Genomic DNA, 72,089 nt, shown 5'->3' with positions numbered 1-72,089 from the left:
ATCTCGGCTCACTGCAACCTCCGCCTTCCAGGTTCAAGCGATTCTTCTCCTCCACCACCCGAGTAGCTGAGGCTACAGGCACACACCACCGCACCTGGCTAATGCATTTTTCATCTTAATGGTTATGTAGTTATTTTAGTGTGTATTCAGGAAAAAAAATTAGCACATCAATGGTTTTTCCGTGGCTATTATTTAGGAATGAGGATAAGAAATAACACATTTAATTAAAAATTTTAAATGGTAGGTAACTTAATAGCATAGGTGATATATAAATAGGGCAAAATTCATGAAGGCTACACTTTGGGGAAAAGATGGCTACAGTTTAGGAAAAAGAGCCACCCATCCCACTCTGTGCCAGTTAGACAAATTAACCAATGTATATGAAACGCTTGAATAAGTATATTAAAACGCCAAAGACAGCCTTCCACAGTGCTAACTAACAGACATGGAATCAGAAAGTTGAAGTTCTGATCATAGCTCTATCATTTACTTAGCTCTGTGATCATGGGCAAATTATAACTCTTTTAGAAATAAAAATTCCTATCTTATAAGATTTTCTGAGAATTAAATGTGATAACATTTATAAAGTATTTAGCACAGCACCTGGCATATAGCAAGTGCTTAGAAAGTAGGAGTGATTATAATTGCAAAGGCCTCATTTCTAAAGTAGGCTACCCATGTATCTGCCCTGAAGATTACCCTCAAAGAAGATGCAGCCCAAATACTACAAGAACATTTAGTCCTTTGATTCATAGGTCAGCTCCCAGAGAAATATGCATGCAGACACATTTGCAAACCCCAAAATTGCATACAATTTTAAGACATTAACAGGCCCCCAATTGACACCTCCTTTAACCATAACCTGCACTGACTATAGACCTGGTAAACTAAGATGGAAAACCAGGGTAACAAGAGGTATCTCCAACTACTTCCACCATAGGGAGGCCTGGACTCATCCCACCTTCCGGGTGCATTCCTAAGCCTGACTGGTTCTCTTTGGGTGCTTCTTAGTACACAGGCTATCACAGCTTTATTCTCTATGTGGGCAGAATGCAAATAAGGTCTTGAGGGCCCCCCGACACCCTCATCCCCAGTAACTGGCTTGTTCTCCCTGCCCTGGCTCAGCGTAGTACAGCCCAGCCTTGCAATTTAACGCAGCGCTGATGGAGTTGGGTAAACTGAAGTGCCTAGCAAATGTACATGGAAAACCATGGTCCCTGATAAGCTGCTGATATGGTGTACTTGTGCTTCCGCCAGTTCTATTTAAACACTGATAGACCCTTGGGCAAACAAGAAGCCTTTTGTGCTCTGAGCATCCACAACTGCCATCCTGAGCCCAATCTGGACATGAGCATGCCTCACAGTGGGTGGAAGTGAGGGTAGGGAAGAGACAAACTTTTCCCGCATTTTATCAGATACATGCACACAGGCAAGACCAAGCTGATCTTCAACCTCGGGGGTCCGAATCTTTCCCCACACTCCCTACCCTACCTCACAGTGATCTCTTAACAATGGAGATTTAGAAAAATTTTTCTTTTTCTTTTCTTTTCTTTTTTTTTTTTTTTTTTTGAGACGGAGTCTGGCTCTGTCGCCCAGGCTGGAGTGCAGTGGCGCAATCTCGGCTCACTGCAAGCTCCGCCTCCCGGGTTCACGCCATTCTGCCTCAGCCTCCCGAGTAGCTGGGACTACAGGCGCCCGCCACTACGCCCGGCTAATTTTTTTTGTATTTTTAGTAGAGACGGGGTTTCACCGTGTTAGCCAGGATGGTCTCGATCTCCTGACCTCGTGATCCGCCCGCCTCTGCCTCCCAAAGTGCTGGGATTACAGGCGTGAGCCACTGTGCCTGGCCTAGAAAAAATTTTCTAGAAAATGCACTGTAGATCGAGATCGTTCAAGCAGGACATGTGTGCTAACCAAAGCCATGACCCACCCATCACACTAGTAAGAGACAGAGGACTCAACTCACAAAGGAAGGGAAAGCTGATGTGTTTTCCTGCATGCACTGATGCCATCAGAAAGGAAGTTAAAATCAAGCCCAAAGAAAATCCAAGAAAATCAGACTGCTTTGGAGCCTGAGGATAAGGTTTTTTTTTATTTTTATGTTTACATGACCATTTGAGTTTTGGCTTATTCTGTAAGTAGTGTTTGTAAAGTTCTTTTTTTTTTTTTTTTTTTTTTTTTTTTTGAGATGAGTCTCACTTTGGAGTGCAGTGATGTGATCTCTACTCACTGCAACCTCCACCTCCTGGGTTCAAGTTTCTCCTGCCTGAGCCTCCCAAGTAGCTGGGACTACAAACGTGTGCCACCATGCCCAGCTAATTTTTGTATTTTTAGTAGAGATGGGGTTTCACCATGTTGGCCGAGCTGGTTTCGAACTCCTGACCTCGGGTGATCTGCCCACCTCAGCCTCCCAAAGTGCTGGGATTACAGATGTGGGCCATCAGGCCCAGCCTGTAAAGCTGTACATTTGAATTTAGTGGTTTTTTTTCTTGACTATTAATGTGGATTAGAGACTTGCTCATGAAAATTTGATTCTGGCCAGGCAGTTTGGTCATCACCTGGGAAGTTTTTACAAATGCAGAATCACAAGCCCCAGCCTAGACCTCCTAAACTAGAACCTGCATTTTATTAAGCTTCCCAGGTAGTTTGTATGCATATTAAAGTGTGAGAAGGACTAGATTCGAGCATTTATGTATAAGGCTACTAGAAAGGTATATTGAATAACAGTAAATGATTATAGCTTTCTTTCAGATTTGCAACAGATTTTGATCTAAATATTGAGTATAAAAAATAAAAGTTAAATTTAAAGGATGAGACTAATAACAATCATGACTTCTCAAATCTAAATGAATATTTCCTACAGATAACTCAATATATATGACCTCAACTGGGCAGCCTTAGTCACTCTTCTCTAACATAAAGACACGCTCTTCCCATGAAGGTTCACATCTGTATACATTACAATTGCTGGCATTTTAAGAGGCTAATGAAACACTCTATTTTGCGCTATTGACAGAAGGCAGATTTCTAAAAATCAGAGTTAAGATGTTCCATAATAAACATGGGTTAACTTTGTAAAATAAAAAGGGGAGGGGGCAGGGATGATGGTAGGGGAAGAAGTATTGGTTAGTGGTCAAGAATGCCTTGATTTGGATTCTTGCTCCGTCCACCGTGTGACCTGACCCGTTACTGCATCTCTCTGGGAGCCAGCTCCTTTAGTGTAAAATAGGGATAATAGCGCTGTTGCTGTTCAATTCTGGAGGGTTAAGCGATTCTGCGTGAAAAGGACTGTAGCAGCACTTGAACACAATAAATGTTGAATAAATGTAAGCTATTAATATGAAATTAGAATTGAAATCCTGTCTCGAGATACCATTTTGCTTAATTGAGAGAACTTGCCATGTCTCTGTCCAGCACTTGATCTGACTCTTAGCTAGAAAGATTCATACTATCAGCTGTGCCTATCTCACTGGCTTAGAGAAAGGATAAAAAAAAAAACCCTGCAGTACAAGCTGGGGGTGGCGGTGGGGGCACTGAAGCCATGCTCCAGGTGAGGTGGGGAGGCACACTGATGGAGGGGTAGGAGCCCACTTCATGGGGAACATGCACAAACAAGAAAACATCTCAGGCTGCTGTGGGAGGGCAGATGTCCTGTGCCTGCAGTCCAGAATCCCCCCCATTCCCACCTTCAATAAAGGGAATCCTGTGGGAAGAGAAAGGAATGTGTTAAAGTGTAGATCAAGAAGGGACAGGAGAATAAAAAGAAATGGAAAATGGAAGCAAGTGCACACACAGGAAAGATGATGAGTGTTCTATTGTTAAAGAGTTCATCCTCTAACAACACAAACCAAATTAATCCCAGCCTCCCCACTTAAGAATTGTAAGGGGCAAGTCAGTTAACATGAGTCTCCATTTTTTTTAAAGTATAAAACAAGGATCACAGTACTCCCTACCTCAAAGGGTTGGGGAGATGATTAAATGTACCTGTGAAGAAGAAAGCAGAGTACTTCACACATGATAAATGCTCAATAAATGGTATTCATTACTGTCCATCTATGATACGCATCTGCAACACAAAAACATACATGTTTACTGTAGGTTTAATCCCAGGATCAAGGAATTTGATGTGAACTTCCAATCAACAGAGAAACCAGGTCTCTTTTGGATGCCCTATGGATGAAAGAAGACCAAGGGTATAGGACGCCTTTGTCATAATTGTTGCAAAAGTCTAATTATTCCTCTTAGCAATGAAGCAATGGAAAAAAGAGGTATTAGAAGTTGGCTTTAAAAACACCATCATCAGCTGGGCGCGGTGGCTCAAGCCTGTAATCCCAGCACTTTGGGAGGCCGCGGCGGGCAGATCATGAGGTCGGGAGATTGAGACCACGGTGAAACCCCGTCTCTACTAAAAATACAAAAAATTAGCCGGGTGCGGTGGTGGGCGCCTGTAGTCCCAGCTACTCAGGAGGCTGAGGCAGAAGAATGGCGTGAACCCGGGAGGCGGAGCTTGCAGTGAGCCGAGATTGCGCCACTGCACTCCAGCCTGGGCGACAAAGCGAGGCTCCATCTCAAAAAAAAAAACAAAAAAACAAAAAAACACCATCATCGAGGCTAGTTGTGGTGGCTCACACCTGTAATCCCAGCACTTTGGGAGGCCGAGGAGGGCGGATCACTTGAGGTCAGGAGTTCGAGACCAGCCTGGCCAAAATGGTGAAGCTCCGTCTCTACTAAACATATAAAAATTAGCCGAGTGTGGTGACGGGCGTCTATAATCCCAGCTACACGGGAGACTGAGGCAGAAGAGTCACTTGAACCCGGGAAGTGGAGGTTGCAGTGAGCCAGGAAGGCACCATTGCATTCCAGCCTGGGTGACAAGAGTGAATGAAACTCAGTCTCAAAAAACAAAAACATCATGAGGCATTTTTCAGAACGAGCTGAAAAGCAGAAAAAGACAAGATAATCTACAGTGCAGCAAAGACTACTTAAAAAATTTAACATCTGATATAAACAGAATGGCTTAAGAGACCTCATCTCACTGGGCTGTACCAGTATGCTAGTACTACCTATGTAAAAATAATAAATTCACAAAAACAAGTCTGAAAAAGAACAAACAGTTGATTTTTGGAGATAGTAGGCTTAGAAAGTGACTTTTTAGATGTGCTTATAAGTTTTGCAAAATCAGGGCATTTTGAAACCCCTGTAAGATTGACGGAGGAAAAAAAATGTATAACGGTCTAACAGTTTTAGGCAAAGTAAGAGATGAGTTGAGTGTTTACTTAGGGCAGTGGTTTTCAAGCCATTTTTTTCAGCTGCAGAACCCTTTTTGTAAAACAAAATCTGAGATCCCAAATACTGTGAGTAAATTTATTTGTATATTTAGTATTTGTTCATGTCTGTAAATGAGAGCACAAATAACCACACAATTGAACACATATTTGAAAATACATTTTATTACATGATTAAGGCTGTTTTTAAAAGATAAAACTCCAATTAAAAGTTTATAGAATCCTAGTGTTTTGTGGAAGGTAATTCAGAAGCATCAGAAGGATTATGAAATTTGGGACTAGCCAGGTGCTTCTCCATGGAGGCCTGGGAGTTGTCATAGATTCATGCAGATGCCATTGGAGGTGATCTATATAGTGAGAGAGAACAAAGAGCAGAGGACACCCCAATGCTTTCTGTTTAATGGCCAAGCCAAACTAGTGCTGAAGGGGCATGAAGAGGTGAGCCTGTGAACACTGTGACAAATGCCACCACTGTGAAAAGCTCCCCAGATCCCCCAATAAAGGGGAAAACAGGCAGGCCCTATGTGGGCAGGCTTGGATTGGCAGGACTGGGTTGGGGGGGCACAGACACAGGCTGGAACCATCTATCCAGGGGCATTCAGGAACGTTCCTTGGAGAGCTTCAGGAAGAGAAAGCAGGCATGTGGTTTTCTTGTTGGATGCGGCTAGATGGAATGGGAAGATAGAAAGCAACTAGGGTTAGGCCGGGCGCGGTAGCTCACGCCTGTAATCCTAGCACTTTGGGAGGCCGAGGCGGGCGGATCACCTGAGGTCAAGAGTTCGAGACCAGCCTCACCAACATGGTGAAACCCCGTCTCTACTAAAAATACAAAAGTTAGCCGGGCATGGTGGCACGCACCTGTAATCCCAGCTACTCGGGAGGCTGAGGCAGGAGAACCACTTGAACCCAGGAGGCAGAGGTTGCAGTGAGCCAAGATCATGCCATTGCACTCCAGCCTGGGGACAAGAGTGAGACTTTGTCTCAAAACAAACAAACAAAAAAAACAAAACAAAAAAAAGAAGTAACTAGGGTTCAAATGGCCCAGGGTAAGATTTGGAGAAAGGAAAGGGAAAGTGGCCACTGAGAAAATGGCCCTATCTACACCTGTGTAGGAATTTAGGACAGAGAAGTAACAAGAGTGATCTAAGCAGCACTGGAAACGTAGGGGAGGGGGAGGTGTGGAGAGGGCAGCAAAGAAGACATGGAAAGGGCAGGGAAAAGAGCAGAGAATGTAAGGCCAGTGCAGAAAGAAACAAAGCAAAGGATAAGAAGTTCAAAGGCTGCTTTGAAGACCTAAATCCATACAAAGAGAGTATATGGCAAGTCTTGTAATGTAATACATGGAGTAAGCAAAAAAGAGGCCAGAGTTTCAGCCTATAGAACTCAGAAAAGGAAATGAGAATCAAAGTTTATTGAATTTATAGAGTGTTTTGATGTTAGTGACTGTTGGAAAATTATTTGCCGGGGGAGGGAGGCTTTGGTTGCTTGGTGGTAAAGAACGCAGAATAATCCCTTTTTGTAGTAATCTGTGAAGATCAAATGAACATGTATGTAAGTTGCTACATAAACGTATGATAATATTACCAGAAAAGCAATAGTAAATCATATTCTCATCTGGGCTGCAGGAATTTAGGAGGATAAGAACGATCTGATTTATCAGGGATGGCCTAATGACAACATTTAGGAAAGAAGGAATGAGGAAAGGCAGGGTGTATGACAGCTATATGGTCCTGAGAAGGAAATGAATTCCCTTGGTTTGAATTATAGGTTTGGGCTTTTCATGTCCTGCCCTTAGACCCAATACTATAGCTGATCAGCTGTGAAGAGCTGTTTGCTAGATGCTGGGCACTTTACCTCCCTAAAAATGGCCCTGTGAGAAAATATTCCAGCACACGATTAGAAAACCAAAGCTTGGATGGGACATGCAAATGACCCAAGATTACACAGCCAGTAAATGGGGAGGGAGGGCTCAAGCCCTAGGCTAACAGTCACAAGTCCCCTTGGCAGCCGGTTTTCTAGGTCCTGGCCACATAGCACCCTGAGATGTTCCCCCTCCATCCTTTTGGCCCTTTTGAGGGTGGCCTCTTCAAGTGGCAGTAATCTCTCCTTTGAGGGCATTTGGTTTTATGAACATCTTTAAAAGTGCCCTTCTGGTGAAAATTAAGTTAGCAGCAAGCTTGAAAAGTCTAAAAAGCTTCTTCCATCACTATGCAAACAAAGCAGAAAAACATTACATATTAAGATTTCTTGGACAGGAAAGCACTTTGTCTCCTACCAGTCTCCTCCCAGACTACAACCTCCTTGTGTTCAGGGGTTGTCTTGTACAAACCTTTGTATATACTATATCCAGCATAAGGTCATGTTTGTCATAATTGGCTAATAAGATAGTTTTTATCAAACAAAGGCCAAAGCAACTATATGCAAGAAGGCAGAGCACAATTATTTATAATATATAAAAACCATATTTTTCAAAGTAGATCATCACTTCTAACACAGGTGATTATACAAATTCCATCTGCAATTCTTTCTGAGGGGAATAAAATACTATGAATGGAGGCAAAGCCAAGGACACATAGAATTTGAAGATGTAGGGAACGTTTCTTGGCTTCTCTTCAGCAGTCTGATGTCACCAAAGTGGGCTGGCGTGGATAAACTTATGACCTCTGTTTGGCCCTGTGTTCCTAAAAATTTTATGGGAAGGTCACTAATAAACTAAGTGTGTAAATGCTCCACCATCTAGTTAAAAAATAATAACTGCTACTGGAGCTGACTTATACTACGTATTTTCTGCAAAACACATTTACTTACCTTTCCTTCTAATAAAATACACCCAGCAATAAATAAAAGGCAGTAAAAAGTATCCATGGCTTGCTATTAAACTTGATATATGTTTAACGACAGGTTTTAGTATACTGTTTTTAGAAGGATCAGGTATTTGAAAATAAGCACCCAATGAGGACATGATTAAGATTGGCACCAAGGTACAAATATAATAATTTGTCCCAAGTACAGTGTCTGTACTCAGAGAATTTAAATGTCTACTCATGAAAGATCAGATTGCACTTTAAAATGGTCAATATACTTCTAGCAATGAGTCACTTGTATAAAAATGCCACTCTAAAGTACATTATAGTCTTTTTGGGGTTTTTTGTTTTTGTTTTTTCAAGTTTAAACTACAGTCTAGTGGATTTAGTTCTTCATGCTTTTGCCTAAGTGCTACAATGGCAGGGAAAGAAGCTTTGGAATTTCAGATTTTTTTTCTTTCTTTTTTGTAAAGAAAACCTCTCAAGAGGGTATCCAACCACTTTTTGGAGACATAAACATATGTAAAGCAAAGTGACCCAAATAAAGGAAGAATTAAAAAATATATATATTCATTCTTAAATTTATTCTTCAATTTAGGCCAATTCTCTTTTACGGGCTCCTTGCAATTAGCTGGCAGTCTTGTCCTGTGGGTCTGAAGGATTAAAGCAGGAGCAAAGAACAAAAGGAACTGATCTGCTACACTCCTCCATCGGTCCTTTCTAAACAAATCAGGCTTCATCTCCTCTGGTGCCTCCTTACCACCTCATCTTCTTTCCTCTACCCATAGTTCCTTAGGGGAAGGACTGTTAACATGAGAAAATGCTACATAAATGAAATTCCTTCAGAATCAACACAGGTTTGAAAACGGCTCCAGAAACTAGAGGGTGGTTTTTATGGTTTTCTCATTTTGGAATTTTGGGCAAAGCACAGCTTTTTTAGATCACCGGATCTTTAAAAGATACGTAACAGTAGGTAATAAGCCACCCAAATTAAGTTTACCAGAAATTTAGATGTACTCCTTTCCCTCTTGCAGACAATTGAGGACAATGCTCCCAGAAGGTCACTACATTAAAGGAAGCATAGCCTGGGAACGGCAGACATGACATCTATTGAACTTACTGTTCCGTCTGTCACTGACGTGGGCCACATACAAATCTCTAGAGCTCTTGGGGTCTTTAAGGCGCCTGCTAATCCATTCCTTTTCCTTTACCCTTAAGTCATTCCAAATAGGAGGATCTATTCTATGTTTAAAGACTTCCAAGGAAGAGTCCACAATCACTCAGCCAAATAGTTAGAAATTAATTTCCTATAGCCTTTCCCCGTTGCTCTGAATGCACATTCCTTCCCACAGTCCTGCCATTCTGAAGAGGAAAATACTGTGGCCATGAGCTTTGAGACCTATATAAAGACAAAATAATTCTTAATCTTACCCAATGTTTTGTTTTTTTTTAAGATGGAGTCTCACTCTGTTGTCCAGGCTGGAGTGACATCATCTTGGCTCACTGCAACCTCCGCCTCTGAGTTCAAGTGATTCTCCTGCCTCACCTCCCAAGTAGCTGGGGATTACAGGCACGCACCACCACACCCGGCTAATTTTTGTATTTTTAGTAGAGCCGAGGTTTCGCCATGTTGGCCAGGCTGGTCTCGAACTCCTGACCTCAGGTGATCTGCCCACCTTGGCCTCCCAAAGTATTGGGATTACAGGCGAGAGCCACCGTGCCTGGCATCCATGAAATTTTTTGATGAAAAACTAGTTCATAATTTATAAAGTGTAGATACAAATGTACTGCACTCAACCTTCTTCTATGGAAGTGATGAGAGATAAGTACTTACTTAGCCATTATCCTTACCCTTATTTGGAAGCTCTGTGGAACTGCTGTAGGAACTAAGTCTATAATTCAATGAGGTGGATATTGGAAAAATATATATAAGTCCAATACCTAAATCTAGAGGACTGCTAAACCAGAGAAGAGCTTACGGACAAAAACAGGTTATACAGATTCAACTCACTTCACAGTCTCAGGGACAAAATATATAATTAACCAAAAAGAGGAAAAAAGATGATTTTTGTCCTACACATGACCATGCGTATACAGATCTAGGGCTTAAGAGTCACTGAGTCAAACCTATAAAAATATGGACTGCTAATTTTGCTTCTTCAGGTCACCAGTGCCCACTATTTTCATCAACTATATAGTACCAAAGCATACTAGTAATAAATAAATAGTAAAAAATACATAAAAAGTAATAGTGAAAATGTTGATCCATCTGATTTCTCTGCAATCACTGATTTATCTGCAATCTGTTAAAATATAAACTGGAAATAAATCATATACATGAAAATCCTCAGTGTTGATAATCAGAGAAAAAAGCAACATATTAAAATGACATCCAAACAGAAGAACTGCCAAATATGGCCTATGAAATGTTCTGTCAAAATAAAGATGGGGAATCAGGAAGCAGATGGCAAAATTCTTTCTAAAACCTCACTTAAGTAGCATTTTAGGCATTTCTGACAGTTCTGCAAATGAAAAGAGGGATGTTTCATCAAGAGTAACTCTAGCCCAGTTATGATGATAGGTTGCTCCAATCCTCTCCAACTTGGCTCAGGAAGTATCTGGCTTAAATGGGGGAGGGGAAGTGGGAGGCAAAGCAGCTCTCAGCAGCAGACACGAACGCAAACCCAACTATGCAAGGTGAAAATCACTCTAGCTTTGGCATTTTGGTTGAATTTCATTAGAATCAGGCTGGGTTTCATAACCAGAAGGCAGAACTTCCTTAGTTTTATACTTTTTCTAATAATGCTTTGTCAGGGAAATCATCTTCTCTATTTTAGAGATTTCTTTTAGATTTTTGACCTATTTTCTTGTTTCCCAGGCTGCGTATATCACTTGCGAACCTTCCAGACAACTGAAGAATAACAATGAATACTGCCATCTTCCCAGAGCTCCAGCACTAATCTTTGTTAAGACTTAGAGGAAACCACTTTTCTCAGTTTTGATGTCTATGAATCCGCAATCACTAATGAATGGGGAAAAGTCTGTGAAACATTTATTTCCTACATAAATGATTAAAATTACTGTTTTTAGAGCAGAACGAACAACATACAAAGCAAGTTGGACGACATCTATTTCATACAATTGCATCTCAGTTTCTGACCTAGGTAAAATCCTGCATAAATGTAAGAGAATCCTCTATATTCATATGTTCTGTATTCAGGTTTAAGAGATGTGCATTTACATTTTATTAATTCATCAACTGAAAAACTTAAGAATTAAAACTCTCAAAATCAGAAGACAATACTTTTTGGTAAAGAAAAAAAGAAACAGGTTTTAAGTAAAAACAGGTATAAAAATTAACACAAAAACTTTGAGTAATGTATTTATCCTATAAGCGGAAAATTCTGAGAATAATGGAGGACTGAGGGGATTAAAATGCCATGCAGTAGATGGACTATTTCAGCTTTCATAGTCAGGGAAACTGGCTTCAGGAGGACAGCTCTCAATTCATATACTTTACATAAGAGCAGTTCTTTCTATAGGCCATAAAGTTGTAGGTGATACAATAAACTGGGTTATAAAATAGCTTCTTTTTAGAATGGAGATGATACAAAATCAATTTCTACAACCATCATTTCCTCCTGAACACCTCTCACTTTCAACCTAAACTTACTCTCCCCTTTGGGAATTCCCAGTGTATTTCTTTGAGATGTCTTCCACGTTAACAGTAGAGCCTACAAAGAACCAATATGCAGAGGCTACTTGTCAAAGGGCACTTTCTGTAGGTAGTCTAAAAGAACACAATTATACACATACACAAACGTGTACAGGTATATGCAAAAGGGAAAAGGAGATGCAAGAGTACTGTACTACTGCTTTAACAAATGCTCTCACCCAATCCACCTTATCCATCTTATAGGCTAGAAACACTATTTAGGCTTTAAAATATGCAAAAAAAAAAAAACTTTTTTTAATATATAAACCATCTATGGAAGCATATTTTGCCTTCTGTTATGACCCTCATCATTCCTCAAATCATATTCTAAAAGCCTGAGAGGTGAAAATCTTCTAAACAGCTGAACCACCCACAGAACCTGAAAATTATTATACATTTTGCACATGATTAACCTATATTCACCACTGAGGTTTAACCAAGAACCAGATTCAGGTAGGTAATAGGGGTCACAATTACTTTTTCATAAAATATACCGTCCTACTGGCCAGGTGAGGTGGCTCACGCCTGTAACTCCAGCACTTCGGATTGCTTGAGCCCAGGAGTTCAAGACCAGTCTGGGCAACATGGCAAAACCCTGTCTCTACTAAAAATACAAAAATTAACTGGGTGTGGTGGCATGTGCCTGTAGTCCCAGCTACTTGGGGAGGCTGAGGTGGGAGGGCTTGAGCCTGGAAGGTGGAGGTTGCAGTGAGCCGAGATCACGACTTTGTACTTAAGTCTGGGCGACAGAGCGAGACCCTGTCTCAAAAAAAAAAAAAAAAATCTGCCCATCTATCTATACAAACACACATCCTCCTACTTTATATAAATGTACAATTCCATGTCTATTCTTAGCATGTTTTAAGTTAAAATTAGATTACTGATGTTTACAAGAAGCACGGCCAAATGATTTTTTTCATTTTATGTCAATGTTTACACGCCAACCCTCCAGAAGGTTGGGACAATGGGAAGAGGGCATTGGACTGGATGTAAAGCCTGAGGCCAGGTGTCTAGTTTTGTTAGGGTCTAGTTTTGTTGATTCTCACCCCAGAATCTTGCCCCTCAGGCAATCACTCAAATTGAAATATCACTTCTATTGGTCCTCATACTCTACTTCAGTAGTTATCTTACTTCTTCCTTTGAATGTAAACCATTTATAGCTAAGTAGAGTATATTTTAGTATAAGAACACAGTGAAGGCTGGGCGCGGTGGCTCACACCTGTAATCCCAGCACTTTGGGAGGCCGAGGCGGGCGGATCACGAGGTCAAGAGCTCGAGACCAGCCTGACCAACATAGTGAAACCCTGTCTCTACTAAAAATATAAAAATTAGCTGGGCGTAGTGGCACACGCCTGTAATCCCAGCTACTTGGGAGGCTGGGGCAGGAGAATCGCTTGGGAGGCGGAGGTTGCAGTGGGCGGAGGTCGCACCACTGCATTCCAGCCTGGGCGACAGGGCGAGACTCCATCTCAAAAAATAACAACAAAAAAAAACACATAGTGAAGACCAAACAAAATTTCATCTGTACTAATAATGACTCTCAGTGGGCCAGAGCTCAAGTCAGTATGTAATAAGAAAGCAAAGGGGAAAAAAAAATCATTTACTTCACTAAAAATTCTGTTGTTTCTTTAAAACTCTAAACAAAATTGACCCTATTAGTAAAGATATTCATTCTTATCATTTTTTAACAAGCAAATTTTAATAATGCCTTTTATTTCTATACAAAGCAATGTAACTTTCTGAAAAAAAAAAAGGCTATACAGAACCCTTTAAACATAAGAGTACAGAGTTTCAAATGGCAACAAGAAGTTAAGAAACATAGCGCACTGTGTCGTTATGGGTGAATCCTAGTCCTGTAGCCCAAGGTCCAAGCTAGTTTACTCCATAACCTTAAGTAAATAACCGCGGTTCCTATGAATACCTTTCCAAAACCATTTATTATAAAAACTCACCCTTTATCCATTATCAGTATTAACGTTATCAAAGTGAGAAAGAACATGGGAGAGAAAAATGAGAATTAACAATGCAGCATGAACACTTTCATCCTGAATACCAGTAAGGACTCTAGATGATATATGGTGCCAACTTTATGTGCCTCAAAAGATTTTAATTTTCAGAACATTTAAACGATTAAAGAGAAATCATCCTCTTGACTAGGTATTTTAAAGCGTATCAAACTGTAGGTTTACATTTGACAAAGTCTTATGGACCACCAAATACGTAGAAATAGGAATTCCAAATATTTCAGTTCATTGAATATACAAAACCAAATAAGGCACAAGGACCTGAAGAATAAACACAAAGCTAGTCTACAATGTTTGAGTTAATGTGATTTAGGACCCTTCTATTTTGTTCTGCAAGATAATTTACATAGTTCTCTCTGCTATATGTGTCCACATCTATTCAGATTGTTACAGATCCTTTCATTCTGGAACTTAGAACATTATAGGCCATACAAACTTCCAAACTCCATTGTTGGTATAATCTGATTCAAAATGTAAAAAAAAAACCCTTCAAAGAAACTTTCATAAAACTCCCTCCTCTATTATCAAATATAACTTCTGAACAAGAACACACTACACTATTATTCATAAGACTCCATAAACTGGTTAGAGGGATCATTGAAATGTCAATCCAGGAGGCTCCTAATTTTCCTGTTTGGCTTTCAAACAACCCACACTTCTGTGCATTATATACTGACATCCTAAACGACTTCCTATGCTGATTCTGGATATTCATACACAGCATATGAATGGACATTTGCAGCTATCAGACTGTGCTGGTGCTGATTTGTGTAGTAATTTAACCATCTTGGTGTATTTTTTCTTCATATTTCTTAAATAGAAAATGAAAAAAATCAAATGGCTGATATCATAAAAACCACTGGTCTCTAAATTTAAGATCGAGACAAGAATAGAAATCAGGAGAAATGAGGAATCTTTAATTTCAACTGACTGAATGCTCACAGGACTCAAACCAGTTGGTGCATTCAACTGAGAAAAAGAACAAATGAGAACATGCACAAAACACTGGAAATAAATTATCTAAAATTATGTCTAAAAATTGAAGCATAATTAGGAATTCCAGAATGATTTAAGATCTCTACAACTCCTCTCTACTTTTTTAGTCCATTATCTTTTACAGAACCAATGTTCATATACATTTTTAGGAATGTATTTAGTAGGATATAAGAGGACTTCTTGTGCTGAAAATGAAGAAAAAAATTTGACCCAATATTAGTTTTTTAATCGCATCTACTGAATGATTCCCTAAGATTAGAAAAAATTGCCTTAGCAATCAACAAATGCAAGCCAAGAAATTAAGCACTAATCTACAGTAAAAGGTGCTACACAAGAGATATTTATTAATGTTCTGTTGTATTTACAGTTTTAACATAGCAAACCAAGATGAATTACCACTTGGGCAGAAAGCACATCATTCTACATTATAACCCACTGGTTTCTGCTAACACATTGTAAAAGCAAGTAGTACAGTATGTTAGGGATCATCTCAAAAGTTCCAAGCTACTTCTTTCTTTGCTCCTAAGTACCTAATCCTCTCCTTACTCCCAGACTTTGGCCTAATCATGAGACAAAAGGAAAATAAGGGGGGTGGGGGTAGGGGTGAAGGACTCATAATTATAGAAAGAGTGTCAAGAATTACATTTTAGTAATTAAGCTTCATTTGTATCCTAGTCATTTCTATTTTACACAGTGACAACACCTTTAGAATCCCTTAGGTACAATAAGGTACCGCAAAATTGTGAATACAGGCTATAAAAAATTAATGCTTATTATTTACCAATTAAAGACTTATTTTCGACCACACCTTAAACGTATTTTTGCACTATAGTTTTGCTTCCAGGTGTTCACACAGAATTGAATAAATTTCTAGATTAACTTGAACAGCAAATATGGATTATGTGCAAAAACACAGTCATAACAAAAGTTTAACTTTTGAGAAAACCCCTTTAAAATGGCCAGCATTATACATATCTTACAATAAAATATTTAATTCCAAGTTCATTTTGAGATGGAGGATGAATAAAGCAAGACTGCCCCCTACTGACTACAGGGACATGGCTCATGCTACTTAAAATGACTACAAACAATATATAAGGCATTATTAATACATCACAGACTTGATTGCAAGAGCTTTTTCAAACATTAACCACTAATGATTCAATGATTACAGAATTCTGCATTAACTATTAAAATTTTACACCTAGGAACAAATAGAGAGAAATGATCTTTTCAACAGTACTTTATTTTTTTAAAGCAGGTGATTATTCCTCTGTGTTCTGCATCTTGATTCACTTCCTGCAGGTGTTCTCTTGCTTCTTGAGAGAGAATTCATAAATGCAGGAAGGCCTTTGCCAGAAAACATCTGCCAGAGAAGGATATTGAATATTGAAACTCTAGTTAGCTTGTTATTTTGGCTAAGAGAAGGATGTAGTCACAAAAGAAGGCAGGATGTTTGGAGACACAAGTGCATTTTAACATAGTTTTAAGATTACTGTATACTGACATCACGGTATTCAATAAACATTAAAATTTCAGTTCTTAAAGTTATCAAGGCCTCTAGAACTAGAAAAAACTGGAATGCTTTTTCTAAAAGCTCCTGAAATCAGGAGTCTCTCTTTCCAAACCTCTTAACAAAAGAATAGAATGGAAGCAGTGCTACTGCGCATCCCACACTTAATGCTGTCAGCAATGACTGAAACTTGGGACACAGAGCATAATCCAAGTGCACAAGTAATTTTCCTAATATACCTGAAGCTACTGTTTACCCTAACAATTCCACTAGATATTGCACAAGGAAGGTTTCCAGTAAGGATGCCAATAGTATCATGATATACCTCAATTGAGCATGGCAAAATTAGAAAACAAGGATAAACTCACAGGTACCACAAATACTTTTAAAAAACAAGTTTTCCTAAAAAGTGATTGTATTTGGGGCATATTTCTCTTAAAATAATATATGCAGTTTCAAACTAATTTTAAGAAAGGAATATATCTGACTGCAATAAATGCTCTCAAAATAATGCCTATGCATTTTACTAAATGCAGTTTTCATCTAATACTTTGAGGCATTTCTGTATTAGTATATTGTTTTGGTTCTCATGAAAATAACTTGGGAAAAACTACAAGTAATTCCCTATATTAACAATAAAAGAAGAACTATTAACAATAAAAGAAGAAACACTAAAGAGATACATTTACTGCTTAATAAACATTTATTGAGAAACTATTTTGTGGTACTCAGCAACAAGTGAGAGTTGGATGGGCTCACATATGGGCCCATAACTTACTTTTCTATCCTCCAAATTACTGTAAAAGCCACAAGAAACTCTTCTGTGTCTTTTCTTTCTTTTTTCTTTTTTTTGGAGACAAGAGTCTGTCAGTCAGGCTGGAGTACAGTGGCACGAGCTCGGCTCACTGCAACCTACACCTCCGGGGCTCAAGCCAACCTTCTGCCTCAGCCCCCCAAGTAACTGGGACTAACAGGTGTGCGCCACTATGCCCGGTGTCTTCTGTATCTTTTCTGATTAGATTACTGCGTAAGCATTTAAAAGGCTGCCGAAATGGAGAGAGACTACAAACACACTGGAGGAAATGAACATATTTTAATATTATCAACATTTTTCCAAACTATAAATTCACTTGTGTTGTGATTTGAAGTAAACCACTGAAACTGATACAAGGACATCTTTTCTTTAGACTGAGAGACATAAGAGATTGAAAGACCTCGGAAAGCACAGAAAACAGCGACACAAAAGTATGAGGAACTCTAAAAGCCAAGCAGAAGCAAAAAGAAAATTGGCAGATGAATATTAAATGAATGTTTTTGCAATGAGGCCAGACTCATTATAAACATAAATAATTTGTTTTATCAGTTTCTATATATTTTTTTGAGACGGAGTCCCACTCTATCACCCAGGCTGGAGTGCAGTGGCACAATTTCGGCTCACTGCAAGCTCCGCCTCCCGGGTTCATGCCAGTCTCCTGCCTCAGCCTCCCGAGTAGCTGGGACTACAGGTGCCTGCCACCACACCCGGCTAATTTTTTGTACTTTTAGTAGAGATGGGGTTTCACCGTGTTAGCCAGGATGGTCTCGATCTCCCGACCTCGTGATCTGCCCGCCTTGGCCTCCCAAAGTGCTGGGATTACAGGCGTGAGCCACCGCGCCCGGCCCAGTTTCTTTTAATAGATGAAAACTGATGAAACAGTGACTAGTAGGTCAAAACAGAGTTTGCAAGAATATACAATATGGTACAGACAATTACCTGGCCACTTCCTTAGTTTATGATGCTTTAGCATAGGTAAACAGCTTTAACAGATCCCTCAAAGTCAAAGCCTGCCACCCAACAAACATTAAAAATCCCTTTGCTTGTTCAGTAAGAAAAGTAAAAATTAAATTAAATTAAAATAAAATCTCTCAAGAGGATCTAGAGAGTTCACCAGTGGGTAATCTCAATCACCACACAATCTCCAAATGAAAGATTGCTAGAGGGCACTGCTGTCTGAGACTTGGAGGCTTGAGTGGCAGTTTTACAGAAATGCTGGCAGTACACAAACTGAAGGACAAACAGATCTTAGTGACTCTGGACCGCATTACTAAATTATAGATCAGATCACTTTGTAAAAAAAAAAAAAAAAAGGAATCGAATAGCCTACAGATCATTTTATTCCAAGAGGAAGACAACCAGTTCTTCTTGGAGACATGTAAATTTTGTTTAGCAAAAATTCTACTGGAAACACCATTTCCCTATTATCTTGCTATCTTATAACATAGTCCAATAAGTAAACCTTTACCTTGAGATGAATTTCCTTTAATAAAATAAAAGAAGTATTAAGGAACAGGAGAAAAATTGTAGAAAAGGAGAAATGAAAGTGTCTGTTATCACATGGATAAAAATTAAAATATTTGATGCCTAATAGGTACAGCTCACTAGGTCACTTTTTTAATTATGAAGGCCCTAGCTCATTAATGCTAGGGCTCAAAAACCTCCTTTTTTCCTTCTATTTCAGATGCAGTTAAAATAAATAATTTTAAAATATATTATGCTTCATATGTACAAGTGCTTTTGATACCACACAAATAGTGTTAGATATAATCAATCAACTGTGTTACCACCTTATTACTGTAGCTAACTCCTCATTCACCTGGCAGCATCAGAGGAGGTGGTAATCCATAAAAATGTATTTTCCAGTGAACTGGTAAATAAGAAAAAGTATAAACACTTTACATTTTTTAACATTTCAGGTACAGATGTTTATAACAGGTATCTGTTTCTTCTGCTTCCTCAGTCACATACTTTTTTTTTTTTTTTTTTTTTTTGAGACAGAGTCTCACTGTGTCGCCCAGGCTGGAGTGCAGGGGCGTGATCTTGGCTCACTGCAACCTCCACCTCCTGGGTTCAAGCGATTCTTCTGCCTCAGCCTCCCAAGTAGCTGGGATTACAAGCGCACACCACCACACCCAGATAATTTTTGTATTTTTAGTAGAGACGCGGTTTTGTCATGTTGCCAAGGCAGGTCTCAAACTTCTAACCTCAGGTGACCTGCTCACCTTGGCCTCCCAAAGTGCTGGGATTACAGGCGTGAGCCACTGCGCCCAGCCCAGTCACATACTTCTTGATGGCCACTGTGCACACCTTTAGCAGTTCCTTCTGGCATTTTGTTATGATGCAGGAAAACAGATAACAGCTTATTAGTACATTTTTCCCTCCCTTAAGCTTAAATGGACTCTGAAAAGGAACCTGAGAGCTGCCCCTATGATAGTAGTACATAAGCTTTAATGTTTAGCTTTTGCAATATCTACTTTGGCTGATTAGAAAGAGGTGTTTTGGGATCACTTCAAGATTGGTTTATTTGTACTATATTTCAGGTAGCCTGACTAGAAAAGTCACTATTCTTATACCCTTTTCTAGTAAAATGCCAAATCCTAGTACAATATGGAAAGTATATTATTTTTCTGTTATGGTGAAGTTATTTTAAAAATTCTGTATCTGTATCTTTCTGGCAAAGTTATTTTAAAAATTCCCTACCTGTGTCTTTCTTCAGCTACCTTTTAATTGGTGACATCTCCATCAAAGAAGTAGAAGTCCATAAAAGAAAATAAAGATTTTGGGAACACTGACCCCGTTTTCTAAAGTTTGTGTTCTCTGATTGGCCATTCCCAGCTTTCTACTTGCATAAACTCTGTATTCTGATCCTTTTGATGGCTTCAGGTTGACAACGTCAAGAGAGGCAATTTAGCAGAGTAGTCACTAGTTTTACCAGTGATTTTCCTCAGCAGGAGTTAGCCTAGGTTTTTTTAAACTACATTTTCCCTCTCCCCTATCCCTATCTCCCTAGAAGAATCACTGTACATGACAGTTAGAAATAAGATCAAAGTTATCCTTTAGTAATCTGACTGCCTGCTAGGCAAAAACTCAACAACCTTCTGACAAAATTCAGAGCTCATAATCTCTACAACATGATAATTAACAATGCTGCAACAAAGAAATAACTGGCCATGTGTGTAAAAACAGGAAAATGTAACCCAGAGTCAAGAGAAAAATCCATCAATACAAATAGACTTACCTATCTTGATGTTGGAATTAGCAGATAATTACTTTTTAAAAACTGTGATAAACATAATAAAGAATCGATAGGGAGGAAAAAATAAAGCTTTCATACTTCACATGACGGTTTTCTAGTATGTCTTCTAACAAAATTAAACTAAATGTCCTCTGAACTAGAGAAAGAAATGATTCTACATCTGGATCTGGACAGAGTTCTTACTCTTTCAGTGGACAAAGGGAACTCAGTCCCATAGGACATTATGGCTTTTCAGGTTCCCTCTGGGGATCCCTGGAAAATTAGTGAAGTCATTAGAATTCTAAATTCTGCTGTAAGTTCCTCAAACCCTTAATTTAGAGCTCTGAATTCTCTGGGTGTGTCAGGAATGATTTCAAATAAACCAGGGTATCACAGTTAAATAGAAAAGCAAATAAACTCTATTATGCCCTCCAATGGTGTGCATTCATTTACCTCCGAGTAAGTTTCTGACAACTCTTAATGTACACTCCTGAAGCACCAGCAGGCACATCACTTTAATCTCCCTTAGTACTTCCTACAACATTATTATTACTAAGGACTGCCTACTTCAAATCACAACCCCACATGCATAGTTTTAAATTTAGAATATCAAAAAACATTTCAGAAATTTTAGAAAATCCAAACAATAACAACAAAATTTTCAGTAAAGCACCAAACAACACAGGAAAACTGAGACGTTCAGGCTTTCTGTCAACTGGGCTGCTATTTCTTATGCTTAGAACCAAGATGAAGAAGGTATGCAATCCCCTAATAAAGATTCAAATTTCCTTCTAACTGAAGAACAAAGAGAATAGACAGAGGTGTGATCTCAGTCCATTTAGAAATTCAGAGCTAACATTAGACTACACCTACAGGATCGATGACTTTTTTTTAAAAGAGAAAGAAATCTGTCCCCTTAGTATATTTTGGGTGTCAATGTATTACAGGGAAAATATTAGGTGATTTCAGCACCCTTCATAAGGAGGACTTGTAGCAACCCAATAGTACTAGCTTTTGAATCCTTGATAGGTAAAAGTTAAACCTAAGGCTAACTATAAATTCCAATCTGATATATAGATGAAAGATGACAATGGTAACTAAATAAAACTGCAAAGAATATCTAATAAGTCTCTTATGTTCTAGACATAAACAGAGACACATCGTAGGCATTAAGGCCCAGGCCAGTGGTATGAATATCCATCTGCGTCCAGACTGTGTGACTGAATTCAAATTCATGACATGCTACACATTTTTAAACATGCAATCAAAGATTCCTGTTTTTTAATAATGAATACTAGTTTTTTAATAATGAAGAAACTAACTTTAAAAGCAGTTTGAGCCTTCTTTACCTACATACATTTAATTATCCAGGTAAAATGCTTAATATATTATCTGACACATGGAAAACTCCATGAATGTTAATTTTACTCTACTATGCTTGAAAAAATGTTTGTTATATTCGAGAGGGTCTCATTATATTATTCTGTTGCCTAAAAGCTTTCAATGCTGTTTTATCACCTGGAAAATCAACTATGGTAGATGCTTTATTTTCTTGAAGCATACCACCTGAGACCACCACAAGTCTTCAAAATTGAGAACCTCACAATTAGCGTATGATCGCCTATATAAACTGACACTCTGCGAGTACAGAACAAATTCATGTTCCACGTGGGCTTAGTCTTGCATTGACCCAACATGTCACTGGCTCTATCATTTTGATGGTTCTACTGCAAATGGGCTTGGTGCTCAAGGTATTTGAGAAACCTGTTTCAACCTGACTTTTTAGCTTTGACCCTCAATACTCCTTTATGCCCCAATCAAGCTGTTGTCCTCTGAACAAGCTCCATACTTCCCTATTTTTGCTCTTCACTCTGCCTCAGATGATTCTGAAATTCTTCCCCACACTCTCCACTATCATGTAAAGTTTATCTGAACTACACCACCTATCTTTTATAATGCTTTGCCTAAGACCTTCAACCGGACTGGCCTCTAGGTGGTGCTCAAGGTTCCACTCTATGATCAACACAGTCCCCAAAGTCCCAAGGAACAAACAGCCAAGTCCAAGAAAGCCTATTAGAACTTGTTACCAGAGAGAGCTCTCTCTGGTGTACTCTTTCTCAAGATTCTCTGCCTCTTCCTTTAGGCAGCCATTGATGTAAGATGGAGTGTGAACCTCTGGGGAAAATCATGTGTGAATCAAACAGCCTTGGCAGGGCTTAGTCCTCCTGTTCTAGGCAAGGGAAAAGGTCCTTTCTCCTCTTGAGTTTGACCGTCCTCACATTAGAGTGGTATCAGAATGTCAACCTGAAGAAAGCCATCAGGAAAGCCTCAACGACAATTTTAAGAAATGGAAGACTTGGTGGGCTTGTCAGCAGCCCAGACAAAAGGAGTTCTTAAAGTACTACACGGTCTCTCCAGGTTCTGGGATTTAGGGGCAGAGACGAGTGATTAGGCCTGAAGGGTTCCTTCTGAATGTCATCCTCTGGAACTGGTGCAACAGTAAGCAGTGGCTTCAGGATGCTGGATTCAGTCAAGCAGCCAAATATCCCAGCTTTCTGCTGACTGCTAAGACCCCTGCCTCTTTCACACTGTCAAAGCATGAAGTAATGATTTCTCCTATGGCAGTTTTTCTAATTTGACTTTATCAATAGCTTTTTGTAAAAATCCCTGTTACTAGGCAAGAAACTGCTAAAAGGCAGGGACTGTGCCTTCTTTACTTTCTCTATATCCCCCTACCACAGATACTTACTCTAAAACTGAACAGAAATCTACAATGTAGCACATGGTTACACTGGGACTAGAATAAATTTTTTCTTTAATACCTTTAATAAATAAAGAGAACTCTGGTCCTGGGGAGATTTGAGAAAGTTTCTGGCATCTTCCGAACTTTTGCATAATTGATAAATCCTCTGAGAAACAGGAGAAAGCCTAATTTAAAAAAGAAAAGTCATGAATGAATTTATAATTTCCATGTTAAGTCCCCTCCCCAGAAATCCCTCTCCTGATAGCAATACATTGTTATTTTTCTGCTAAAGGTAATCAAAACATGAGCAATTTCCTCCAGAATCTGCAAAGGATTTTCATACCAAATTATCCATCCTTCAATGAGAAGGTATAATGCAAGAGTCAATAGTGTCTTTTGCATATTCAGAATTGAATTGGTCTAAAAAGGAAATAAAAGATGGATCCAAACATTTACATAAGAAAGCCTCATTGAGAAACATCAAAATCTACCTATTGAGTTCCAAAAAAGCATTCCAAGATAATTAACTCCAAACAATGACAACAACAACAATAACAACAAAAAGAGGTTATAACTGTGTTTTTCTCAAGTAAAAAGAAAAAATGTAACCTTCCTTGTCATGGGCTGTTTTTTCTGTCGACAGTATATAATGTTGTCCACTAGATGTCAGGATCCCCTTATCTATTACAGCAATTCTCATCGTCTCAACTTGAAACTTTAGTTCTCTATTATTATTATTTTTAACAGACAGGGTCTTGCTCTGTTGCCCAGGCTGGAGTGCAGTGGTATGATCACTGCTCTGCAAGCTTGAACTCCTGGGCCCAGATGATCCTCCTGCCTCTGCCTCCCAAGTAGCTAGGATAGCAGGTTCATGCCCAGCTAATTTTTTAATTTTCTGTAGAGATAGGGGTCTCACTATGTTGCCCAGGCTGGCCTTGAACGACTAGGCTCAAGTGATTCTACTGTCTCAGCCTCCCAAAGAGTTGGGATTATAAGTGTGAACCACTGTACCCAGCCTATTTCTCTATTCTTACTAAGACTCTTTTTGTGTGACTACACCAGAATCTATACATTCACAAAAGTTTGTACCTCTTAAAACTGTCAGCAGAGGGGTGATATGCCCCTCCAGCGGAAACTCAGATACTCCTCCTGGCCTTCCTCTTTCAGAGATGGTCTCTGAGCCTTTAGCACATTTTTTTTTTTTTTTTAAATACTTTTACTGGGCTACTCAGTGGTAGAAAACGGTACTTGGACAGTTGAACTGATTTTTAGCAGTAACCAAGAGCTGTCAGCTCTGAGCCTGGGGAACATCATTCTATCTGGCACCCAAAACAACAAGTGACTATTGAGCAGGGGTTACCCCTTCAAATACTAAGTTGGGGTATGGTGGTGGGATCTTACTGAACTGGAAGGCACATGACCTGTATGGAGGAGATAGCAACAACTCAGCTCCAGCCAAAGGGTGCCATGTGGAATGCAGGCTAGCTTTGCTTGATATTCCAACTTTTAATAAAGGTAAAAACATTCAGGCGTTTTATGTGAAATAATTTTGATTTTTAAAATGTTGGCAACTAATTTAAAAAAACTTGAAAAATAACTGTGGAACAAATAAACTATAGGCTAACTATAGCTCAAGAGCAGCCAGCTTGGGAGCTCTGCATAGAGCTCTGCAAGAGAAAACACCATAAAACTGGTTCTCTTCAAAAGGGAAGTTCCCAAAATGACCCGAATATTGGGCACAAATGCTCATAAGTGTATCCAAACTCATATATATATATATATACTTTTTTTTTTTTTTTTTTTGTTGAGATGGAATCTTGCTCTGTCGCCCAGGCTGGAGTGCAGTGGCACGATCTCAGCTCACTGCAACCTCTGTCTCTCGGGTTCAAGCCATTCTCCTCCCGAGTAGCTGGGATCATAGACATGAGCAACCGCACCCAGCTAATTTTTGTATTTTTAGTAGAGAAGGGGTTTCACCATGGTGGCCATGCTGGTCTCAAACTCCTGACCTCAAGTGATCTGCCTGCCTCGGCCTCCCAAAGTGCTGGGATTACAGGCATGAGCCACCACGCCCAGCCAAACTCTTATTTTTTGCTTACAAGCAAATGGTACGTAGCAAGAATGATCAGTGATGAAGTATTATAAAACCACCTCCCATGAAACTTTAATAAAGGAAGGGAATCAATCCATTAAATTTCTTTAAATTATTTATGCCATAAGCAATCAATCTGAACATATGCTTAAGGGCTCTTCTTTGGTCCATTCAGGATTTGACTTGGGGAAACAGGGGTGGTCAGCCTTTCTCTTAAAGGTACAGTTTAGAAAATAAGCAAGCCAAGGAAGTATTTATTCTAAATTATTCTCCTGTTGGTCATTTTTATTACTGAAGTTCTCAATAATCAAGAGAGGAAAAAAAATTATATTTCTCTTTCCTTAGAATTCTAATGACCAATCATAGAGTACATGATGCTGTTGAGGAGGTGGTAGATGGTGCGATGAATGATTTATGTTTTCTAAGCGAAATGTAGGGTCAGCAATGCAAGGCTCTGTCAGTTTTGGCAAAACAGGTCCTGAACTGTTTTGTTTTGTTTTTAGAGACACTGTCTTGCTGTCACCCAAGCTGAAGTGCAGTGATGCCATCATAGTTCATTGCAGGCTCCAACTCCTGGGCTCAAGGGGTCCTCCTGGCTCAGTCTCCCAAGTAGCTAGGACTACAGGCACAAACCACCATGCTTGGTTGATTTAAAAAAAATTTTTTGTAGAGACGAGGTCTTGCTATGTTGCCCAGGCTGGTCTTAAAATCCTGGCCTCAAGGTGAAATCCTCCTGACTCAGCCTCCCAAAATGCTGGGATTACAGGCGTGAGCCACCATGGCTGGCCCAGGTCCTCAATTTATTAAACACCTGCCAGGCATGGGTGCCAGGATGTGCTAGCCAGAACCATTAGCAGCACTACCACCAAGGATTTTAATTAAGGAGGCAACAAGAAGCAAAACAGGACACAGGAGAAACTGATGCCACAGAAGCACAGTGAGGCAATCACACCATCTTTAACAGCCACAAGATGGCCCTGTTATTCTCTTGTAGAAATGACAGAAGTGATGGTGGTCTCTCTAACTGTATCATATATATTTTCTTTACATATAATCAAGAAGCCAACATTGAAATAATTTACTCCAATGTTCATCTCTTTGTTTTAATGTCTAAGAAAAAAGTATTTAAAAATCAATATTTAGAGTAAAAAATATAATCCAGGCCGGGCACGGTGGCTCAGGCCTGTAATCCCAGCCGAGCCGAGGAGGCCGAGGCAGGTGGATCACGAAGTCAGGAGATCGAGACCATCCTGGCCAACATGGTGAAACCCCGTCTCTACTAAAAACACAAAAAAATTAGCCAGGCGTGGTGGCAGGCGCCTGTAGTCCCAGCCACTCGGGAGGCTGAGGCAGGAGAATGGCATGAACCCGGGAGGCAGAGCTTGCAGTGAGCCGAGATCACGCCACTGCACTCCAGCCTGTGCGACAGAGCAAGACTCTGTATAAAAAAAAAAAAAAAAGAAAAAAAAGTCCTCTTGCCTATTGTAAAATAATTCTTATCTCACCAACAGTAAACTAAAGCATTCTGGAAATCCAATGGTGGTTCTTTCAAAAGTTATGTCTAGCGAGGTTATATATTTTCTGTTTTCTACTGACAGACCCACCAAAGATGGGCCACCTGCACTTATGAGTTAGTTCAACTGGCTGCAGTAAGCCTATAAGCAATTCTGGTTTGAGTCTGTGAATGCTGTGTGGCAACAGCTCACAAGGGGAAAAAAACTGACAGACTACAGAGTCATCAGTATACCCCATTTATCACATGGGGAAGAAGAACATATGTATAGGTTAGGAAAAATCTACAACCACAAAGAAACTTTTTATTAACGTGCATGTTACTCTGATGGTAACAAAAGACTATTCTTTAAGAAAGCAACATTTTTAAAATGTTTATTATTAATTGTTAATATATTACTATACAGTAATCAAGATGAACATTTACTACAAGTAATTTTACTTATAAAATTTAATGTAATGTTTTCTTGCCGTTTCTTACATTAAAAACACTTACCTAAAACAAGGAACACCCACCAGAGCCAGTACTGACCATCAAAATATCCAGGGAAATAGGTGGAAAACTAAAAAATAAGGCAAAACACTTTATAGCAGCTTAACAGACACAATTTCTCATTTAAACTTAAGGGTACACAAAATCACAAAATGCAAGACTTTTTTTTTTTTTTTTTTTGAGACAGAGTTTCGCTCTTGTTGCCCAGGCTGAAGTGCAATGGCGTGATCTCAGCTCACTGCAACCTCTGCCTCTCGGGTTCAAGCAATTCTCCTGCCTCAGCCTCCCGAGTAGCTGGGATTACAGGCATATACCACCACACCTGGCTAACTTTGTATTTTTAGTAGAGATGGGGTTTCTCCATGTTGGTCAAACTGGTCTCAAACTCCCTACCTCAGGTGATCCAACCACCTCGGCCTCCCAAAGTGCTGGGATTACAGGCGTGAGCTACCGTGCCCAGCAAGACTTATTTGTTCTACCAATGCCATCACTTAGCCTTTAGAATAATTTTAAAATATAAGTGAAAGTATTTTACATATTACTAGCTTGAAATGGTTACAATAAATGCAAATCTATTTCCTTTCAGGGAAAAGCAATTGTTAAATATGACAGCTTTTAGCTTTATTAACTCCTTATTTTGAAAGTATACAAAAATTTGTTTTTTAGAAAACATCTTTCCCCACATAATATCTGCTCTTCTAGAAATGTTTCAATAATGATCATTTTACTTTGCTTATTCAGTGCCAAAAGCAATTATTATTATTATTAATTTTAAGAGACAGGATCTCACTATGTTGTCCAGGCTGCATTTGAACTCCTGGGCTCAAGCAATCCTCTCACCCCAGCCTCCTGAGTAGCTGATATCATTGCCTTCTTTCTAATGAGGCCTGATTTTGTTCCTACTCCTCCAGCCTTGTCTTGACTTTGGAAGCTTTATCATGTATACCAGGGTAATCCCCTTCCCATGCTGGCAACTGGTTTAGGAATGGGCACAGGATGCCATTCTGACCAGTGGAAATTGAGGGCTTCTGAGAAGCTTTCCTTGCTTCTCAAAGAAAAAATAGCTCTTTCTAAAGGTGGTAGAAAAATTTTTTTTTAAATAGTTCAAAAACTTAAAGTATAATAATAATAAAATTTTAAAAAAAGGATACATGTTGCTGACAGCACAAAGTAACAAATAAATAAATAAATAAATAAAATAAAATAGTTCTTTTTCTTTTCTTGAGCACTGTCGTGTTTCAATGTAATACTGATACATGAAACTGCCATCTTTTAACCCTGAGGGGAGGGGAGACCTGTGCCAATATGCTGATATGTCAGCTGTCCTTGATGATGTCAAAGAACCACTGACTTAACTAACCTCCTTGTCAGGGACTTGTTTTCAGGGGAAATAAACTTTCCCTATTTAAAAAAACAATTAAAAATTTTTTTCTAAGCCATTTTGAGCTAGGTTTTTGTTACTCACAGTCAAAAGCATCCTACCTGATACAAGTTAATTCATTTGATTAACTTTTTTTTTTTTTTTTTGAGACGGAGTCTGGCTCTGTCGCCCAGGCTGGAGTGCAGTGACAGGATCTCGGCTCACTGCAAGCTCCACCTCCCGGGTTCACGCCATTCTCCTTCCTCAGCCTCCTGAGTAGCTGGGACTACAGGCCCCCACCACCATGTCTGGCTATTTTTTTTGTTTTTTTTTTAGTAGAGACGGGGTTTCACCGTGTTAGCCAGGATGGTCTCGATCTCCTGACCTCGTGATCTGTCCCCCTCGGCCTCCCAAAGTGCTGGGATTACAGGCGTAAGCCACCGCACCCGGCCCATTTGATTTACTTTTTAAATGCAGTTGAAAATTTAGTTTGAAAAAAAAGAAAAAAGACTGGAATTAATTTGATTTCTCCTTTCCTTGGAGGCTGTGGTGTCCAAGAGTTTAATGTAGTTTGAAAATTAAAATATAGTATTTTATTTGTTAATAAAGTAACAATTAAGATTTAGGGAAGGAATGAAAACCTCTTTAGGGCTCGAGTTCTTAACCTAAAGTCCATTATTATAGATGAGTACATATTAGCTATGTGGGGGAAAAGCTTACAACTTTCATCAGATTCCCAAAGGATTCTGGAACCCTAAAAACGTTAACAAATGTTTTATAATAAATAAGGTGGCACTACTTGGAAAAACTACAGTGGTCAAGCAACACCCATTAGTTAGTTAAGTATGCCAATTTATGATGGATAAATTGGTTTTGTTTATAAGGTTGACGATAGCAATAAATTTATCTGAAATCAGAGGATACTTTAAAAGCCTAGATCTTTTACAACTTTAAATTACTTCATGCAAATTTAACTAACTGGTAACTCTTAAGTCACTAAAGACATACATCTCTATAATTTACTTCAGAGGTAGGCTCCTAATGGAGCAATACTTGTTAAACAGTTTTGGCTCCCCAAACATTTCGGCATAAACAATCCTGGAAGGGAGAGGGGAAGAGAAGGAGAAAAGAAAAGAAGGAAGAAGAGAGCTAGATTAAAACTGTAACAGAATTAATGAGAGGAATGGCTGCTTTTGATGAGATATCAAAGGGGTAATATCCTTCCTTTTATTACAAAAACAACTAATTTCAGAACATATACATTATCATATTATAAACATTAAAAACAAAGAAAGCAGATGGTGAACAATATTAATGATAGACCAGTTTTCAATAGATTTGACAACAAAACTTGTGTGCATGAACCATTTACAAATGATTTTGGTTCAGCTTCATCATGAAACCACAGACAAACCAAAAATCATTTAACAAGTTGAAATAACTTTTAAAAAAGCAAATGAAAAATCAAATATTCAAAAATATTCTAATTATTGCCTCTCTGTACAGCCCATCTTTTCTGTTGTACAACTTACCCTGACAATCAGGATCCATTTAATTAGAGAGAGACCAAATCCTGAAATGGCCCCATACCTTCCTGCAGCTGAAGTGGTCAGGCAAAAAGACAGGAAAAACCCAATCCAGTTAAAGAGGAATGCCACTGCAAAAGAGGGGAAAGATGTTAGACATGTCCTGTTACCCAAGAACAAGAGTGCCTTACACCTGCCTCTGTTTAAATGACTTTCCAAAGGATAAAAGACAGCCTGTCCTCTACAACCCTCACCATACCTCCTCTAAAACATCCATTCTTCTGTCTTTCCCCAAAAAGCAAACAAGAAAAACTCCTCCCTATCAGGTTTTACACAATTATGTCTACTGCTAGTCACTTTCAAAAACGCCTTAATAGGCTGAGCAAAGTGGCTCACACCTGTAATCCTAGCACTTTGGGAGGCCAACATTGGAGGATCCCCTGAGCCCAGCAGTTTGAGACCAGCCTGAGCACCACAGTGAGACCCATCTCTGCAAAAACTGAAAAAAAAAAAAAAAAAAAGCCGGGCACAGTGGTGCACACCTGCAAGTCCCAGCTACTTGGGAGGCCAAGGTAGGGGGATCACCTGAGCCCAGGAAGTCAAGGGTACAGTGAGAAGTGATCACACCACTGCACTCCAAATTCAGCCTGGGCAACAGAGCAAGACCTTGTCTCAAAAGGAAAAAGGAAAAAAAAAAACAAAAAACAGCAAAAAGGAAAACTTAACATTCACCAAACTGTGTACTTACAACCTCAGCTTTTTTTTTTGAGACTGAGTCTCACTCTGTCACCCAAGCTGGAGTGCAGTAGCATGACCTTGGCTCACTGCAATCTCTGCCTCCCAGGTTCAAGTGATTCTCCTGCCTCAGCCTCCCGAGTGGCTGGGACTACAGGCGTGTACCGCCAGGCCTGGCTAATTTTTGTTTTTAGTAGAGATGGGGTTTCTCCATATTGGCCAGGCTGGTCTTGAACTCCTAGCCTCAGGTGATTCGCCCACCTCAGCCTTCCAAAGTGCTGGGATTACAGGCATGAGCCACTGTGCCCAGCCTTTGACCTCTGCTTTTTTTTTTTTTTTTTTTTTTTTTTTGAGATGAAGTCTCGCTCTTGTCCCCCAGGCGGGAGTGCAATGGTGCGATCTCACCTCATGGCAACCTCTGCCTCCCAGGTTCAATCGATTCTCCTGCCTCCTGACTCAGCCTCCTGAGTAGCTGGGATTACAGGTGCCTGCCACCACACTCAGCTAATTTTTGTATTTTTAGTAGAGATGGGGTTTTACCATGGTGGCCAGGCTGGTCTCGAACTCCTGACCTCAGGTCATCTGCCTGCCTCGGCCTCCCAAAGTGCTGGGATTATAGGCGTGAGCCACCATGCCCAGCCTGACCTCTGCTTTTTACTGTGTGTGTTATATATATAGTCCAGTAAATAAAATAAATGCCTTCAACATTAAATAAGTGCCCCCAAATAATCCGATTCAAGTCACTCATCCTCCTGTTCTCTGAATTTTGACAACTTATATAACATCACCTCTAAAAGCATTGCATTTTCTTATCTTTCTAATATAACAAATAAAGGAAATGGTTGCTCACTTCTATGTGAGGCACACGAAAAGATAAATGCAAAGTAACTTGAAGGAAGAAAATCAGGCTGACTTTGATCTGTCAGAAAAAAGCAGCTTTCAGAGCAAAATTCATCAAAGGCATTTAATTCCTATTCTACAGATTAAGTATGAGTAGAAGCAATGCAGAAGGGCCCCGTAGACCTGGAAGATGAGGCTTAGCTCATGTAAAAATGCAGCATCCTCATAACTGCTTTAATTATATTTTCCACAGATATTCATAAAAATAGAAGGCAAAGAGAAGGGATATTAAAACAAAGGTATATTAAGCTTTCAACATTCCAGTAAAAGGCACCAAATAAACATAATGTATTAATATATTAGCTCAACAGTTATTTTAATTCAGTCAGATTCACTCATAATCCAAAGCACTCTGGTTTGTAGGGGGTGGTACTGCTATGCATACATACTTACTGAAAAAAGTTAACATGAAAATCCCATCATTTCCTATCCTCAGCTGGTCAGCATCATCAAAATCATCCCGACCCACAAAATCCTCATCCTAAATGAAAAGAAAAAGAATTATTTCTTGGCAAAGGGAAGATATAAAGAAAAATGAAGGGGTAAATTTGAGTAGCAAGGAAAAAAGTTATTGCTTTGGCTCAGTTCAAAATTATGAGCATTAAAGGCTCAATGTGTGTTTAAAATTCCATTTTGCATTATTAATATATAGAAAAGAAGCAAATCTTTCTTCTATCTCCAGTGTTCTAAATGAAATTTTCATCTTATGACCCAAGTTCTTTAACAATACACTTCAAAAATTTAAAAGTTCACAAAGAACTATTCACTCTTCCTTTAAAAAAATATACCTCAAGAAAAGACAAAAGACAAAATTTACTTACACATTTGGTTTAAATTCTGGAATATTATTAATCGAGGACCTGTTTAGGACCTAAAATATTAGTAATCCAGGGTCTATTAAAGAGATAAAATCAGCCAGGTGCAGTGGCTCATGCCTGTAATCCCAGCACTTTGGGAAGCCAAGGCAGGCAGATCACGAGGTTAGGAGATCAAAACCATCCTGGCTAACATGGTGAAACCCCTGTCTCTACTAAAAATAGAAAAAAATTAGCTGGGAGTGGTGGCGGGCACCTGTAGTCCCAGCTACTCGGGAGGCTGAGGCAGGAGAATGGCATGAACCCGGGAGGCGGAGCTTGCAGTGAGCCGAGATCGCACCACTGCACTCCAGCCTGGGTGACAGAGTGAGCCCCCGTCTCAAAAAAAACAAAAAAAAGATAAAATCAACCAGCTCAAGTGCGTTACGAGGCTGATATAGGGGAAAAAAGAATAGTACGAACATACATGAATAGTCCACAGAACTGCCCACTGCTCAACTCCATAAGCATGTATTTGTATTGGTATACAGATCTAAAACAATCTCACTTCTAACCTTATCAGCAGATAAGATCTTTTCCATCCTAACTTGATAACATAATATTGCAGATCTAGAAATAACATGATCATGAACAATACCAACACATGTGGGCTACCTTTTTAACTGATACAGGTATGTGGTGAGATATTTAAAAATAATTGAATATATACTTAAAAGTGATAGATTTGTACACAGTTCAATGAGGGCTCCTCAAATGAAAAATATTTTAGGGAATATCAAAACTTGTTGTACACAGAAAAGGGTCTGGAAGACCCAAATTGTTAACAGTGGTTCCCCTGGGGAGTGGGAACTAGAGAAAGGGAAGTCGGTGGCAATGGCAGCTTCCTTTTCTAACTTAACATACTTCCTCTACTGTTTGAAATTTCTATAAAAATGAATTGTTTTATAATTAATTTTTTAAAACATTAAATATTAGTATTCTTACTTCATATTAGCAGAATAAGGTTTTGCCAAAATTAAAAGCTAATGGTTTTTTGCATAACTACTCAAAGATATACTCCAAAAAACACATGGAAGTAACATCTAACAATATTACAAATGCCTTCTAACTGTTCTTCCTGTCCTCTTGGTATCTCTTCTACCATGACGCATCCTAGAAATTGCTGCCAAGTTAATGTTTCCAAAACACCATACAAGTCCTCTCATACCCCTGCTCAAAAACTCCGAAAGATCCTCTAAAAGCTACATATAAAGTTTAAATACCCCCATCTAACATTCCTAGGATTTTATAAACAACAGTTCTAGTCACTACTTTCTATCTCCCTTCACAAACTCTTGCTCATACAAAGCCAATTACTACATCTACAGAACTGCCCTCACCTGGCTGAATTCACACCTGCTTTCTGTGCTTTTTCCCTCTGGAATGTTCTTACCCATCAAAACTCCAGGCCCACATAAAATCTCATTTTCCCCTATGATCACCCAGTAAAAAGTTTCAGTTCTTGATGCCCACTGCTCTTATGTGTCTTAGTTATCAGTATTTGTGGGCGATTTACCCTAGTTGGATTTTAGGCTTTTGAATAACAATGAGGAACACTGCCTTATACAAAGCTTTTTACCTATCCACTGTAAAATATACTGCATCTTATATTTACAAAGTGCTTTATACATGTCTGCTGAATACTAGAGCCCTTTAAGAAGTTCCTAAATATGTACTTGTATCAAATGAAAGTATTCTGAAGAGTTCTGTGATTAATCAGAGCTAATTTCCATACTGATCTATTTACCATATATTACAACAGGTCTGCAGAGTACAGTGAAACAAACAAGGACTTTGGATTCTAGAATATCTGGGTTTGACTTTCACTTCTGCTACTTATCAGTCATATGACTTTGGGAAAATTACTTTTTCTCTCTGGACCTAAATTTTCACATCTGTAAAATGGAGATAATATAATCTCTACCTTTCAAGGTTACTATGAAGACTGGAAACAATATACAAAATATATAAAAGCATCAAGCACAGTACCAAGCATGTGATTTGCTTCCAATATGCGGCAGTTACATTATGATGGTCTTGCCCTTAGACGCTAGGGTTTTTAGTTTCTCTCTGGTACCTATAAGAACTGAATGCACATCATCACCATTTAGGATCATCCTAGATTGGGCTCATAAACTATTTCTTCCAAGCAATGATTTTAGGAGCTCCGCTCGTCACAGTAGGTGTGGTCTGTAAACAGTCTCCTATCTTAAAGCCAAGAGGGGAACATCTGGGCCTATGCCATCACACTGCCCAGACTAGGCTTCTGTACTTGCTCATCACTCACTCCAGTTACTTGCTAGAATAGAGCCTAGAGGCCTGATGGTCCCCACATTTCTGGGGACTTATCCTGCTTCCATTCTCCCAGCATCTGGTCCAATGCCCGACCTTCATCAGCCTCAATCTGAATGAATATTTACAAAATGACAAATGCAGCACTTATATATCTGACATCAAGAACCAAGAGTGCCCAATAATCTCCACTGGTTTATATGGCATCCCAATCTCCACCTCCATGAATCAACATCAGGCTAGATGGAATCTGAACTCACTATGTTCCCACAAATGACATGATCTGGACTGCTGGAAGAATGGAGTTCATCTAAATCAATGTGAAGATCCCTTTTATGAGTTTAATTCTATAAATTTGCAAATATTTATTCTCTTCCTAGACATCCCTAGCAGCTATCCACCCAACAGCAAAATATTAAGTGTGCAGAATCAAGGAAACGTTAGTGTGCTTCTGCTTCAAGATACTTCAGCCATCCCAAGAGACTTGAAAAAGTAGTGGTAATAGGAGAGATGAAGGAAAAATGAGCAGGTTTGACTAGTAATTTACCTCGTCATTTTTAAGAACAGATGAGTTTATTATCCCAAAAGCAAATGTATCTGATTTTTAAAATTAGCTCTACTTTCACTAATCAATACAATCGTAAGTAATGAATCAAAATTGGATAATGAAAATAACTTAATTCCCACAGAGCAGCCATCAAGTAACATAGCAAATTATACTCACTCTCCCAGGAACCAAAGGGATAGTAGCTTCAGCCTTGGTCCTCTCCGCTTCATCATAACTGGGCAGTGTTGTAGCTACATTGTAAGATGGGGGCTTTGGAAACCCAGACTCATCCTTGTAGTCAAAATATGCTGCAGAATTTTAACAGTCACAATTTTTTGATGATTAGCTGAATTGAAATAAAAGGAGTTCCACTAACTCTAGCAGACAAAACCCAGCCATTCCCTTAAGAGTACACATTTAACAATTGAACCAAAAGACAGTCCTAGATGAATGTTAAGAGGCTGGGGGTGATTTTTAAATGTATCCACTTCTCAATTATTTAAAATCCAGACTCGCTTTGTAACCTTTCTTCCGACTGCTTCTGAAGCTTTTTTTTTTTTTAAACCGTAATGTCAAAGCACAGAGTGTTTTTAAGGATTCCGCAATCACCTTGCCCTGTTACCTACCTGCGCTCTCTGCAGAAATGCTGCTGTAAGGTGGAGGAGCATCACCTGCAGCCTGTTCAGGTTCTCCAGACTCTTCTTCATTCTGCAACTAAATAAAAATTTCATATTTTAATGTAAGCATAAAGCCAATTAGAAAGATAAGAACCCCAAAACTGAAATAAGTAGCCTTTCTAGAAAGCTATTTGGCAACATATTTTGAAAGCCTTGAAATGCACAAATCCTTTAAGAAAAGTATTCTACTCCCAGGAAGTTATTCTATGGAAATATTCAAAGAGGCAAAAAGGGTACATATAAGTGTTGTGTCAGCAAAAATTAGAAACAACCTAAATTCCAATCATAGGAGACAAATAAATTATAGTACATCTCACAAAGGACTACTAAACGGCCATTAAAAATTAAATTTTGCCATCCTGGCCAACATGGCAAAACCCCATCTCTACTAAAAATACAAAAATTAGCCAGGCATGGTGGCACACTCCTGTAGTCCCAGCTGCTCAGGAGGCTGAGGCACAAGAATCGTTTTAACCTGGGAGGCGGAGGTTGCAGTGAGCTGAGATGGTGCCACTGCACTCCAGCCTGGGCAACAGAGTGAAACTCTGTGTCAAAAAATATATACATTAAATTTCAGCCAGGCATGGTGGCTCACACCTGTAATCCTAGCACTCTGGGAGGCCTAGGTGGGTGGGATCGCTTGAGATTAGGAGAGCTTAGGAGTTCAAGACTAGCCTGGGCAACATGGCAAAACCCTGTCTCTACAAAAAATACAAAAATTACCCGGGAGTGGTGGCATGCACCTGTGGTTCTAGCTACTCAGGAGGCTGAGGCAGCAGGACGGCTTGAACCCAGGAGGTCGTGGCTGCAGCGAGCTAAGATTGTGCCACTGCCCTCCAACCTGGGGCATGAGCGAGACCATGTCTTTAAAAAAAAAAAAAATTAAATTTCATTACTCAAATAGATATTTATGGTGTACTATTATTACATGAAAAAAACTAAATTTGCCAAACAATATGCATCATATAATCCCTTTTAAAAAGGCAGACATATAATGGAAAGGAGGCCTAGAATGAGACATTGACAGTTCAACACTGTTATTTCTAGGTAATAGGAGTACAGGGGAATTTTTCCTTTTTTTTGTGTATCTGCATGTTCAAATATTTTGTAGTCAATATTTATCTTTTTTTTTTTTTTTTTTTGGAGAGACAGGATCTCACTCTTGTTGTCCAGGCAGGAGTGGGTGGCACAATTATGGCACACTGCGACCCTGGCTTTTTTTTAAATTTATTTTTTGTAGAGATGGGGTCTTTCTGTGTTGCCCAGACTGGTTTACAACTCCTGGCCTCAACTGATGTACACTTCTTTAAAGTTAGAAAAATAATCTGTTAAGACAAAAGATAAATCACAGACAAACCATGTTACCATTATATTCAGCATGCACACCAAATTAAATCTTAAATAATTGAGACATTTATGAAAACATAAAATTCTCCCTAATTCTACATATATCTGTCAATAGATATCCCTTTTCCCTATCTCAGCAACTTTTCTGCCAGCCCAATCTTCAATTTTTTTAAATAACTTGCACTGAAAGTGTCTGCTGTTGCTAGTCTGTATAGTCTACACAAGTCATCTTCATAGAATAAGGATATTTCATTTGGTTTTTCCAGTCCAGTGTGACAATGAACTATATTAATTTAAAACATGAGTTGGCTGGGACTAGGAGTCAATCTGGAAATTAATAACATAATATTTAGTGGTATAACTGACGTAGGGGTCTGGTCCTGGCTTCAGTATCATCAGGATATACAGAGCCAACTGACATACTTGTAAAATACATACCACCTCCAAACCATACTGCTACAAAGAACTCTATCTTGAATTGAGACAGAAAAACAGAGAGGCTGAGGTGTACTAACATGAAGTAGAGCTCCATAATCCATTAAATTTTCTTTCTTTTTTTTTTTTTGAGATGGAGTTTCGCTTTTGTTGCCCAGGCTGGAGAGTAATGGTGGGATCTCAGCTCACTGAAACCTCCACCTCCCAGGTTCAAGCAATTCTGTTGCCTCAGACTCCAAGTAGCTGGGACTACAGGTGTGTGCCACCAGACCTGGCTAATTTTTGTATTTTTAGTAGACGTGGGCCAGGCTCGTCTCACACTCCCGACCTCAGGTGATCTGCCTGCCTTAGCCTCCCAAAGTGCTGGAATTACAGGTGTGAGCCATTGTGCCCGGCCATAATCCATTAAATTTTAACTGATCATCTCAATCTCCACTCACTATGCTGTTCAAAACCAGATGTCAATAAATTTTTCTGACTAATACTACAAAAGCTTCAATTTCAAATGAATTCTTGTGTCAAATTCTCATCAGCATCTACCATCTGGGTACATTTTTTCGAATCCTAGAAATCTAATGTTAAACTTAAGGTACTCCCAAAATAACTGTATTATAACCTAAGATAATTTTTCCTTTTAAACAAAGACATGTGGCCAAAATAGCTGCAGTAAAGCCAAATGCTCCTGGGACACCAAACTAGGAATTACTTAAAGAGAGTTCTTGGGACCACGGTTCACCTAAAATACTGGTTTTAACATTATTTGAAGCTCTTGGCAAGGTATTCTTAGCCTCCTCACACCTAACCACTCTTGTGCTGTGGGAAGGTCACCAAAAGAAGCAGAAGCGTCAGCAGCAAGAACAAAGGCAAATACGGACTTTCCGAATATGTTCCCTTAATATACTGTAGCCAGTAATGAACTTCATTTAAACTTAGCTTGGTTTATATCTAACCCGTTTTATATTTCCTGAGCTTGGTGTCAAAGTAATCACGTTACCTCTGCATAATTTAGGTCTCAGAAAGGAAGCATGACAATTCTAAGAAATACAGAAATCCAAAGAACAAAAAGGTTCAGAGGTCTTCTATAACAATATTTATAAGATAGGCTGCCTGTCTCCTGGCAACTTAGAAATGTTAAATTTGATCATCCCCCACCATAGTAAAAGATGACAGTGCAAATAAATTCCAGCCTTCTTAGAACCACCAATTTTCATTTTGGTATGGAAAAAAGAAACACTTCCAGGTGAAGAGTTTGCTCCATTAAAATTCACTACTTTAGAATAGTGTACTTTTTTCAATTAAAAAAAAGAAAAAGAAAAACAATTTAAAACACCATTATGACTATGGTATAATCCCAAGACCTCACTGTACAGGCTTCCCACTCTGGCTTATTTCTATAATGCTGGTGATAAGATTAGGCTCCATCAAGAAAGCTGTTTAAAACAAAACACTGCAATGTAGGGGGATTGGGGGGGAGAGGCAATCACCTTCAAAAAGAGTAAGCATTTAGTGCCTGCCATCTGCATGAATAATAACTTGCTGAACAATGGAATCCCTAAATATACATCTTTTTACACTTCGGGGGCAACAAGTCAGGCATTCACTAACAAGTGGAGGAACCATGTGCGCTAGAACTAGAGTGTGCTATAGAATTGATTACTTGGTTCCAAAATTTATTTTTAAGATTCCCCTTTTCCGCCCCTGGGAACCCTTCTGTGCAGCCTCCCTGCCATGTCCCTGGAGCTCAGGGATTTTCGGGCTCTTTCCTGACACTTTCTGAAAGAATACGCGGCACTGTCACTTTGGGGTTAGAGTTGGAAAGATGCTCAGTCTCTTCCATCAACTGGGTCAGTGGAAGCCTGAGTCCAATTTAACTGTCACAGAATCTGGGTTGTAGGGGATACTCAGAGAGACAGACCTGAAAACTGGAACAGATCTAGGAACTTCTGCTCTCAGTGCACAGAGATGTTGGGCAAGGGTAGGGGGGATATCCTTTGAGTGACTGTGATAGATAATAAATAGCTGTTGGACACTGGATTTTTTTTCCCGTCATATAATTTCTGTTAAAATTCTGATCAATTTTACTAAACTTCAAATATGATTTTTTTTTAATTTTTATTTTTTTGAGACAGAATCTCACTCTGTCACCCAGGCTGGAGTGCAGCGGTACGATCTTGGCTCACTGCAACCTCTGCCTCCTGGGTTCAAGTAATTCTTCCGCCTCAGCCTCCCAAGTAGTTGGGATTACAGGCATGCGCCACCATACTTGGCTGATTTTTGTATTTTTAGTAGAGATGGGGTTGTGCCATGTTGGCCAGGTTGGTATCAAACTCCTGACCTCAAGTGATCCGCCTGCCTCAGCCTCCCAAAGCGCTGGGATTACAGGCGTGAGCCACCACACCCGGCTGAAATATGATTTAAATGGCATTTTTTCCAAATAGAGCTATACAATTACCTACACAGGCCATATAAAGTAGAGTTTAATACAGAACTACCTATAACTACCTATGCCTCCATCACTAAGAAATAAATAATCTAATCACCTGAGAATTCAGATGACCTTTCACTTTCTCACACCCAGAGTGTGCCCTTACTCTTTTCCTGATTACCTTTGCTCCCCTCTATGTGCTGAGCAGACTAGAATGGCTCCCCAGAAGAACCCTAAAACTCTTCCATTGTTCCTACTTCAGATATGTCACAATCTGCCATGGTGCCTTTGGCCTTGATGACCTTCAATTTTAAAAAAACATTTATTTACAAATAGGTGCTACTAAGGTTTTGTTCTCAAGTCACACCTGTAAACCCAGCACTTTGGGAGGCTGAGGTGGGCAGATCACTTGAGGTCAGGAGTTTGAGACCAGCCTGGCCAACATGGTAAAACCTCGTCTCTACTAAAAATACAAAAATCAACCAGGTGTGGTGGCGTGCACCTGTAGTCCCAACTACTCGGGAGGCTTAGGCATGAGAATCACTTGATCCTGGGAGGTGGAGGTTACAGTAAGCTGAGATCAAGCCACTGCGCTTCAGCCTGGGCGACATAGCGAGATTCTGTCTCAAAAATAAATAAATAAAATAAAATAGAGGGTTTTTTTCCCCCTCCGTATCACCTTCCTCTGTATCTAGGTCCTATTGTTATTAAAAATAAATATGACATTTTTATGAATCTCCAACACAGAAATCATATATAGTTCTAATTCTAATAGAAATAAACTTGAATTTAACAAGTTTAAGACATTATACCCTACAGATTTAAACTATTATTTAAGTTCCCAATCAGCAAGAAAGCTTCACCACTGCCCTCCTCACTAAGCAGTTCTAAAATGAGTTGTTTTTAAGCAATAGCAGAGCTGGGGCTAGGATTAGGGCTAAGCAAGGGGCAACATTTATAACTGTAGTAAATGGCAGGACCTAAAGGCACTTAAAAGTCATTCTTGGATTCTCTATATTTACTAAGAATGGGAGAACAACAAAAAACCCTACACTAAACAAAACCCATAAATCCTTATATATGAGAAAAGGTATCAACATACACCTCAGAATTCATACAAACAAACAAAGCACGTGAAAAATAATGCTGAAGTATCCAGTAAGTCCATAAAGTTGCAAGTATTTTCACTACTTAACTTTTTCTTGGTTTGGTCCTATTTAAACAGCAAGAAAATTCTTGTAAGTTTCAAGTCCCTTCTTTAAGTTATTAAAAATAAATATCAGAAAATTCTGGGTCAATGCCTGAACTCTAGCTTTAAATGTTATTTACCACTTCTATCTTAGAGTTAATTTCTAAAACTTTTACCTTAAAATGCAATTTTTAAAGCTCTCATTACCAACCCACTACTTCTACATAGTCCCTAAATCCTATCAAAACAAGCCAGTATAATTACAATAAGTAAACAAGCACATTTCTTTTGGTAAACAGCTGAGTATGCTATTTTACTGTTGTTCAAAAATAATCAAGTTTGTGTGGCCTGTACATTTACTTTATATATTGTAAATATAAACTCTGTTATTCTAACATCACCAAATTATTTACATTCAAGAAAAATTCACTATTTAATTGTTATTAATTAGGGGAAGATATTTTAAATAATTCTGACAAGATAAGAGAGACTAAACAATAAAAAGGCAACCCAATTATAAAATGGGCAAATGATTTGAATAGATGTTTCTCCAAAGAAGATATACAAAAGGCCAGTAGACACAAAATGCTCAACATCATCAAGTCAGCAGGAAAACGCAAATCAAAACCAAGACTCAATACCACTTCATGCTTACTAGGATGGCTATAATAAAAAAGACAGACAATAACAAGTGCTGAGTATGTGGAGAAACGGGAACTCTAATACACTGCTGGTGGGAATGTAAAATGGTGCAGCTGCTATGGAAAAGTTTGGAAGTTCCTCAAAATAAGTTAAACATAGGCTGAAAACACAGTGGCTCAGCCTGCAATCCCAGCACTTTGGGAGGCTGAGGCAGGAGGATCACTTGAGGCCAGGAGTTTAAGACCAGCCTGGGCAACACAGCAAGATCCTGTCTCTACTAAAAATTTAAAAATTAGCCAGGCATGGCGGCACACCTGTGATCCAGCTACTCAAGACGCTGAGACAGGAGGATCACTTTAGCCAAGGAGTTCAAGGCTGCAGTGAGTCCAGTCCAGTCTGTTGCTCAGTTTGAGCAACAGAGTGAGATCCTGTCTCAAACAAAAACAACAACACAGATTTATATTAACATCAAGCAATTCCACTCCAAGGTATGTACCCAAGAGAACTGAAAACAAGTTCACACAAAAACTTGTACATGAATCTTCACAGTAGCATTATCCATAATAGCCAACAATGTTCATCAACTTACGAAGGGATCGACAAAATGTGGCATATCTGTACAATGAAATATTATTCATCCAGAAAAAATGAGGTACTGACACATGCTGAAACATGGATGAACCTTAAAAATATTATAGTACAAGAGGCTGGGAGTGGGTAATCCCAGCACTTTGGGAGGCCAAGGCAGGCAGATCACGAGGTTAGGAGATCGAGACCATCCTGCCTAACATGGTGAAACCCCATCTCTACTAAAAATACAAAAAAATTAGCCGGGTGTGATGGTGGGCACCTGTAGTCCCAGCTACTTGGGAGGCTGAGGCAGGAGAATGGTGTGAACCTGGGAGGTGGAGCTTGCAGTGAGCCGAGATTGCGCCACTGCACTCCCGCCTGGATGACAGAGGCAAGACTCCGTCTCAAAAAAAAAAAAAATCTTCCAAGTTGCTCATGGGGAGCCAAAAAAAAGAAAAGAAAAACCCACCAAACCAATTACCAGATTTAGACTATCCTCAATATCTCTCATGGAAAAGATAAATGAAAATCCTCTTAATAGCAAAATGAAAACACATTTAAAAATGAAAATTTGCCAAAGGAAAAGCGAAGTAATCAGAATAATGCTTTAAAAAGTCAATACAATAACAGATGAAAAGAATACCCTAATTTTGCAGTAAATCCCCTCAGAAAGGCTAACCGTTTGTAAAGCTTTCTATTTAAAATTTTTGTGGTTATCATCACTGTTAATATGTATCAATATAACTGATGAGTACAACTTGGTTTTGAAAGAGAAAATTATTTATGTTAGAATGAGTCCTTAGAAATGAAAGCACAAATACTGTGTGACCTATGATCATCAATTTTATGGGTTTTCTTCTGATCTTTCTATTCTTTACATAGGTCCAAGTAACAAGTGAAGGCATGGCATCCAAAGAGAAAGGCAAGGAACTAGCAGAAATCAACCCTCATCCCTGAAGGCACTAATTAGCCAACCATGGCTATGGTAGTAGCACTGCAAGGTTTTGGGGTGGCACCAGAAAATTGTCATCAACCTGCCAACCCCTGGGATCTGTGTCTGACATCCAAATATTTCTAGTACTGATGGCTCCACCAAGATATCATCAAGCAAATAATCCTCAGTGTTTTCTGGCACCCAGCTTGAGGAAAACCTACAGCCAAGAGCCTTTGAGGTTAACGGTAGGCCCTTGATGGGTCATGATCTTACAAAGACTACGGAAATAAGGAGGGACAATTGTTCAATATTTCCAAATAGTTAATAGCAAGTCTCTCTGCTCATGAACATATAGCATTTTAAATTAAGAAGTAGCATCTACACTATTTATAACCAGTCCATATCCTCAGTAATGTGAGTTCTTTTTCTCCACTTCTTGGTTCCATAAGAAAATTCAGGCTTAGCTCAGAGCTCCAGGGCCCATTTGAGAAGGATTTAAAGCCCTAGAGAAAAAGACAAGTTGAAAAGGAGACTAAGCACCTGGCTCCCTGACTTTGACAGAATAGCAGGAACTGGTCATCTTTTGTTTACAGAGTAAACAATACTAAAAATAGTGGCTGTATCAGACTCGTTTTAAAATAATTTATATAAAATCTAGTCCATAATTTAAATGCAAAGGTGGTAAATACATTCTGTTTTAACCCCTCAAGACCCCGTATATAGATTTCATCTAAGATATGTTAAAGCTCTAAAATAGAAACATGGAAGCAGAAACAAGCTCCTAATTATTTGTCATTTAAAATTATACATTAAGCAGCTCCTTCCAAAGGGGAAAAAAAAAGTCACAACAGACCATGGACTACAACTGGCATCTATTCAAGAATTATTTTATGGCTGGACATGGTAGATCACACCTGTAATCTCAGCACTTTGGGAAGCTGAGGTGGAAGGACTGCTTGAGCCCAGGAGCTCAAGACCAGCCTGGGCAACATAGCAACACCCTGCCTGTTAAAAAAAAATTATTCTTTTAGATTTCAAGAACAATTTTAAAAATCATTTGTTTGGGCCAGGCACAGTGGCTCATGCCTGTAATACCAGCACTTTGGGAGGCTGAGGTGGGAGGATCACTTGAGGTCAGGAGTTTGAGACCAGCCTGGCCAACCTGGTGAAACCCCATCTGTACCAAAAACAGAAAAATTAGCTGGGTGTGGTGGCACGCCCCTGTAGTCCCAGCTACTTGGGAGGCTGAGGCATGAGAATCACTTGAACCTGGGAGGTAGAGGTTGCAGTGAGCCGAGATTACTCCACTGCACTCCAGCCTGGGCAACAGAGCGAGACTCTGCCTAAAACACAAAACAAAACCAAAACACACACACAAGAACTCTACTATTCATTCAGAAGACACCATTAGGAAAGTGAAAAGAAAATCCAAAGAGCGGGAGGATATATTTTTCAGACAATGGACTTATATCCAAAATATATAAAGAACTTCTTAAAATCAGTAAGGAAGCCATTCAATAAAAAAAGGGACAAGACTTGAATAGACATTTCACAAAAAAAGATATCTAAATGGCCAATAAACTTACAAAAAGGTGCTTTATTTCATTAGTCATTATAGAAATGAAAATTAAAACCACAGATGATGACCAAAATAAAAAACAGAAAATACCAAATATTGTTGAGAATATATAATAACCAGAACTCTCACACTACACTACTGATGGGAGTATAAACCTGTACAACCACTTTAGAAAACTGTTTGCCAATATCAACAAAAAATGAATTTACACATATCCAGCAATTCCATTCCTGGTTATATATCCAACAGAAACATTTACATATGACACCAAAAGACACATAAGGAGGGACAAAGCAACAGTATTCATAAAACTGGAAATTACTCAAATGCCTATCTACAGTAGAATAGGTAACTAAATTGTGGTATTTTCACATAATGAGACAGCAGTGTGCCTGAATAAACTGTAACCCACATGGGTAAATTTTGCAACATCAAGTAGAGCGAAAGAAGCCAGACTCAAAACAGTATTTACTGTATGATTAGATTCATATAAAGATTTTTTTAAAGAACAAGCAAACTAAACATACCAGCGAGTATGCCCTGGGAGGAGAGTGACTGGAAAGGCACTGAAGGGACCTTTTGGAGTGCTGGTAATGCTGTTTCTGGATTTAAGTACTAGTTAGCTGTGCATGTTCAGTTTGCGAAAATTCATTGAGCTGCACATTTATGATTGTACATGTTTTTATACATAAATCATACTTCACTAACAATTCAGAAATGGGAGAAGAAAAAGACTGTACGAGGAATAGTGATGCAGACTGTGAGCCCTCTGTGGACTGAGACCTTTGCATGGTTTACCACTGCATTCACCCCAGCACTTACCAGTGAGTGGCACAGCATGGATACATGAGTGAGTGTTGGCCAAAACAGGCATGGAGGTGGATTTCTAACAGAAACTTACCTGAAGAAATAGCAGCTAATCTTAATATCATTTTAACTTACCAGTTCGCATCTATGAAAAATATTCATATTACTTTACAAATCTCCAAATAAATTCACAGGCTATGCATGTAGCCATACACAGATGACTGCTATAACTGTAGAGAGGACAGTGATGATGGTTTCAGGAGTGGAGAACAGCAGGTATGGTATCCCCATCAGTACTCAGCACAAGGAGTGCATTTTAAACATGGAAGAATTGAGGAGAAACATGGCCTTACAAAGCAATTAAGGCAAAAGTAGCTCTCTCCTACTGACTGGTCTAAAAGAATACGTGTGAAACAAACAAACTTTCAAAAAAGATTGCTATGATTTGGATGGTAGTCACAGGTCTCTGATTTATTATTGTTATTTTGCATAAGGTACATCTATACTATGTATTCCTTTCATATGTATCCATAATTTCACAATAAAAATGAAACGAATAGTATGGCTCTATAGTTACCAATTTTAAAAAGAAATAACAGAAAAGAAACACAAAGGAGAAACAGACATCTCCAACCTTTATCTCTTTAGAAATGAGAAATGTTTAACATTTAGTATTCAACCTACAGCACTTAGCATTAAGTGCTCAGGTATTCAATTAAAGTTTGTGTTATATATGAAGGAAAACTTATCTTGATCACAATGTAATTCCTACAATATTGTTTCTTCTAAAAACAACCAATTGGTATATCCCAAGAATGGAATATTCCACATTGAAAAGACAGTGAAATCAAATGTAGACACTGAAAGACAGTGACAGAGCCACGCCTAGAACCCAGGCTTGCATGTTGACTGCAGCCTGCTCAGCTCTGATAGTGAGAAGTTCCAAAAGCTATGCTTGCTTATTAGCCTGGAGTAGAGCATACTCAGGCAGACATTATGGGTGGGAAAAGGTATTCTATTCAGGAGAGTCCACCTTGATTCAGGCCTGGTCATGAGGTCTCCTCTTCCTGCAAGAACAAAGAGAGCCAAAAAGTAGGTGCCTCAAGCATTTAATACCTTTCCTGTTACACTATCATCACAGAATGTTTCATTCTACAACTATTCAACTGCTGGTTAATTTAACAACACTCATTAAATGTGTCAGGCCACAACTGATGTGGGGTCTGGGGACAGAACAGTGACATGGCTGGTGTTTTTGGCCTCACTAAGTCTGCAAGTTTAGCAAATGAAACACAAAGAATTACAATTACTGTATAATGTCCAATTAAAGATTAGACAGTTGCCTCTTATTCCTCCTGATACCCTCTTAAATATAAATGTGGGTAAATTGTTGCTTGTTTAAAGGCAAAAAAAAACTTACAAGCGACAGGAAAGGAAGCAGCAATAAATTTCTGAAAGCTAGAAGCAGGATAACAAGGGTAACTGACTCAGCAGACCCAAGAAAGCTAAATCCTAAACCAGAAAGCCAAAAAACAACCTGTTTTGTATCCCCCAAAAGCTCAAGAACTGGTGGCACCAGGTACTGGTAGAAGTAGAAGTGAAAATGAGATTTATAAACAGACGAGATTGGGCATGTTCAGAGTGGTATGGCTGTAGACGAGATTTATAAACAGAAAGTTTGGGCCGGGTGCAGTGGCTCATGCCTGTAATCCCAGCACTTTGGGAGGCCGAGGTGGGCAGACTGCCTGAGGTCAGGAGTTTGAGACCAGCCTGACCAACATAGTGAAACCCCGTCTCTACTAAAAATACAAGAATTAGCTGGGCATTGTGGTGCGTGCCTGTAATCCCAACTACTCGGGAGGCTGAGGCAGGAGAATTGCTTCAACCTGGGAGGCAGAGATTGCAGTGAGCTGAGATGGCACCACTGCACTCCAGCCTGGGCAACAGAGCGAGACTCCGTCTCAAAAATAATAATAATAACAATTTGATAACAAATAGCTAAATCAACACTGAATTCTATAGAGAAAGGACTGTGATGATTAAAGGGACTTGGGTTTTATCTGTAGAGCTTTCAATTTTTATAGGATTGTATTTTGTTAATCAAAATTTAACAATGAGTCTAAGATGAATTTGGTAATAGATATATGAGTGTTATGTTATACTACTCTTGCAACCTTCTCTAAGTTTAAAATTATTTCTAAATAAAATTTTCTTTAAAGGTACTTTAAAAAGAAAGCAAACATCATCATTAGCAGAAAGTTTAGAAAATAAAAAATCAGTCCTACCATTTTTCTTAAAATGTGTTGTTTAAAAAGAAAAAAATAAGACACTATGCATTTGTGAAAACTTATAGAACTTGATAGCACAAAGAAAGAATCTTAAGGTATGCAAATTTTAAAAATCCACTTAGGTGGCTGGAGGATGTATGCAAAATGTGACAAAACAAGATAACTGTATTATAAATGTTTGAAACAACCTCACTCAAGTGGGTGGAGGAAAAGGTGCTGACCTAAGTAACATTTGGAAAAAAGTAGAGTTTTTAAGACTAAAGGCAAAGGAACTGTACATATGCTTTGTCCTGTGGTGGTTATAATACTATTTCCCACAGAGGTGTGGGTTAATAATTCTGATACAACTTCCACATGTATATCAGAACTGAAGAATGATGTAAATGGATGGTGGAAGTGAGCCAGGTTTCTCCATGTTGGAGTGGGAGTTTATAGATAAGGGGAGTAGGCTAGAGTGACCCATATGGTAACAAATTCGAGGTGGAGATACTATTATGAACTTATGTTTAGCTTAATATAGATAGATGGTACATACAGAAATAGTTACAGATGTGTATACCCACAGGTTACTATACAGACATTTATAGTTCCTTGCTCTGTCAGCTTAGAAGGCCTAAAAGCAATGACACCCTAGTAGCAAGGAGCACAGATCTTGGTTTGTAGTATTATTTTTCAATAAAAGGAACCTAGGCTCCTTGGAAAAATGCCTGATTCTAGGATAGTGCAGGAAATATATAAGATGAGCCTAGTGCCAAAAAGTATGGAAGTGGTTAAAAAAAATCCACAATGATGGAGGAATGCAATTTAAGCAATAAAATAAAGCAGTTATTGGATTATAATTAGAAGAATAAAATAAATATTTATGAGTCTATACAGATATAAATACTAAACAAATTATCAGAGAAGAGACAAATGTTCCATGCAGGAAAATTCCAAATAATTCATGTCAATACTTGGCCCTCAGCGAGGTGTTACATAACTCTCCACTCCTTATGTGTGGACCATGCATAGTGACTTCCTTCCCAAGAGTAAGTACGGAAAGTGGGGTAAAAAGTATCTTTACAGAAGAGAAACCTGACAAACACTACCTCAGCCAGGTGATCAAGGTCAATGTCAACAATGATAAGTCATGTTGACAGTGTGCATTCTTGATATGATGTGATGAGAACAGCACTTTACCTGTGGTCTTCCCCCAAATCCACAACCCCAGTCTAATCATGAGAAAAACATCAAACAAACCCCAATTGAGGGACATTCTACAAAGACCTGACCAGTACTCCTCAAAACTGTCAAGCTCATCAAAAACAAGGAAAGTTTGAGAAACTCACAGCCAAGAGGAGCCTAAGGAGACAGGACGACTAAATGTAACGTTACCACATTATATCATCCTGGATCCTGGATGGGATCCTGGAACAGAAAAAGGACATTAGGTAAAAACTTAGAAAATCTGAACAAAGTACAGACTTTAATTGATAACAACGTACTAATATTGGTTCAATAATTGTAAAAAACATATCATACTGATATAAGATGCTAATAGGGAAAGCGGAGCGTAGGGCATATGGAAACTCTCTACTGTCTTCTCAGTGTTTTTGAAAAATTAAAAATGTTTCAGCTAGGTGTGGTGGTGTGTGCCTGTGGTCCCAGCTACTCGGGAGGCCGGTGGGGGAAGGATCGCTTGAGCCAAGAAGTTTGAGGCCAGCCTGGGTAGCAACATAGCAGGAACCCATCTTAGGGGGAGAAAAGTTCCAAAAAGTAAAGTCTATTTGAAAGTATAGATTTATTTAAAAAACATTTAAAGCCAAGGAAAGGTTAAGAAGAAAGCGTGAAGATGGAGGGTTGCAGTGAGCCGAGACTATGCGGCTGCACTCCAGCCTGGGTGCAGAGTGAGGCCCTGTCTCAAAAAAAAAAAGCCTGTAGAACGCGCACCAAACTTGAGGAGCAGTTACAGCTCTGCGAAGAGATAGGGAGGAAAGGGAAATCAAGTTTTTCTTTAGAAAGTTACTGTTTGAATCTAGCACATGAAGAATGTATTACTATATAATACAAAATGTTTAATTTTAAATACCACATTTAAGCATTGAATGATAAAATGAAATCGGCCGGGCACAGTGGCTCACGCCTGTAATCTCAGCACTTTGGGAGGCAGAGACGGGCAGATCACTTAAGGCCAGGAGTTCAAGACCAGCCTGGGCAACACGGTGAAACCCCATCTCTACTAAAAATACAAAAATTAGCCAGCTGTGGTGGCATGCACCTGTAACACCAGCTACTCAGGAAGCTGAGGCCTGAGAATCTCTTGAACCCAGGAGGCGGAGATTGCAGTGAGTGGAGCTCTCACCACTGCACTACAGCCTAGGTGACAGAACGAGACCCTGTCTCAAAAAAAAAAAAGAAGAGGAAAGAAGAGAAGAGAAATACATATGCAGGTAGCCTGGGCATGGTGGCTCACACCTGTAATCCCAGCACTTTGGGAGGTCAAGGTGGGTGGATCATTTGAGGTCAGGAGTTCGAGACTAGCCTGGCCAACATTGTGAAACCCCACCTCTACTAAAAATACAAAAATTAGCTGGGCATGGTGGTGGGCACCTGTAGTCCCAGCTACTCGGGAGGCTGAGGCAGGAGAATGGCTTCAACCTGGAAGGCAGAGGTTGCAGTGTGCCGAGATTGAGCCACTGCACTCCAGCCTGGGCAACAGAGCAAGACTCTGTCGAAAGAAGAGAGAGACAGAGAGAGAGAGAGAAAGAGAGAGAGACAGACAGAGAGAGAGAGAGAAAGAAAGAAGGAAAGAAGGAAAGGAAAGGAAAGGAAAGGAAAGAAAGAAAGAAATATACATATGAAGGGAATTGCATTAATAAGAAAATATTTCACTAGGAATGCTCTTAAACTTGATCAGTGCTAGTATTTAGGACATTTAATATAAATTATGTTATTCAGAAAAATCATGAGTAAGCCTTATTGTAACAGCAGGATGTCCTAAGTGATGTCAGGTTACACTTGCTTTACTACCACTCTTGGTCAAGTTAGTAAGATACATCATACAGTCATCCCTCAGTATCCACTGGAAATTGGTTCCAGGACTCCCCACAGATGCCAAAATCTGAGGATGCACAAGCCTCTGACATAAAATGGTATAGTATTTACATATAACCTACCTCGTGTACTTTAAATCATCTTTACTTATAACACTTAATACAATGTAAATGCTATGTAAAATAGCTGTTATAGTGTATATTTTACTTGCACTATTATTTATTATTGTATTGTTATTTTCCCCTATTTTCAATCCGCAGTTGGTTGAATCTGCGAATGTGGAACCTGTGGATACCCAGAGCCTACTCTAACTCATACCCCCACCTAGCCAACCACTAGAAGCAATTACCACTGGAAAGTATGTCAAGCCCAAAAAATGTCATACATGATGTTTGCCAGTTGCCTAGCTTATTGGCAACAATGACTTGAAAAAAAGATAAATCATCAAGCCAATTTTCAGTACGAATGGAACAGAAGTATTAAAGTTGCTTTAACTAAATTGTCCATTATTATAAGAATATAGGCCGGGCGCAGTGGCTCACGCCTGTATTCCCAGCACTTTGGGAGACCGAGGCGGGCGGATCACTTGAGGTCAGGAGTTCAAGACCAGCCTGGCCAACATGGTGAAACCCCATCTCTACTAAAAATATAAAAAATTAGCTGGGCGTGGTGGTGGGCACCTGTAATCCCAGCTACTCAGGAGGCTGAGGCAGGAGAATCGCTTGAACCTGGGAGGCAGAGGTTGCAGCAAGCCGAGATCGCGCCATTGCCTTCCAGCCTGAGCAAGAACGAAACTCCATCTCAAAACAAAAACAAAAAAAAGAATATAATTCTTCTAAGCTGTTGTACTTGCTTAAAGATAAAATAAGAACATTTTAAGAAACCAAGATAATTATTTTAAAGCCCTAAAAACAAATAAATCTGAGAATGTCACTTGAATCTCTTCGAGCCTTTTTTTCTTTCTTAATAAAAATATGAAGTTATTCTCAAGGTAGGATTTACTTTATAACCTAGCATAAAATTATGAAATCTAATTGATGTCTAGGATAAAACAATTTGAAGTTATGTGCAGTCAAACTACTGGTGGCACCAGCTTAGAGCAAAATTCCCTAGAGCAGTTCAACTGGGCCTTGGTTTCTGCCCAAACCAGGAAGCGCTGCCCTGTTTTCAGGACACAGATAGTATGATTAAGCCAAATAAATCTTGCCTAACAAGTGGTCACCCATGGGATCAGGTAAGAAAACAAGGATAGATTAACAGGAATCTATCACTGCTACAAAAACAAAGCATAAGGCTTGGCAAGAGTAAGCCCAATCAATACAAAGGACAGTTAGTTATGGATCCACAGCCCAACACTGACAAATCCTGTTTCCATACTCCTCACAGATTACAAGAGAGCTCTCATGATATATTCCTCATGTGATATCTTCTTGAACTATCATACCATTTGTTTTCTTTTAGAGTTACACATAGAAATATTTATCAATATATGATTTCCAGGATTCGTTTCAAAATAATGTGGTAAGTATAAATAATATTGGCCATTCATTCACAATTGCTGAAGCTGGGTGATGGTGCATAAAGTTTCTTATACTACTTTATTATTGTATGTGTTTGAAATTTCCATAGTAAAAAGTTGAAAAAGTAAACATCATGAAGAAATTACTCCTACAACTCGACAACAAAACAAAAAACTCAATTCAAAAATGAGCAAAGAACTTGAGTACACATTTTCTCTAAAGAAAATATCAATGGCCAATAAGCACATGAAAAGATGCTCAACATCACTAATTATTAGGGAAACAGGGATCAATACTGCAATGAGATACCACTTCACACCCATTAGATGGCTACTATCAAAAAAACAAAAACAAAAAAGAGAACATTACAAGTATGTTGAGGATACGGAGAAATTGGAATCCTTATGCACTGCTGGTGGGAAAATAAAATGGTGAAGCTGCTATGGAAAATAGTATGGGAGTTCCTTGAAAACTTAAAAATAGAATTGCCATATGACCCAGCAATTCCATTTCTGGGTATATCCAAAAGAACTGAAAGCAGGGACTTGAAAGGTATTTGTAGAGTCATGTTTTTTATAGCAGCATTACTCACAAGGACCAAAAGGTAGAAGCAAACCAAGCATCCGTCAACAAATGAATGCATAAACAAAATGTGGTACATATATAAAATGGACTATTATTCAGCCTTAAAGAGGCAGGAAATTCTGACACATGCTACAACATGGATGAACTCTGAAGACATTATGCTAAGTGATATATGCCAGTCACAAAAGGACAAATCCTGTCTAATTCCACTTATGAGAGGTACCTACAGTAGTCAAATACACAGAAAGCAGAATGGTGGCTTCCAGGGGCTGGAGGAGGGGGGAATGGAGTTATTGTTTAATGGATATGGAGTTTCAGTTTTGCAAGGTGAAAAAGTTCTGGAGATGGACTGGTTCCACAACATTGTGAATGTACTTAATGCCACTAAACTATATACTTAAAAATGGTTAACATGGCAAATTTTATGTGTATTTTGCCATAATTCAAAGTTTTCAAAGGAATAATGTACCCATCTTCCTAATATTTTTATAAATTTTATTTGATCACTGACCATGTAGGCCACAAATACAGCATATAACTTAAGAAACTTTGACATTTAGGTTATGTTGGCATTCTGTGATATAATTATAACTTCTTTTGAAACTGAAAAATAAGCAAAAAAGCCACATAAGCACTATTCATTCCTTCCTCCAGGATCATTACTTCATCTAATAATTTAACATGAATATGGTTTGACCTATCAGAGATGAAATTCTTATGCTCATCAAAATATTCCTCCATAATCCTGAGAGAATTTATCCAAAAGTATACCATTCCAAAAGCTGCACTATAATGTCATCAAACAATAATACAGAGTATTGGTGATGCTCACAAACGGGCAACTTCTTTAGCAGGTAATGAGGCAAGTCCAGAACTAAACATTCTGTAATCTGTTTGAACCTACATGGCAGTGTCATCATCACCCGCTTACACTGAATTCAAATCCAAGTATCCCAAAATACTTGAAATGAATTGGCAAAATTCATGCACAGATCTACTGCTGAAGATCTGCGTTCATCTATGGATGAACGGGAGTTAATGTCCTCAGAGAGAGAAACACGCAACAGGTTTCTCAGCACTCAGTATGGGCCTACTTAGGTCTTTCTAAAATAGTGCTTTCATACTGTCTGAGACACAGTCTCAGTTTCAAAATGCAAAAATGAAAAAAAAATAAAATAATGCCACAGGGAACCTATAAGCCTAGCCTCTTTTTTTTGTATAGAGTCTCACTCTGTCGCCCAGCCTGGAGTGCAGTGGCATGATCTTGGCTCACTGCAACCTTCACCTCCCGGGTTTCTCCTGCCTCAGCCTCCCGAGTAGCTGGGACTACAGGCACGTGCCACCACGCCCAGCTAATTTTTTGTATTTTTAGTAGAGATGGGGTTTCACCATGTTAGCCAGGATGGTCTCGATCTCCTGACCTCGTGATCTGCCCACCTCGGTGCCCCTTTTTTTTTTTTTAAGACAGTCTTGCTCACCCAAGCTGGAGTACAGTGGCGCGATCCCAGCTCACTGCAACCTCTGCCTCCTGGGTTCAAGTGATTTTCCTGCCTCAGCCTCCCAAGTAGCTGGGATTACAGGTGTGCACCACCATGCCACGCTTCTTTTTTTTTTTTTTTTAAAACAGAGTCTTGCTCTGTCACCAGGCAGGAGTGCAGTGGCACGATCTCAGTTCACTGCAACATCCACCTCCTGGGTTCAAGCGATTCTCCTGCCTCAGCCTCCTGAGTAGCTGGGACTACAGGTGCAAACCACCACGCCCAGCTAATTTTTGTATTTTTAATAGAGATGGGGTTTCATATGTCGGCCAGGATGGTCTCATCTCTTGACCTCGTGATCTTTGTAATCTGCCCGCCTTGGCCTCCCAGAGTGCTGGGATTACAGGCATGAGCCACCTTGCCTGGCCATTTTTTGTTTTGCTTTGTTTTGTTTTTTTTGAGACAGTCTCACTCTGTCACCCAGGCTGGGGTACAGTGGCACAATCTCGGCTCACTGCAACCTCTGCCTCCCAGGTTCAAGCAATTCTCCTGCCTCAGCCTCCCAAGTAGCTGGGATTACAGGCGAGTGCCACCACACCTGGCTAATTTTTGTATTTTTAGTAGAGACAAGGTTTCGCCATGTTGGCCAGGCTGGTCTCAAACTCCTGACCTCAAGTGATCCGCCCACCTCGGCCTCCCAAAGTGCTGTGATTACAGGTGTGAGCCACCACACCTGGTTGAGCCTAGCATAGTCTGTCACTATGCTAAATTCAAGTTGTCCACATATTACACTACCAATAAAAAGACCATAAAGACAAAACTGTGTTTGCATTTATGAATGAATCATACAGTTTTCCATTACATTTACTTGGTGAGAAAACCAGCTCAATTTGATTAACCAGATCAAACAGAAGTCAGAACAGCCCTGTGTGACAACCAAAGAGTATCATGTTCCTATCAAGTTGCCTGGACAATTCACCATCATTCTATAATTCAAAAGCCTTTTAAATATGCATATTCTCTGACCAGGCATTTCCATGGCTAGTAATTTATGCTAAGGAAACGGTTGAAGACGTATGTAAAATAAATTTCAGTCAATGAAAAAAAACTATAAACATTCTTAGTGACCAAAGATAAGCAATTAGTTAAATTATGATTCAGCCATACAATTACATGCCATGCAGACATTAAAAATATTTTATATAGAAGACGTTAACAACATTGTGTGAAGAACATTACAAAACAGAAATATGAACCCATTTCATTATTTATCTAGCATGCCTTTGTAGATACATGTGCATGATACACATGTGCAAATGTATGAATGCACATGTCTGAGAACAAGATACACATGGACACGTGCAAAAGTATGTGCAAGTATGATCAGGGGCTCATAAAACCGCACACGAATGTACAAAGATATGTCTGTATATGTATATGTGGGTACATAAGAGAATACATATGCATGGGTACATAAGAGAATACATATGCATGTGTACATATCTGCTAATGCATACACCTATATTTGGACTGTGAGCCTGTGTTTTAAGTAGGTGAGTGTGTGTATATCCTTGTAATCACTACTTAGCAGCCTGCGACCTTGAGGCAAGTTACTGAGCCACTTTGAGTCTTTGACAATGAGAACAAACCCTGGTTCATAAGGGTTTGGTATGGATTAAATGAAAAAAAAAAAAAATGGATGTAAATTACTTAATACTGTGATTGTTGCATAAAAAAATCAATATTAGCTTTCCTGCATTCCTTATCTGTACACACATATACTGATCTGTAACTATGTGTATTTACATAGCTATAAACCCACAAGAATGCACATTAAAATATTACCTTTGGTTATCTATTTGGTTTTTGTTTAGGGAGGGTTTTGCAGTTTTTTTAGCTTTCATCCTTTACAATTTTTCTAGGAAGATTTTTTTTCGTTTTTTTTAATACTTCAATTCTGCATAATTAAAAAATATTAAATGCCACACTAAGGAATACATGATTTTGATACTCCAGCAAATTTTTCGTATTCTAGCAGTATGTCAGCATTACCTAATAGCTCAAGAAGATGGCAGTACAAAGAAAAACCACAGCTCTTTTGCTTGTTAGCCTTATCCAAGTCAGGATGAAAAAGATGAAATCAGATGACAGTATACAGTAGGGGTGATTTGCAAACACTGTGGTGACAGTTAAGTGACATCTGATATTCCCATTTTATTAAAGCAGTAAGGAACCCGCAGGCTGCCCAAGGTCATACAAAAAAAGCATGTGCTAGATCCATGTGCTCTGAAGAGATCTAAGGATTAACTGCATTGCCACAATTTGCGCCGTGTTTATAAAACCAAGAAGCGAAATTCTTAACTAGTCATTTTGGGAGTCCAAGCCTGAGTGGGGGCGGATTGCAACACATGGCTGATGATAGCAAAACAAACCAGTAACCGGCCGCACCAGGGTTAATCTACGTTTTCATCGTACTGTCTGGCTTTCCTTACTTCTAAAATATAAAATTGTAGATCGTCTAAGATAGGACATTTTATTTGATAAAAGCAGGACTGACATCTGTATGCACCGAAAGCATCTGAAACATGACAAACACAAGCCGTTATTTGCGGTTACAATCAACATCAGTTTACCACCTGGCTCAATTCCCACCATTACTGTATGTTAGATTAACACTTCCAAAAACCCTGCAAAAGGTCGCTCAATTTCCTGGGGGAACTTAGCTACAGACGGGGAGTGAAACAAGCTGCTCTTTTCCCTGGGGCCTCAATGTATTAAATCAAACCCGAGAAAATGATCCAATCATTCCCTATACATTTCCTCCCCAGCTATGCCATCAAATCTCTTAAAACGTCACTTCCAAGCATTTAAAATACACCCGGCACACGCCCTGCAGACTTCATCGTAGCTCTCCCTTTTGGGGCATCACCACAGCCAAACATCGCCTCTTCCAAATCTACTGCAAACTGCGGGCTTGTTTCTTGCTTCATTTTTCACTTTTGTCTTAAAACGGAGGCGAGGGGGATGGGTTCCGACAAACTAGGCTCTGAAAGCCTGAGCAATAGCATCTTGCTGTGGGGAGCTATCGGCAGCAGCAGAGATTTTAATCTTTTCTCTCCACCCAGTTTCCGTTTCATGCTTTTTTCTTTCTTTCTTTTCCAATGACATCAAACCAAAGGCGGAAAAATGAAAAACGAATGCCTCAGATCGATGCCGCCTGTGGGTCGCGGGTTCTGACTTAGGGACCCGCCCGCCCTGGGAAATGCGGGAAACGAGGCCAGGAGGAGGGCTTTTCACCGCCGGCGTCCCACCCGGGGTCGTGGACGGGCAAGCCGGGCCCGCGGCAGCCTCGAATCCGAGCCCGGGGCCCGACCCGCCCCTCCAGGCCCAGCGCGGCCTGCCAAGCCCCGGCGTCGAGTTGGCCGCGGGCCGGCCAGAGAGGCCTGAGGCGGCCAGCGGGCAGGGCAGAGCCAGGGGCCGGAGTCCGGGGCTGGAGTCGGGCGCCGCTTACCTGCTGGTACCGGCTGCCGCAGGCCGGCTCGACCGCCGCCAGCGCCGCCAACGCCAACGCCATGGCGCAGCCGGCAGCAGGGAAGGAGAGCGAGCGAGCGAGCTAGCTGAAGGGCCGCGGCCGCTGCGGCCTGGGAGCGCTGGGAGGCCGAGGGGGACGCGCCTTGGGTGGGTCTCGATGGCCGCCGCCGCTCCGGGGCCAGACGCTCTTCTCAGGCTGTAAGCACCGCCGCCGCCGCCGCCGCCGAGGCTCCGACGCGGCCCCTAGGGAAGAGGCGGGGACTACGACGACGACGCTGCGCCGCCGCCCCGCCCCCGCCTCGCGCCGCCCTGCCCGGCCCGGCCCGGCCTAGCCCTGCGCCGCCGCACCGAGGTGCACCGGCCCGGGTGTAGTTGCTCCGACGACCTGAGCCTCCGAGGCTGAAGTGTTGTATTCGATTCCACTAAAAACGAATTACTAACAGGACAGCCCAAAGAAAGGGCGATGCTGCTGATGAGCACCTCGTGCCAAGCACTGAGCTTCACCTACGTGCCCTCATCCAGCCTTCAGCACAACCGCCCTGACACAGGGACCACAGCCCCATTCTCGAGGTCGTTGGCAACCAGAGAGGTTGACAATCTTCACAGCAGCGACCTGATCCCTCGTGTCTGGCAGCAGAATCGTGGTTCTTATTCACCCCCTTCTTTTATCGCCGTACTCATAAACCAGGGGTCAGCCAGCGACAGGGAGGGGGCCAAATCCGGTCTGCCACCATGACTGTGTAAAGTACATGAAATTCAAGTTTCAGCGTCCATAAATAAAGTTTTATTGGAACACAGCAGCACCCATTTGTTTGGTATGGCCTGCAAACCGTAGAATACTTGCTATCTGGCATTTTACAGAAAAAGTTTGCTAACCTTAAATCCTTGAGAACTGCTTGGATCTCAAATCCTACTTAGGGTGGATGATTATAATAGCATCCTCATGTTTATGCCATCCTTTAGTATTTTAACAGCCTCATCTGAGGAATCGGAAACAATATTTTCCAAAAAATCTCCCTGACTCGGTGACATGGAAGTCAAAACTTGAAGGTTTGGCCATGCTAAAGGCTTTCCCGACCACAGGAACAGGTGCAAAGGGCGGTCCAGAGAGAGATTGTCTTGTGGAAGAACAGAAAGGAGGCTGGCATAGCTGCCATATAGGAGATACAATTATCAGTGTTTCACAGATGAGGAAGTTATGCCCAAAGAAATTAAATATCTCACCCAATGACACAGAGCTACTAAGGGGTGAAGCTGGACTACAACTCCATTAAGCCAGCTTTCTTAACCAGTATTGCACAACTAAATTATAAGCTTTGTGAAGACAAGAGTATTTGTCTTTTAAATCTTATTACCTCCCAATGGCATCTAGCACAGTATAGCTATATAGCAGGCTTGCAAGGTCTGTTTCTTTCACACCCAGCCATCTGTAATTGCTTCTACCCACATGTCCTACAGAGAAAAACAAAATCTTCCATCTCTGAAGCTTGTTGCAATTCCCATTTCTTCGTCATTGCCTTTCTAAGTTGGCAGTGTAGAGGTTATATTAATATGATTATTGTCTTAGCTTCTAATTTTGAAGTTTAGTTAATTATGTATTTTAAAAGAGAGCTGTGTTTCTAACACACCCTGAGGTTTCTGTATATATGAGAAAATTGTAATCAATAAAAACTCTAGATATTTACCATCTTCACTTTGAGTTCTCTCTCAGCATCCAAACTCCTCCATATCTGTCGCTATTTCCAAGTATTAGTCTCACATATTAACATGCTGGGAGAGTGAACAAATGTAGCAACATTCCAAGCTCTCAAGTCTATTTAGAGCCTCCTTACTCTGCCCCTCAGTTGTTGTTTTTAATCCAGGAAAACAACATTTAAATGTAATCAGGTACAGTGAATCAAACATAATGTCCTGCCATGTAGTCTTGTATAAAGGGTGCAAAAATCTAATTTGAAATTTTTAAAAATGTCAGCAGTGGAAAGTAGAAATCCAGACTTCTTTGTCCAGATTGTCTAAATTTACGTGTAAGAAAGAATAAAAAAGAATTTGTCCACTGGGCACAGTGGCTCACATCTGTAATCTCAGCACTTTGAGAGGCTGAGACTCGAGGATCACGTGAGCCCAGGAACCAGGAGTTCGAGACCAACCTGGGCAACATAGGGAGACACAATCTCTGAGAAAAAAAAAAAGAAAAAATAATTTGTCGGCCTACCACATAAGGCTATTGGAGCAACAACTGCAATCTTTATGCATGTCTGCAGTGCTGTGGCTTTTGTGGAAAAGATGTTGCCACCCTTCTATTTCTTTCCTAAATTACTTTCTCCCTCAATATCTATATACTCCTTGCATGTGGACACAAATATTTATCATAATATAAATAACAGGCTTTATCATAGAAATATTTTGCATTGAAAGTAAAAGAAAATTGATCTCCAACTTCCAATCTCCTTTTCCTACGTCCTCAACCAAAATGTTTTGTAGTCACGGTAAAGATTTTGGTCTTTTTTTTCTTGAGTTCCCCAAAGCCTCTAATAAGTAAATTGAGATTATTTGCCTTGATTTGATGGGTGGATAAATTGGACAATTGAGAAATTGAGTCACTGCTATATTAGGCCTCCAGCTGGCAGGCAAATTGTACAACGAAGGGGAAAACTGAATTGCTGGCTCACAGATCCATGCCTGGTGCAAGCCAAGCAGACAGAGAAGATAATCCAAAGCCATAAAAATTGTGCTCTTTGGCTTCATCTCGAGATGTTGTCAAGAGAGTTTCCACAGAGAAAGTTATTAATTTCAGATTGCTGCACTTTGAAACTTATTTCCCCACAGAATAACAGTAATACTTTCCATGTGCAGTACTGCATATGTGAATTGCTGACTCTGAATCATCCCTCCTGAGAGAGAAGAGAAACATGGACAAGTATAAGCATAGCTCATGTCTGTATCCCTTTCCCCCTGCAATATAGATACAAATCTCTAGGATAAATGTGGCCTTCTGTCTTTCATATCCACATGAGGCTTGACCTAGGTAATGCAGAGCTCAGTAAGTAACCAAGAAGGGTTTGTTAAACGTGTTAAATTTAGACAAAAGCCTCATTAGTCTAATATCTCATTTGAGGCCTTGAACTTCTCCAGCTAGTCTTCACAGGGATCCAATTAAACCATGAAGTTTTATTTCTATGACTTACTGCTTCTTTTAATTCTCACTACATTACCATAAGGTCCATTAAGAGCAAAAGGTAATATCTTCATATTACAAATAAAGAAATTATCCACTGATAATCACTACTGTTATGGAGCACTTCCAGAATCTTGGACCTGATGGTACATCATCTGCTTAAATTTCATAACAAACCCATTCTGCAGATGAACAGACTCAGGAAATTTACATAACCTACTCAGCTTTGTGAGCGGTGGAGTCGAAACGCAAACTGGGATTTGTCTGGCTCCAAAATGTATGCACTGCTTTGGGTGTGGAGAGAAATACAGGACATAAATAGACAGGAGATAGAAAGTTCTAACCTTTGGAGTCTTCATGATGAAATAGAGATGATAGTAAACACTTATTCAAGACATTTTTAAAATATAAAACTTACAAGTTAATTACAACTGTGTTGAGCTGTATTAACTAGTGCTGAGAGATAGTGAAGAGAATTGTGTGGCCAGCTGGGATAATCAGGTAAGGATTGGGAAGAAAGGGTTTTGAACGAGAAAAGGGCTTTGTTGGCCAGGTGTGGTGGCTCACACCTGTAATCCCAGCACTTTGGGAGGCCGAGGCGGGAGGATTACCTGAGGTCGGGAGTTGGAGACCAGCCTGACCAACATGGAGAAACCCCATCTCTACTAAAAATACGAAAAACTTAGCCGGGCGTGGTGGCACATGCCTGTAATCCCAGCTACTTGGGAGGCTAAGGCAAGAGAATCACTTGAACCTGAGAGGCAGAGGTTGCAGTGAGCCGAGATCACGCCATTGCACTCCAGCCTGGGCAACAAGAGTGAAACTTCATCTAAAAAAAAAAAAAAAAAAACAGAAAGAAAGAAAAGCGCTTTGCTGTCATGGGAAGAGAGAAAGTTGTCAACCTAAAATAACAACAGAGAGATTCTCCAGACAGTGAGTTTATTTGTGAATCCTCAAGATTGCAATTTGGGATATGTATGCACCTCATGAAGGGCCATGGATGTACCCACAGAGGGAAAGGAAGGCAAAGGTTTTAAAGGCAACATGAGCAAGGTTACATAAGTTGTTTTGAAACTATTAACCTTGGCTACAAGGATCAATAACAAGGGTGGTATCACTCCAAGGCTGAACAGACAGTTGCTAGGCAGATGTCCTTGTAGTATTCTGTGTGTAAAGTTGTGGTGGCCTTGTTCAAGGTTGTGGTTTTCAGAAAGCGTAATCTAAAAATAGATTTTAACATAGACATCTGTGCATGAAAGCCCCTCCTTTATGGCCCCCCGACTCCTATTTGTTGGGGTATAGCATAAGTGACTCCATTTTGATTCTTACAACTTTCACAAAGTCATGAGTGTAATTGTACAAAAGCTTAGAACTTAGTTTAGAACAAAAGCTTAGAACTTAGCAAACTTTTTTTTTTTTTTTTTTTTTTTTTTTTTAAACATAAAGAAAATTTTAATGAACATGATTTTTTTTTCTCAGTATAATTCAAGAAAGCATGAATCAGTTATTGGAGTTTTTCCTATAGAGTTGTAGGAATTCCTTACGTATTTTGGGTATTAACTCCTTATCAGATATATGGTCTGCAAATATTTTCTTCCATTCCACAGGTTGCCTTTTCATTCTGTTAATTGTTTTCTTAGCTGTACAGAAGCTTTTTAGTTGATGTAATTCCACTTATCTATTTTTGCTGTTTTTTTTTTTTTTTTTTTTTTTTTTTTTGCCTGTGCTCTCTTGGTGTCTTATAGAAGAAATTATTGCCCAGGCCAACATCTAGAAGCTTTTCCCCCATGTTTTATTTTAATATTTTATTTATCATGTCTTACATTTAAGTCTTTAATCCATTTTAGTTGATTTTTGTATGTGTCATGAGATAGTGCTCTGATTTCATTCTTTTCCTTGTGAATATCTCATTTTCCCAACACAATATATTAAAGAGATTCTTTTTTCCATAGTATATTCTTGGCACCCTTGGTAAATATCAGTTGACCATATATGCCTGGGTTCCATTCTGGGTTCTGTATTCTATTCCATTTGTCTATATATCTGTTTTGATGTCAGTACCACACTGTTTTGATTACTGCAGGCTTTGAGGGTCTTTAGTGTTTCCAGATGAATAATAGGATTTTTTTACTTTTAATGTTAAGGAATAGATAGAAATATTTTCGGCTTTGTGAACCATAAGCTCCGTTGCAGCTACTCCACTTTGCCATTGCATTGTGAACACAGCCATAAACAATGCCAAACTGGCATGACTGTGTTTCAATAAAATCTTATTTATGATCATTGAAATGTGAATTACATATGATTTTTTTTTTTTTTTTGAGGTGGAGTCTCACTCTATCGCCCAGGCTGGATGGAGTGCAGTGGCATGTTCTTGGCTCACCGCAACCTTCGCCTCCTGCGTTGAAGAGATTCTCCTGCCTTAGCCTCCCGAGTAGCTGGGATTACAGGCACCTGCCACCACACCTAGCTAATTTTTGTATTTTTAGTAGAGACAGGGTTTTGCTGTGTTGGCCAGGCTGGTCTCAAACTCCTGACCTAAAGCGATCCGCCTGCCTCAGCCTCCCAAAGAGCTGGGATTACAGGCGTGAGCCACCGTGTCCGGCCTCAACATATGATTTTTATGTGTCGTGAAATAGTATTCTTCTTTTGATTTTTTTTTTCCAATTAGTTAAAAATATAAAAACTGGGCTGGGCACGGTGGCTCACGCCTGTAATCCCAGCACTTTGGGAGGCAGAGGTGGGCAGATCACAAGGTCAAGAGATCAAGACCATCCTGGCCAACATGGTGAAACCCCGTCTTTACTAAAAATACAAAAATTAGCTGGGTGTGGTGGCACAAGCCTGTAGTCCCAGCTACTCAGAGGCTGAGGCAGGAGAATCGCTTGAACCCGGGAGGCGGAGGTTGCAGTGAGCTGAGATCATGCCACTGCACTTCAGTCTGCCCGACAGAGTAAGACTCTGTTTAAATAAAAAATAAAAAAAAATAAAAAAAGTAAAAACTGGCCAGGCACAGTGGCTTATGCCCATAATCCCAGTACTTTGAGAAGCCGAGGCCAGAGGATCACTTGAGGCCAGGAGATTGAGACCCACCTGGGCAATACGGCAGAACTCTATCTCTACAAAAATAAAAAATAAAAAATAAATAAGCCATTAGCCAAACATGGTAGCAAACGCTTGTGGTCCCAGCTACTCAGGAGGTTGAGGCAGTAGGATCACTTGAACATAGGAGTTTGAGGCTGCAGTGAGCTGTGATCACGTCACTGCACACCAGCTCTACACAATAGAATTTAAAAAAAAAAGTAAAAACTCTTCTCAACTCTCAGGTCAAACAAAGACAGGCAGTAGGCTGGACTTGGCTCCTGAGCAGTAGTTTGCCAACCCCTAGTTTAGAAGCAAGACAAAAGAAGTTATTTGCTAAGAGATTAAGTAGAGAGTTTAAGCCAGAGACTAATGCAGAACATCTACTGGAAAAGGAAAGGAAAGAGAGAGGAAGATAAGAATTTATAAAAGATCCTAAAATATAAACAGGTAAGTGGCTTTTATGAAACAGTGAGTCAGAGGCCGGATGCTTTGGCTCACACCTGTAATCCCAACACTTTGGGAGGCCAAGGCGGGCAGATCACCTGAGGCCAGGAGTTCCAGACCAGCCTGGCCCACATGACGAAACCCTGTCTCTACTAAAAATACAAAAATTAACTGGGTGTGGTGGCACAAGCCTGCAATCCCAGCTACTCAGGAGGCTGAGGCAGGAGATCGCTTGAACCTGGGATGCAGAATTTGCAGTGAGCCAAGATCACGCCACTGCACTCTAGCCTGGGGGATAGAGCAAGACTCCATCTCAAAAAAAAGAAAAGGAAAGGTGAGTCAGAGGAAAGGGGTTCATCAAATAAGAATCCAACATGGGACTCCTGATTCCTTGGTTTACCTTCCTGCCACTGGAATTCCACAGATTCATTTATTCAGCAAATATTAATTTAGCACCACTATAGATAAACACTGTGACTTTATGCCTAGAACCTGAAACTATTTAAAAAATGGTCTCTCATTTATTCTACAAAATGAAATTAAGAAATGCTGAAAGTGGTTATTTATGTATTCTAGCTACATATGCGTAAGCTTCGGTATGTTGTGTCTTTCTTTTTTTGTGTGAGGCAGAGTCTCGCTCTGTCACCCAGGCTGCTGGAGTGCAGTGGCACCATCTTGGCTCACTGCAACCTCCGCCTCCTGGTTTCAAGTGATTTTCCTGTCTCAGCCTCCCGAATAGCTGGGATTACAGGCATGTGCCGTCACACCTGGCTAGTTTTTGTATTTTTAGTACAGACAGGGTTTCATCATGTTGGTCAGGCTGGTATCAAACTCCTGGCCTCAAACGCCTTGGCCTCCCAAAGTACTGGGATTACAGGCATGAGCCACTGTGCCCAGTCATGTATGTTGTATCTTTATCTAATTTCATCTCAAAGTATTTTCTTTTTTTTTTCTTTTTTTTTGAGAGGGAGTCTCGCTCTGTCACCCAGGCTGGAGTGCAGTAGTGCAGTAATGGCTCACAGTAACCTCTGCCTCCCGGGTTCAAGTGATTCTCTCCCCTCAGCCTCCTGAGTAGCTGGGATTACAGGTGTGCACCACCGCGCCCAGCTAATTGGTCTTGAACTCCTGACCTCAAGTGATCCGCCCACCTCCGCCTCCCAAAGTGCTGGGATTACAGGCATAAGCCACCATGCCCGGCCTCAAAGTATTTTCTCATTTCTCTTGTGATTTCTTCTTTTACCCATTGGTTATTTAAGATTGTGGTTTGATTTCCATATATCTGCAAATCCCCCAAATTTCTGTTATTTATTTCTAATTTTATCTCATTGTATTTGGAGAACATACTTTGCATCATTTCAATCCTTTTAAATTTATTGATGTTTGTTTTATGGCCTAGATTATCAAGTCTACCCTGGAGAATGTTCCACACACGCTAGAGAAGAATATATATTCTGCCGTGTTTGTTAGGGAAGTTTAAACTTTCCCTCTGAGGGTTCAATAATTGAGCCTGTTGAAATAAACGGACAAAAGATTAACAGGAGAAGAGGCTATTAACTTGCAAGCCAATGGAAGTCACACCAAGTATGAAACTCAAAGAAGGACCTGACAGATAGAGTTTAAATACCCTCTTCACAGGGGAGATAGAGGCAATTTTAGAGAAAGAGTTATCACTCTTCATATGGTTAGGCTTTGCGTCCCCACCCAAATCTCATCTTGAATTCTAATCCCCGTGTGTCAAGGGAGAGACCAAGTGGAGGTAATTGATTCTTGGGGGCAGTTTCCCCCAGGCTGTTCTCGTGATAGTGAGTGAGATCTCGTGAGATCTGATGGTTTTATAAGGGGCTCTTCCCCCTTCGCTCAGCACTTCTCCTTCCTGCTGCCTTGTGGAGAAGCATTGCCTTGCTTCCCCTTTGCCTTCCGCCATGATTGTAAGTTTCCTGAGGACTTCCCAACCGTGCTGAACTGTGTGTCAATTAAGCCTCTTTCTTTTACAAATTACCCAGTCATGGGCATTTCTTTATAGCCCTGTGAAAATGGACTAATACAAAGAATAAGTAATTTTTAGGAGAGATGAATGGGCCCAAAGAACAGACAATAGCCTGGGACAAAGGTCCTCTGAGCTCTGGGGAAGGTGGTGACAAGTTATGGGAAGGTGAGGGGGCAGAACTGCAATGCAAAGATTGTCTTAGTATGCAAATAAGGTCTCTCAGGCAATATGATAAGTCTGCTTGGGTGGGTGTAGTGACAACCTTTTGTTTCTTCTTCCTGATTAATCTTCCCTAGGCAATGAGATTTATTTATTTATTTTTGTTTATTTTTATTTTTTTGAGACGCAGTTTCACTCTGTCACCCATGCTGGAGTACAGTGGCATGATCTCAGCTCACTGCAACCTCTGCCTCCCGAGTTCAAGCCATTCTCATGCCTCAGGCTCCCGAGTAGCTGGGATTATAGATGCCCAACACCATGCCTAGTGAATTTTTGTATTATTAGTAGAGATGGCGTTTTGCCCTGTTGGCCAGGCTGGTCTTGAACTCCTGACCTCAAGTGATCCGCCCACCTCAGCCTTCCAAAATGCTGGGATTACAGGCATAAGCCACTGCGCCCGGCTGGCAATGCGATTTTAAAAAGTGGATTGAAGGCAATTGTGTTTATTTTGAAAGAACTTCCCTCAATGAGATAAGGGACCTTCAGAGACAGCCTGTCCCCGCCCTTGTGGGGAGAAACAAGAGAAGGTCAGAGAGACCCTGATTCTGAGGTCACTTCTAAGGCTTTCAATTTCCTTTAATTCAAAGTGCTCAGTATTTAAATAATATGCCATACTTTGGAGTATTATTTTCTGAACCCCAACAGTTCTATAGGTATCTATTAGCTGTAGCTGGCTTATGGTATGATTTAAGACTTCTCTTTCCTTGGGAGTCCAAGGCAGGTAGATCATGAGGTGAAGAGTTCGAGACCAGCCTGGCCAAAATGGTGACACCTCGTCGCTACTAAAAATACAAAAATTAGTCGGGCGTAGTGGCACACATGTGTAGTCCCAGCTACTTGGGAGGCTGAGACAGAAGAATTGCTTGAACCTGGGAGGCAGAGGTTGCAGTGAGGTGAGATCATGCCACTGCACTCCAGCCTGGGCGACACAGCAAGACTCTGTCTCAAAAAAAAAAAAAAAAAAAAAGACTTCTATCTTTTTATTGATCTTCTACTTAGTTGTTCTCACTGTATTGAAAGTGGTTTGTTGAAGTCTCCAACTGTTGCTGTTGATTGTCTATTTGTCCCTTCAATTGTGTCAGTTTTGCTTTGTGTATTTTGCTGCTCTATTTTTAGGTGCATATATATTTATAATATCCACTTATTTTACGCACTTGATCCTGAAAGGATTTAGGAGGTTACTATATAACAAGAAATCACAAATTAGAAGTAGATGAGAAAGAAAAAGCAAAACAAGAGTGGCAACGTAAAATAGACTTTGTCTTCTTGTTCACTTTTGTTGCCATGTGAACAGGGCCTGTCACATAATAGTCTTCATAGAATTAAAATAACACCAAGAATAAGGTTAACACAAAAATGAAGTTATACATTACAAGTGTACCGTAAACTTGGCATCCAATTAAAGTGGAGACCTGATTGGTTATACAATTGATAGTGACCCTGAGCTAAATAAAACAAGAGATGATACCAAGAACAATAGAGAAATTCCTTCCAAGGGTTGTCACTAACATTCAGTTATAAATATGCCAAACAAACTCCTCCATCCTAAACAGAATGTATGCTTTAAGTTTGGGAATTTCCCCTTCCCAGGAGTGATGCTATAGTTAGTCTCCATGGGCTGCCACATCTGATTGTGCAAATTGTGTACTGTCCAACTCCAGGACATCCATCACATTGCAGTCTATGCAAACAACACCCTCTCCCCAACCACACACACTCTGCATTGGGTAATATACAACCTAGGCTCCTACAAGAGTGACTCCATAAAATCTTTAAGTGATTCCTCCTCTGACAAATGGCTTAGTGTTCACTGTATATTTAGAGATTGTAAAAGAACAGAATATGCTACCCCAAAATATACCTCTTTGGCATAAGGATTATTTTGAGCCAATTATTTTAGGAAATAGCAGACATGGGAGAATCTCTGAAAACAGAGAAGTTTCCCATTTGAAGGGGAAATTTACATTTATAAAGGAAATCTCCATGTGTAGGGATGTCTTTCTCTGTACTAGGAAGAGAAAGATATTCTAAATCACAAGAAATTCTTATCAATGGAGAAGGCACCAACTTATATCTGCATAACAAAGCTTACCCTTGTTTACTGTACATTTCCTGGTCGCCTTCTCATAATTTACCTCCACCACACAATTCTTTCATTGATTTAGCTGAAGATGGTATTTAAGCCTGAATTCTAAGCCACCTCTCTGAGAGTTACTCATTTCCCTGACTGCTCCATGTTTATATGAGATATACCTGTTAGTAAATTTGTTTTGTTTTTCTTCTTCGTCTTTTTTTAAAAAAATATTTCTTTCTCTGCTTTTTTTTTTTTTTTTTTTTCTTTTTTTTAAGAGATGGAGTTTTGCAATGTTGCCTAGGCTGGTTTCAAATTCCTGGACTCAAGTGATTTACCCACCTTGGCTTTCCAAAGTGCTGAGATTACAGGAATGAGCCAAGATACACGTTAGTAAACTTCTGTTTGTTTTTTCTCTTGTTAATCTGTCTTTTGTTACAGGAGCCCCAGCAGATAACTTAGAAGGGTGGAAGGAAAATTATTTTTTCCTCCCCTACAAGGTGTTGTGGGTGGCCAAGAAATGAGGAACAGCATAGTGTTCATCTACAAGGAAATGAAGTCTCTGAACCTCATCTTTGGACACAATGTTCCAACCAGTTGTCTTAACCAAGTGCCTTGAAAAGAGAACAAGGTGAGTAGAGAAGGTGCTTCACTTCTCCAAGCTCCCACACTGATTCGTAAGATAAGTCAAGGGGTTCTCACATTTCCTAGGATGGTAGTTTTCTCACTGTATTTAGAGAGTATCAGAAGAAACACGATTGCACACTGGAAATGCTAAAGCTAGGAGCTCTGCAGTGTGTCAGGGGAGACACATATGCGTTAATTATGATGCAGAAGAGAAGTGACCCTCAGGTGCCCTTAGTGGAAGAAACCATGTTGGCTTGCACTCAGCAGCAGCTTGTGGGCATGCACGCCGGTTACTACAAGTCTTCAGGGAGCTCTGCTCAGGTGACTCAGCAGGCCTCAGGCAAAGTACAAGAGAATCTCTAGTTCTAAATAAGATTACATGAGGACCAGAAAATAATACCTGAGTTTTTGTTTTGTTTGTTTTGTTTTGTTTTTAGACACAGTCTTGCTCTGTTGCCCAGGCTGGAAGTGCAGTGGCACGATCTCGGCTCACTGCAACCTCCACCTCCCAGGTTCAAGCAATTCTCCTGCCTCAGCCTCCCGAGTAGCTGGGATTACAGGCGTGAGCCACCACGCCCGGCTGATTTTTGTATTTTTAGTAGAGACAGGTTTCATCATTTTGGCTAGGCTGGTCTCGAACTCCTGACCTCAGGTGATCCACCTGCCTCGGCCTCCCAAAGTGCTGGAATTAGAGGCGTGAGCCACCATGCCTGGCTGCTGAGTTTTTTTAAGTACTATAGAAATCCTGGCCCAGTTATTCATAACTTCTCCCTAACCTTATTCCCAAGTTGGGACAGTCCTTTGTCACATCTTCAGTAACTAAAACCCACAGAGAGCAGCAAAGACAAGCCCCTCTCTGTGTCAACTTCCTCCACCGGAGTGAGCACTGTTATGATAGAATCGGGGTACAAGGTGGCTGGGTGCAGTGGCTCACACCTGTAATCCCAGTGCTTTGGGAGGCCAAGGCAGGCGGATCACCTGAGGTCAGGTGTTCGAGACCAGCCTGGCTAACATGGAGAAACCCCGTCTCTACTAAAAATACAAAATTAGCCGGGTATGGTGGCCCATGCCGGTAATCCCAGCTACTCGAGAGGCTGAGGCAGGAAGATTGCTTGAACCCAGGAGGCGGAGGTTGCAGTGAGCCAAGATTGAGCCATTGCACTCCAGCCTGGGCAACAAGAGCAAAACGCCGTCTCAAAAAAAAAAAAAAAAGAATCGGGGTACAAGGTAAGACACCACCTGGCAATGAGGCCTTTCCCGAGTTCCTTATGGCAAAACAGGCCACGAAATCTTGGATTTCCATTTCTAACAGAGTAATAGGCCACCTGCTTCATGGCTGAGGGAGGCTGTGTTTTTGGCTCTTGACACCCCAAACACCCTCTTGCCTTTACCTGGTGAGCCAGTGTCACTTCATCAACAAGCACGGTCAGATTAGTTTATAGCTGCTCCAGAACACCAGCTTACATGCTCCTTGATGTATTTCACCATAAAAAGTTGTAAGGCACATTTTTTATTGTTCAATGCCCTAACAAAGGGGCCTCTGACGTCATGAGTCCCAAGAATGCTGTTTGAATAACACATGACTTGAGCACTTACTTTAAGTGAGGGACTGTGCCGAACAATTTTATATTTATCATCTTTTTTTAGTACAATAAACACATGAGGTAGTGTCTATTTCTCTCTCTATTCTATAAGTGAAAGAACAGGTCATATGAAGGTTAATTATTTTGTGTTTGTTATTATTATGTTTTACTATTTTTATTTTTTGAGATGGAGTCTCACTCTGTCACCCAGGCTGGAGGGCAGTGGCACAATCTTGGCTCACTGCAACCTCCGCCTCTTGGGTTCAAGTGATTCTCCTGCCTCAGCCTCCTGAGTAGCTAGGATTACAGGTGTCCACCACCACACCCGGCTAATTTTTGTAGTTTTAGTAGAGATGGGGTTTCACTACGTTGGCCAAGATGGTCTCGAACTCCTGACCTCAGGTGATCCACCCATC

The 72,089-nt window shown here is 40.0% G+C and overlaps 1 protein-coding gene across 2 annotated transcripts; it reads right to left on the bottom strand.

The window, feature by feature from the left end:
* Nucleotides 1-15,148: 15,148 nt before the first annotated feature.
* NDFIP1 (Nedd4 family interacting protein 1) lies at nucleotides 15,149-59,273 on the bottom strand. Of its 2 annotated transcripts, XM_002816023.6 has the most exons (8): nucleotides 58,464-59,273; nucleotides 36,070-36,157; nucleotides 35,621-35,751; nucleotides 32,144-32,231; nucleotides 30,122-30,246; nucleotides 27,233-27,299; nucleotides 23,212-23,317; nucleotides 15,149-16,190 (listed from the first exon to the last, which is right to left on the bottom strand). In XM_002816023.6, exons 1-7 carry the CDS (start codon nucleotides 58,524-58,526, stop codon nucleotides 23,214-23,216), a joined length of 666 nt encoding a protein of 221 aa, XP_002816069.1. In that variant the 5' UTR covers nucleotides 58,527-59,273; the 3' UTR covers nucleotides 15,149-16,190; nucleotides 23,212-23,213. The 2 variants fall into 2 exon arrangements, with proteins under 2 accessions (XP_002816069.1, XP_063580366.1); XM_063724296.1 differs by lacking the exon at nucleotides 15,149-16,190 and having other exon boundaries at nucleotides 19,295-23,317.
* Nucleotides 59,274-72,089: the final 12,816 nt, after the last annotated feature.

The sequence above is a fragment of the Pongo abelii genome, chromosome 4 (assembly GCF_028885655.2).
Source record: "Pongo abelii isolate AG06213 chromosome 4, NHGRI_mPonAbe1-v2.0_pri, whole genome shotgun sequence".
Taxonomy (NCBI): Eukaryota; Metazoa; Chordata; class Mammalia; order Primates; family Hominidae; genus Pongo; species Pongo abelii.
This window is presented reverse-complemented; position numbering and strand designations above follow the sequence as displayed.

Coding starts and splice junctions, on each gene's coding strand:
- NDFIP1 (XM_002816023.6), bottom strand. CDS start 58,526: ATGGCGTTGGCGTTGGCGGCGCTGGCGGCGGTCGAGCCGGCCTGCGGC. Junction 36,158..58,463: donor GCGGCAGCCGGTACCAGCAG/GTAAGCGGCGCC, acceptor ATTTTTATTTAG/TTGCAGAATGAAGAAGAGTC. Junction 27,300..30,121: donor AATGGATCCTGATTGTCAGG/GTAAGTTGTACA, acceptor CTTATTTTTTAG/TTTTCCACCTATTTCCCTGG.